Source organism: Leucoraja erinacea, chromosome 4 (genome assembly GCF_028641065.1).
Source record: "Leucoraja erinacea ecotype New England chromosome 4, Leri_hhj_1, whole genome shotgun sequence".
In the NCBI taxonomy this organism is placed as follows: Eukaryota; Metazoa; Chordata; class Chondrichthyes; order Rajiformes; family Rajidae; genus Leucoraja; species Leucoraja erinaceus.
In genome coordinates, this window is record NC_073380.1 from 79,033,303 (window position 1) to 79,094,250 (window position 60,948).

A 60,948-nucleotide genomic window follows, 5' to 3' on the forward strand; every position below is an offset into this window, starting at 1 on the left:
TTTTGAAACAACTGGAGACGAGCCAGGGAAGATCTAGCAGGTCCAAAATAGAGCGCGTTACAGTAATCCAGCCTTAGATGTGATAAAGACATGGATTACTGTTTCAAAATGCTGCCGCTCAAGAATGGGCTTCACCTTTGCCAGCTTCCTTAGGTGAAAGAAGCTGGACTTTACCACCGCGCCTATTTGATGATCTAATTTAAAATCACTGTCCATCCTAAAACCCAGGTCCAAAACTGTTGGCTTGACATACCGTGCCAGGGAACCGAAGTCAACAGGGGGAGGTTCATGGCAAACCATTGGGACCAAACAATATCACCTCTGTCTTCTTTTCATTAAACCTAGAAAGTTTAGGGCCATCCAGAACTTAATGTCCTGAAGACAAGACAGAAGTGATTTGACAGAAAAAGGCATCTTCCTTCCTCAGTGGCATATATAGTTGGCTATCATCAGCATAACAATGAAAAGAGATGCCATGCTTTCTAAGAATGGAACCCAGAGGAAATAAGTACAGTGAGAAAAGCAGGGGCCCTAGAATTGAGCCCTGTGGAACCCCATATGACAGAGGAGCGCAGGAGGATTCAAAATCAGCAAGGCTTACACGCATAGTTCTGTCTGCCAGATAAAACCTGAACCATCCCAGGGCACTGCCACAAATGCCCACTAGGTGCTGTAACCGAGATGTTAAGATACCATGGTCCACTGTATCAAAGGCGGCAGATAGGTCCAGCAGGACAAGAACCACATAATCACCAGAATCATTAGCTAGGAGGATGTCATTAAAAACCCTTAGCAATGCTGACTCTGTGCTATGCATAGTTTTAAACCCAGACTGGAAAACCTCCCGAATATTATGCTCGTCCAAGAAAGGTTTTAGCTGAGCATAATTAAATCATTGATAATAATTAATTAAATAATTGATTGCAAGCCAAATAGGCATCTCTCTTCGAGGTCATATCCTACCCGTTCACATGAGATGTGGTTACTATACCACTCCACTCCACTCCTGAAAGGGTTAGCTCGAATTTTCAGGCAGTGTCCCTTTAAGACTCTCCGAAGAGCTGTCAACACCTTGAGTACTCATTAATTAGCAACTTTTCTGTAAAGCAATAAATCCCAGAAAGAAATTTATTTCTTAGAGTATAATTAAATATAGCTGGCAGTTTGCCTGTAAAACTATGAAAAAAGTATTACATTTCATCTGTTACCTTTCAATTCATTTCACCACGAAACCTCTAGAATACGCCCCAAATCAATCCTGCCCGCACGCTATCACATATTTTCCTTGCTCTATGTCTCCCAACATCTCAGCACTTAAAACAAACTTGTCTTTATGTTTTCCACAGTTTTGAGGAAGGGTCTTTGATCTGAGTTGGAAAGAATTGCAGATGCTGGTTTAAACTGAAGATAGTCACAAAATGATGGAGTAATGGCCCTGTCCCACTGTATGAGTTCATTCAAGTGCTCTCCCGAGTTAAAAAAAAAATCAAATTCGTGGTAAGCACGTAGAATGAACGTAGCGGGTACATCAGAGCTCGGGGACATCTCATAGCGGCTCGTAACGCTAACGGCAGGCACTCGGGAAGACTCGCTAACAGCAGGTAAGCTCGGGAAGACTCGTGAAGATTTTTCAACATGTTGAAAAATGTCCATTAGAGCCCCGAGTATTTATGAGCGGCCATCACCGTAAATCTCCAAGTTCGAATCAGGGCAAACTCGGGGAGAACTCTTGAATGAACTCGTACAGTGGGACAGGGTTTTCACTCAACGGGGCAGGCAGGATCTCTGGAGAGAAGGAATGGGTGACGTTTCGGGTCGCGACCCTTCTTCAGACTAGTCAGGGAAAAGGGAAATGAGAGATATAGACGATGATGTAGAGATAAAGAACAATGAATGAAAGATATTCACAAAAGTAACGATGATAAAGGAAACAGGCAATTGTTATCTGTTTGCTAGTTGAGAACAGGAACCTAGTGTGACTTGGGCGAGGGAAGGATACAGCGAGAGGGTGTGCTGGGGTTACTTGATGTTAGAGAAATCAATATTCATACCACTGGGCTGTAAGCTGCCCAAGCGAAATATGAGATGCTGTTCCTCCAATTTGTGATTAGGCTCACTATGACAATGGAGGAGGCCTAGGACAAAAAGATCAGTGTGGGAATGGGAAAATCTGGTAGATGCTGCCTATCCCGCTGTTGCTCCAGCATTTTGGTCTATCTTCGGTCCTTGATCTGAAATGTTTCTGCAGGTACTGCCTGTCCTTTGAGCCCTTGCAGAATTTCCCCATTATATTTCACATTTTCAGTACTTGCATTTTTTTTTCATTTACTGTTGAAAGTATGACTGTAAATTAACCTGCTTATATTAATGAGTCAGTACTTAGTCCATAATTCTGATTACTAAGCATAGAAGGAATGTGCAGTCATAGTAAGAACGGGGATCTTATAGATTCAGTACTTGCATTTTTTTTTTCATTTACTGTTGAAAGTATGACTGTAAATTAACCTGTTTATATTAATGAGTCAGTACTTAGTCCATAATTCTGATTACTAAGCATAGAAGGAATGTGCAGTCATAGTAAGAGAGGGGATCTTATAGAAACTTACAAAATTCTTAAGGGGTTGGACAGGCTAGATGCAGGAAGATTGTTCCCAATGTTAGGGAAGTCCAGGACAAGGGGTCACAGCTTAAGGATAAGGGGGAAATCCTTTAAAACCGAGATGAGAAAAACTTTTTTCACACAGAGAGTGGTGAATCTCTGGAACTCTCTGCCACAGAGGGTAGTTGAGGCCAGTTCATTGGCTATATTTAAGAGGGAGTTAGATGTGGCCCGTGTGGCTAAGGGGATCGGGGGTATGGAGAGAAGGCAGGTACGGGATACTGAGTTGGATGATCAGCCATGATCATATTGAATGGCGGTGCAGGCTCGAAGGGCCGAATGGCCTACTCCTGCACCTAATTTCTATGTTTCTATGTTTCTATGTTTTGTGGAATTTAAAATGTTGTGCTATGATTTACAGATACCTGTATTTTTAGAGCCAAATGAGTCCCAGGTTTAGTAAAATCTTCCAAGTATTTCAAATCTTTTTATGCTTCAACATAAAATAAAGACAAACTTTAGGGTAGTAACCATGAGAATATATTTTTGTTCATTTACAATCCTATTAAGAAAATGAGTAAATGTTCCCTTCAAATCTGGATATTCAAGTAAATGGCCAAAATGGTTTGTAGTACACAGTGCCATAATTAAATATATATATGTATTTTATTTTTGTTAGAGCAATTGTAGAAAAAGAAAATTATTGACATGACTGTTATACAATTTTTGCAGTGCTTCAGTTTTAACATTTTATGAACTACTAACTAGATCGGAAAAAAAAGAAAAAAGGACAAAGGGGAAAGAAAGAAGAAAAAAAAATTCAAGAAAAACAAGAAAAAGAAAAAAGAAAAACCCTAGAATCCAATACAATACAATACAATATGGTTTATTTGTCACATTGCACAAAAAGTGCAAGTGAAATTGATATTTCTAACTAACAAAGGTGTGAAAGAAGCGGAGATATATCCCACTAACCTTCCATACGCCTGCTCATCCGACCCTAGATCGGTTTTGAGTTTGTGTTCAACCATTACGTTGTTGAAGAAATTCAATAAAAGGAGACCATATTTTTGAAAATTGATCTGGTTTGTCAGTCAAGACAAGCCTTATTTTTTCTAAATGTAGTGTCAGTCATTTCTGCGATCCACATCTTCACTGTGGGGACTGTTATCTTTATCCAGAATTTAAGTATAAGTTTTTTTGCAATTATTAGTCAAGGAAGCGTCTTTGAAATATTGTTAGATTAGGGCAGTCCTCTGATTAAATAAATATTAGCTTGTGAATTTTTTATTATATACTGCAAGCGATTTTATGATTTTACTTCGGAGTCATGTGAGTGATTCCGTGAAGAAGTCCCGCTAGTGCGCATGCGCGTCATTACGCCGGACGCATGGCGCAGCGACGGGCTGGAGGGCGCAGCTCCACCAGCGGTAAGTTAAAAACTCGCAGGTAAGTTTTTAAACTACGCTGCGAAAGTTCTTGGGTTCTGTAAGACTGGTTCAGGAGCCAGTGGGAACATGGAAATAACAGTAAAAGGGAGGGCGAGGCGTGCCGCTGGGAAATTTAGCGAACAAGACCACGCGAGTGTGGTCAGCGGGCAGGCGCTTACTTCACCTTCAGAGCTGCCGACTGATCAGCCAGCGGCAGCTATTCCGGTGCCAATCCAGAGTACCATGGCCACTCCAGTAGGGAGGAAGGCAAAAAGAAAATCGGTAAGTCCCATGGACTCTGATGAGTCGGGCCAGGAGGACTCTCCTTCCACCATGAAAGACGTCTGGGGTATCTGGACAAGATGGAGCACCTTATGGAAAGGATGCTCCATCATGACGTTTTCCAACGTGAGTTCTATACTCATGGGTAACCCCATGAACCCGCGGCAGCAACCTCCAGCAGAGGTCTATACAGGGAAGACCTGTACCAACAGGAGGAACCATATATCCACGGGTCTACATGGGGGCCCATGCCAGCAGCGCCATGTCAAGAGCTGCATGAAGCCTCCCTCATGCAAGAGGAGGGAGCCCAGGGCAGTATGGCACTGACCCTGAAGTTGGAGGTATAGCGGAGGAGCATACCCCAAGGCACGAGAGCTTAGCTCCAGGTGTGCCGGATGTGGCAAGCAAATTCACCATACTGGCAGGAACTGGTGAGGCAATGGAGGAGAATCTGGCCAGAAACATTAACTAAATGGCCTCTCACCAGCTCCAAGAATTAATAATGGATGAAACATCCAAACACTATGAAACACCTGTAAATTGTGTATCACTCAGAGTGCCCACCGTGAACCAGGCTATCTGGGGGGAAATGGGTGCAACCATGCGATCGCAAGAACTAAGGCTACAGAAAGTCTTAAAACTAATCGGATCGGGCATAAAAGTATTTGGGCGGTCAGTCAAAGGGGCACTACTATCGGACACACAGCAGGATATGTTGGCCCTGCTGTGTAACGCCGACTTCGAGATCAACTGCCTGAGGAAGAACGGCATCAGGCCAACGTTAAATCCGATGTTTTCAGCACTATGCAGATCATCAAACATACAGCCACCAAACTTGTTGTTTGGAGAAGACCTGGCAAAGCAAGTCAAGGACTTGTATGACGAAGCGAAGACGGTCGGCCTTATCAAGGCACATACGACTCGTAGGATGCCGCCTAGTCGACCATACCACTTCAGACGGGTCACAGACGATGGTGCGGGCAAGGACCAAGCCGGGCTCTCCCATCACTACGCCATTGGTGTGCACCAGTGCATATCCCCATGAAAATTCGGAGGCAAAAGAATCCAGCAACCATGGAGGTACGAGCAGCTGGACTTGTTCAGGACATATCCTCCATAGACCAGTCACCAGTAGGGGGTAGATTGCAACTGTTTTACAATGAATGGTGCTGCATAACATCAGATCCGTTTATACTGGACAGCATTCAGGGGTTTCGAATAGAGTTCATTTTTGAATTACATCCACCCACTCAACATGCAACAAGTTGGAAATTGGGAGTTTTCAAAACCAGATACTTTACAGGTAAATGATGAAAATGAAACATTATTCACAAAAGGTGTAATTGAAAGGATGGTTCATCAGCCTCAGCAGTTTGTGTCTAATATATTCCCCAAGCAAAAGAAGGATGGTGGGTGTCCTCATTCTTGATCTAAACCGACTGAATTCCTATGTCCAGTATAAACATTTAAAAATGGAAACTTTTGGTACTGCTAAGCAATTGGTTTCCAAAGGATGTTATATGGCAAGTATAGATCTGAAAGATGCATATTATTCAGTACCAATTCATTACAAATACCGTAGATATTTGAAATTTAGTTGGATGAGACAGCTGTGGCAGTTTAAAGCTTTACCTAATGAATTAACCTCAGCCCCAAGGTTATTTACAAAATTGTTGAAACCAGTATTGGGACTACTCCAGGCTCAGAATCACATTGTAATGACATATTTGGATGATGTTCTGATCATAGGCAACACTCAGGAAGCAGCTGAATTTTGTGTTTCAGTTACCAAACATATGTTCGAGAGATTGGGGTTCCTCATCCATCCAACTAAATCCAAATTGATGCCATCAAGAATCATTGATTATTTGGGGTTCACCATTGATTCAACTAACATGTCAGTGACTTTGCTTACAGCCAAAAGATTAGAATTAATGGAAGCTTGCAGCAATTTGGTTGATGAGCAGCAACCCTCCATCCGACGAGTGGCTAGGTTATTGGCAAATTAGTGGCGGCTTTCCCTAAAGTGCAATTTGGGCCTTTACATTATCAGAATTTGCAATGAGCTAAGGAACAGGCACTCAAAAAACGTGCAGGTCATTTCGATAGACCGATGCAGTTGCCAGTTGAAGTTGCAGTTGTGGATAACAAATGTCTAACGTTGTTCAAGTGACATTCTGAGTAATCAACTTTCAGTTGTTTTGCAAACTGATGTGAGTTCTTCGGGATGGGGAGCCACTGATACCAATTCTAGCTGCGGAGGTAGATGGAATATGCAAGAGGCATTAATCCCCCAGATGCATGGGATTAACTATTTAGAATTGTTGGGAGCACTCTATGGTCTAAAAGCATACTGTTCAACAATGCATGATTTGCATGTTCAGATTGATAATACCACAGCAGTTGCATATATTAATCACATGGGTGGAATTAAGTCGTTATCATGTGATAATCTGGCTAACCTCATCTGGCACTGGAGTATTGCAAGGAACATCTGGGTTTCAGTAATCTACTTACCAGGTAGAGATAACATGGTGGCAGATACGAGGTCACGAAAGTTTAATGACAATACAGAATGGATGCTGAATCCAAATGTTTTAAAAAAAGTTGTCACCCAGTATGGGTTGCCAGACATTGATCTGTTTGCAGGCTAAATCACCAGTTACCAAAATATGTCTCATCGGAACCGGATCCAGGGGCAGTAGCGGTGGATGCATTCTCGCTACATTGGGGTGGTATGTTCTTTTATGCTTTTCCGCCATTCTGCCTCATCAGTCGATGTTTCACTAAAATTGAGCAGGACTCCGCTTCAGCTATTTTGGTAGTCCCTGACTGGCCCACACAACCATGGTTCCCACTGGTTCTGAGACTGATGACACAGCCATTTGTGGTTGTCCCCAAATGCAGCAACTTGTTGGTACACCCTGTGACAGGAGAGAGTCACCCTTTACATGATCATATTAATATGTTGATTTGCAGAATCTGATGAGACTGTTCCAGGGGCTCGGACTATAGGGTTGTACGGTGGATGTGATTACCGTACAACCTGGAGGGATAGTACTAAGAAACAAAACGTATCTCATATTAAAAAATGGGAGATGTTCTGCTTACAGTCAAATATATCTTATAACACTGCGAGCATACCTGATGTATTGGAGTTCCTTGCCACATTACACTTTGACGAGCAATTGAGTTACAGTGCCATTAATAGTGCTAGGAGTGCATTGTCTTCCTATTTATGGCAGGGGTCGGGACAACATTCTTTCGGATCTCACCCATTGATGACCCGATTCATGAAAGGTATTTTTAACAAGAACCCTCCTAGACCTAGATATACGGAAATCTGGGATGTGAGCATAGTTCTCACACTACTTCATCAATGGGCTCCAATTACATCTCTGTCTTTCCAAAAACTCACACTTAAAGTGGTCATGCTCATGGAGCTCATTTCAGCGCAACGGGTCCAGACATTACAAAATCTACCACTGAACAGCATGGTTTCTGCTGTAAATAATATTACGTTTTATGTCTATGATCTAATCAAACAAAGCAGGCCAGGGACATCCGGGATCAAACTGAGCTTTATGGCATACCCCATTGACCTGTGACTATGTGTACATATACTTACGTCAGTATATTGAGGTCACCAAGAGCCTTAGAGGCTCCAAAATAACGATGCTCATCAGTCACAAAAAACCTCATAAAAAGGTGTCGGTGCAGACCATTTCTCGGTGGCTGAAACAAGTTTTGGATTGTGCCGGAGTGCACACTGATGTGTTTAAATCTCACCCCACCAGAGCGGCATCAACATCCGCAGCGAGGGCACTGGACGTCCCTTTAGATCAAATCCTCGGTGCCGCAGGATGGTCCAGTGAAAGGACTTTTCAACGTTTCTATAACAAACCTGTCCTCACGCCGGAAGGATTTGGGCATCCTATTTTGGGTTCTGTTTTATAACTTCCCCCTGGGAAAGAGTGGTCGTTATTGTTTCTTTTTGTTGTTATTAAAACATTAATTTGTATAATTCAAACTATGTTGAATACATTATTTGTTTATCCTGTGTCAACTGAAGCAGTGTGTCATATGGACCTGTATCTACGACATGAAATCTCAAAGCTTTGAAATCTTCATGGAATCACTCACGTGACTCTGAAGTAAAATAGTAAGATTAAACGAGAACTTACCAGTTTGAAGTTTGATCTTTATTTTATGAGGAGTTACGGTGAGCGATTACGTGCCCTCCGCTCCTGGCCCTCATAATTGCAAAGATCATCTGGTAGTTCTAGTCTTCTAGTCTATGTTACTTCGACTGTAGTTACTGTGATTTCACGCCGCTGCTTTGAAGATTGACGCGCATGCGCACTGGTGGACTTCTTCACGTAATCGCTCACCGTAACTCCTCATAAAATAAAGATCAAACTTCAAACTGGTAAGTTCTCGTTTAATCCTACTATTCATCCTAACTCACCCAACCTTCCACCATCCGGGGACCCAAGCATTATTTCCAGGTGTTCGCATGAACAGCCCAGGTGTGGTGTTCACATGAACAGCCCAGAGCTGTCAGTTGCCTGCCATGATCATTCACCATTCCACTCCTTCTATGATCTCCTTTTTTCCCCTTTATTTGGCATCAAAAAAATTATTTGATTATTCAGACACTAAATACCAAACAACCTTGTTACAAATATACTAAATAACTACAATACAACCATGTCCCTCTCTAACACCACCAGGGCGCGGACGTTACCCTGGAAAAGGGGCAAGCATCTGGCTTGGGCAAAGCCCTCTTCCGCATGGCTCCTTGAGTCGTGGATGGCCAGCTTGGCTAGGCCTAGGAGAAACCCAACCAGGACATCTTCAGCACTCCCCACTCCCCAGTTACCGTCACCAGTCCTTCGGTCACTGACAGCAGAGCCACTCCTCCCCCTACGTGCCCTAGGTGGCATGGCGGTGCTCCTTGCTCTCCGGACCCTGGCTACAAAGGACGCTCTACTTGTCCCTTCTCTGATCTCCCTGTCTGTGCTCTCCCCCAGTGCCACTGAAAGACAAGCACAAAGGACTAAGGACATTTATTGTCACATACACCAATTGGTGTATTGAAATTTGAGTTGCCATTTGCAGCACACCAATAAAAATAAGACACAACATTAAAGAAGAATTTAACATTATAGGTAAGGTAAGATCTTGACCACTTCCTGTTTTCTGTTTCATGATTTTTGAAAAAACGCTGCTCTTATGGCTGTGATTTTTTTGGCCATCTTACTCAGAGTCCCCCTCCGCTGCGCAGGACAAGAGGATTTTTTCCATCAATGAAAAATAAAAGAGTTATTAATGTTTGAAAAATGTTGAGATTCTCTCTGCTGCCCCTGCTGGTGGGAGAGGGAGGGTCTATACAACCAGGAAGTGTTGTGCCTCACTCAGTCTCTGCAAGATGGAGGAAGCCAAGAGGGTCACATCTCTCTGAGCTGTGAATAACACTGAACACATGTCTCTCAATTGTGAGTGCCCTTAATGTGGTTTGAAAATGAAAATGTGGTTGCTTTGAAATGCTGCACTGCAAAAGGTTGTTGCTGCTGGTGGGAACTGCTTTGAAATGCAGCACTGCAAATTGTTGTTGTTGTTGGTGGTGGTAACTGCTTTGAAATGTTGCACTGCAAAAATGGCTGTTATGATGAAGCCGAATTTTAGTTAAAAATATAAGAAGATATTAAATTGGCTTCTGGGCTAGCTTACAGCTTATATTTAGTGTCAAATTAGGCTTTCCTCAGGTTGCGGGGTGTGTGAGATAACATTGTCTCCCAAGTGAAGGAGCTAGAGAGATATCTTTGAAAGTAAGATGCCATAAACCAAATGACCAATGTTTATGGGGGAGGAGGCAATAAAGGAAGAGAGAAATAGACAGTCACATCTTTGTAAACAAATGACCTATGTTTATGAGGGACCAAATGACAGAGGAAGCAGCGAAAAGAGCTAGGGTGGTCTATTTGGAGATAAGGCAAATGGCCAATGTTTTTAGTATATCTTGTACCATGTAAAAAAAAGGTTTGATGTGATGCATTCTGTGGAAACCTTTTCCAGTACCTCTGACCATGACTAATGTCTGTGGAATGTGATAAGGGGACAAAAAAAACCCTATTTAAGGCAATGTAATTCTGTTGTTAAGAGAAGGTGACTGAGCACAGTCAAGTGTCTGTGTTGGTCACTTGACTGGAGTTCTCCCTCCCTTCCATCGGCCGATGTTAAGTAAAATTTTGAACTAGTCTACCAAACAGTTTGTGTGGTGTCTGTTTATTAAGAAGCGAACCTGGTTTAGTAGTTAAGATAAGTAGCTTTTTCAGTTATTGGTGGCGGTAACTGCTTTGAAATGTTGCACTGCAAAAATGGCTGTTGTTGGTGGCGGTGTCTGCTTTGCAATGCGGCACTGCAAAAATGGTTGATGTTGGTGGTGGTAACTGCTTTGAAATGCTGCACTGTGATAAGGTTGTTGTTGGTGGCGGTAACTGCTTTGAAATGCTGCACTGCTTTGAAATGCTGCACTGCAAAAATGGGTGTTGGTGGTGGTAACGTCTTTGAAACTTGACAACTTCCTGTTTGCACTGTATATTGTTTTTAGATAAAACACTACCATCTACAGCTGTGATTTTTTGCCATCTTACTCAGTCCCCCGCCACTCATCAGAGGATTCTTCCCAGCAATGGAAAATAAAAGTGTCATTTGAAAAAATGGTGAGAATCTCTCTCCGGTCAATTACGCCATGAAGGCCACGCCCCTTCCGGTGGAGGGATTAAAAACCCGGAAATGTGGGTGTGGCTCATTCTCTGCAAGAAGGGGGAGGGAGAGGTTATGACTGTCTGAGCTGTGAATCAACTAAACACACTGAACAGTGAGTGGTGTTTATGTGGTGTTTTGTGTGGTTTCATAGTAGTTTTATTGTGGTTTCACCCTGCTTGAAATGGTATGAAACTGCATTTGAATGTGGTGGCCTGGCACCCTGCATGAAATGGTATGAAACTGCATTTGAATGTGGTGGCCTGGCACCCTGCATGAAATGGTATGAAACTGCATTTGAATTTGGTGCCCTGGCACCATGCTTGAAATGGTTTGTAACTGCACTTCAATCTGGTTGTCTTGCACCCTGCTTGAAGTGGTATGAAACTGCACTTGAATTTGATGGCCTTGCACCCTGCTTGAAATGGCATGAAACAGCACTAGCATTTGGTGGCCTTACACCCTGCTTGAAGTGGTATGAAACTGCATTTGAATTTGGTGGCCTTGCACCCTGCTTGGTGGCATGAAACGGCACTTGAATTTGGTCGACTTGCACCCTGCTTGAAATGGAATGAAACTGCACTTGAATTTGGTGGCCTTGCACCCTGCTTGAAATGGCATGAAACTGCACTTGAATTTGGTGGCCTTTCACCTTGCTTGAAATGGCATGAAACTGCACTTGAATTTGGTGGCTTGCACTCTGCTTGAAGTGGCATGAAACTGCACTGAATTTGATGGCCTTGCACCCTGCTTGAAGTGGCAGGAAACTGTGCTTGAGTTTGGTGGCCCTGCACCCTGCTTGAAGTGGTGGGAAACTGCACTTGAATTTGGTGGCCTTGCACCCTGCTTGAATTGAAAATGTCAAGGAGTAGCCATGAGTCAACTGTTAGCCCACCAGCCGTGAGTGAGCTGCCAGCACATCAGGCTTGAGGGACTGAGCTGCCACCCCACAAATCCATTTGGCCCACAATGTCCATACTAACCCTCTGGAAACCAGTCCCTTCAGCCCACAATACCCATACTGACAGCGCCCCCACTCGACCCGATGCAATTCAGGTAAAAGCAAACTATCATCCATCTGGGCACAGCCCTCCTGTAGCCTTCCTGACTTAACATTGAATTCTCTAGCATTAGATCTTCCTGTCACCATCAGAACCACTCCCACCTGCCATCCTTTTTCTTTTCCCCATGTGACTCTGGCCTTATGAAAATGTCCTACTATGCCATAACCTTCTTAGGCCCCCTTTGGTCATGGCTGACCATGGGTGTCTCCAGGGTGCTATTCCCTATATGGAGGACACCTGTGCATGCCTTTGTTTGACGTGGGAAGACTGGTGCACAGACAGCCACCACACGGTCCTTGACAGATCTGGGTCGGGATCCAGTGGCATGGAGTCCAAGACGACCGGAGACCTTTTTCTGCTGCAGCCTTCATCCGCCTTCCCAACCGTTGAGACACTCCATTAAGGTCAGCAATCATCCTCCGTCTGTTCCACCGTTGAGGTCTTGGTTGGATTGCTCTTTCTCAGAGACCTCCCCCTCGACCTTACTGCCACGGGTGGCCCTACGAGGAGCATAGCTCCAGATGGCATCGCTCTCAGGAACTCAGGTTCACATAAGCTTATCCACCACGACAAGGTGACAATCCACATCTGCAGTAAATTACACACGAATAGCATCATATCCCATCGGCCACATGTGTTCATTCTATCACAGGAAATCCCTACAATATTTTGCTGCTATCCAGACTAAACTGGTTTCTCTCTTTCTCTGATCTGATGAAGGGCTTGCACATCTGTGGCAATAATTCTCCCCTGTATCATAGACATGTTGTATTAATGTTGTACTGTGTTACAATAAGGGGTAGGCCATTTAGGACTGAGATGAGGAAAAACTTCTTCACCCAGAGAGTTGTGAATCAGTGGAATTTTCTGCCGTGGAAGGCAGTGAAGGCCAATTCACTGGATGTTTTCAAGAGAGATTTAGTTTTAGGTCTTAGGGCTAAAGTAATCAAGGGATGTGGGGAAAAAGCAGGAATGGGTTACTGATTTTAGATGATCAGCCATAATGAATGGCGGTGCTAGATCGAAGGGCCGAATAGCCTAATTCTACACCTTTTTTTATGTTTTCCATGTGGTAACAATATACTGACTTCCTATTTCATGCCAACACTTTACATCTTGAATTAATGTAGCAAGCAGTTAAAAAAAAATTGCCTTAAAGCTATTCATCGAATGGCTACATAAGAACATTTGTGATCAAGATCATGTAAAAATATTTAGGATTATACCAAGAAGTGTTGTTCAGTTTAGTTTAGAGATACAGAGCAGAAACAGGCCCTTCGGCCCATCAAGTCTGCACCAACCAGTGATCCCTGCACATTAACACCATCCTTAACACACTAGGGACAATTTACATTTATACCAAGCCAATTAACCTACAAACGTGTATGTCTTTGGAGTGTGGGAGGAAACTCAAGATCTCGAAGAAAACCCATGCGGTCATGGGGAGAACGTACAAACTCCGTGCAGTCAGCACCCGTAGTCGGGATCAAACCCGGATCTTAGGTGCTGTAAGCGCTCTAAGACAGCAACTCTACCGCTGCGCCACCGTGCCGCCCAGTGCTAATCAATGCAGCCAAAAGGACAGTCAATAGTCTTTCATGACTCATGGTCATAGTTAACAGCTGTAAATGGTCATAGTGTCATTTTTATTTACGTGTGTACTCAGCTGTGTCACTGTGTAATTTAAAACAGCAGCCAACTATTTCCACAATTGACCTAAAAGCTGAAGAGATTTCCAAGAAGATCATGCCTTTACAGTGTCATCATTTGAATTCTCAAGAAAAGTCAATATTACTGCAGACATTTGATCGACATGTTGCAAGGCAACCCAACAATTGCTGGCTCCTTCTGGCATCACTGATTTTGCCATAAATGCCACAAATGCCTTTTCATGCATTTTGGTGATTTCACCAGGATAATGCCTTTTTCATGATCGCGTGCCTAAACCAGCCTTTTTTTGCTGTTTTGCTAAAATGTGGTGCTATTTTCTTTAGTTGTACCGTGATTACAATGACGTTTTCTATGTTAACACATTAATATTAATATAGTATAACATACAAAAAAACTTCCACCACCGGGGCGAAACCGGGGGCGCCACCATTGGCCGCTCATTCGTTCGTGTCGCTGCCCGCTGGTTCAGCATTCTCCAAGATCTATTTAAGAAAGAACTGCAGATGCTGGAAAAATCGAAGGTAGACAAAAAATGCTGGAGAAATGGAGAGACGGAATAGTCGACGTTTCGGGTCGACACTCTCAGACTGATGTGGGGGGGGGGGGGGGAAGAAAGGAAGAGGCAGAGAGAGTAGGACTGGGAGAGCTCAGAAAGGGGAGGGGAGGAGGATGAAGACAAGATGTATCTAAAATTAGTGAAGTCAATGTTGATACCGTTGGGGTGTAGACTACCCAAGCGAAATACCCAAGCTTGTCTCCTCACTACATTTAATGCTGGTTCCAGTCGCAAATCTGAGTTTTCGAGTGACCTTTGCAAGGCATTCATTGATGCTGGAATTCCACTGTGGAAATTGGAAAACAAATCTCTCAGAGGTTTTTTAGAGAAATACACAGAGGAACATATACCAAGCGAGCCATCATTACGGAAAAATTATGTTGACAGCAACTTCAACATTATTGTGCAGAAAATTAGAGATGAAGTTGCATGCAACAAAATATGGATCTCAATAGACAAGACAGCCGATGCTATGGGGAGATATGTTGCCAATTTGGTAATCGGTACACTGGAGGCAGGTCAACTATCAAAGGAGTACTTGTTGACATTGGAAGTATTGGAGAAGTCAAACAGCTGAACCATTGCTCAGTTGTTTACATCTTCACTTGCTGTACTTTGGCCAGAAGGTATAAAACACGAGAATGGTCTTCTGTTTGTGACTTAAAGTTTTATACCCCAAATTATTGCATTTGACATGCTTAGCTGAAGGACTTCATAGAATTGCCAAGCACATATGTAGCTTGTTCCCAAATGTCGATCGCCTAGTTTCCAATGTCAAGAATATCTTCCTCAAAGCACCGTCACGTGTGCAGTTGTTCAAAGAAATGGCACCCGAGATTGGGGTACATGGTTCTCTGCTGTACTCTACTATGCTGCAAATTTTGGAAAGATAAAATAAATCGTCAACTGTTTTGAAGAAGAAGAATCTGCTGCAATCAGGATCGTCAGTGAAATCATGCAGAAAAAGTCCCTCCATCGTGATTTATACAATAATAATGCATTATTACAGTAATACAGCATCACTTCATGATTGGAAGTTTGCTTCCAATTTTGCAAACTTCCCACAAGCTATCACTTCCCTTGAGAAACGTGGCGAAACATTAGTTAAAAACTTGCAGGTTTTCAACAAAGTAACTGACAATATTCGAAAAGTTCCTGGCGATGTAGGTAAAGACATACAAGGAAAATGTGAGAGAGTGATTTTATCTAACAAAGATCATGAATAAATATAAAACATAGCTAAAGTTCTCAAAGGTAGATGTAATGTACAAGATATTGACATGAATATAGAGTCTGTAGCTTGTTTCGGGTATGCACCAGCGACATCAACTGAGGTAGAAAGATGTTTTTCACAACTGAAGTATATTCTGTCTGATAAACGGCATAGTTTAACACCAGATAATTTGAAAAGAAATGGTAGTAATTATGTGCAACCAGGCAACTATGGTCATTTAATAGAAAGATTAAACGAGAACTTACCGTTAGACATTTGATCTTTATTTTATGAGAAGTTGCAGTGAGGGATTATGTGAAGAAGCCCGCCAGTCCGTATGCGCGTCAATCTTCAAAGTAGCTGTATGAAACCACAAAATAGTTGCTGACTTAGGAAGGTTAAAGGGCTAGAACTACCGAATGATCTTTATGAGAATAGGGTTGGGAGTGGAGGGCACGTAATCCCTCACTTCAACTTTTCATAAAATAAAGATCAAACTTCAAATGGTAAGTTCTCGTTTAATCTTTCTATTTTATTTCAAAGTCACGTGAGTGACTACGTGAAGATTTTGAAGCTCTGTGGTTTCATGCAGTGACACAATATGTGAAATACTTAAACAGATAAACCATTAATGGTAGGAAAAAACATGAGTTATTAATATCATGATGCTAACTTGCATACATGGCCATTGTTCTTAACTGGACCGTAGTCCCAATAGACTGTTGAGTTAGACAATAACTCATGTAACACTGTGCATAATACTATCTGCAAATATCCAGACATATTCCACCAAATTTTATAATTTATTAACCTGCACTATGTAAACCTCATGCTGTATGATGAAAGGGGATTCCATTTTATTGGCTGCTAATGAGCCATCAGCAATATCTTGAGCCTATTGAATAACAAAATAACTATATTCCATTTCATAGGAACTAGCAACAGAGTGCACTTGTATACTTAATGACATCCCTGATCTCTGCTCTGGTGGGTATGCTGTCAATCTCAAATGTACGCAATCCTGCTCATTTGCTTATGAGATTATTTCTATAACAAGCTACCCTAATGTCAGTATGACGTAGAGACTAAGCCAGAGATTGAGTGTTCTTTATGCTGAGATCAGTTGCTGAAAGCATAATCATCTTAAGATACTGGTCCCATTAGGAAAATTAGAGGAATATTTGCATAACAATTTACTGATATACATCGCACATTACAATGAATGTAGGCTATTAGAGTGGTCAAATAAAAGACACCCTGCATAACATTAGAGAATAGTGGGTGAAGAACCAATCATTTATGTCCTACTTATGGTACTATAGAAATGATAAAGCAGCACAAGCAATGTCAAGTGTGCTATCACATAAAAAGCTTCTTTAGGCTCAAATTGGAAGCTATACAAACCTCTGTTACTTCCATTTAAAATTGACTCACATATGTTGTTCACAAGCTTCTCACACAATCGTGCAGAACTAGCTGCCCGAGAAGACAGGCTGTCCCAGCCGTCACACGTGAATGAGTAAATAAGAGTTGCTTCAGCCGCCTACCATGGCGTGATTGAATAGGCAAATTGGCACTGTTAAATTTCATGTTGCCTCATTTGTAATAGATATCTACCGACAATCCATAAGTTTTATCAGCTGCAATTTTGCATATCACCTAAAACTTGATGACATAATCTCCTTTAATCTGAGGACAGCATAGGCTTTCACCACTAGCTTTGTTATCAAAACAGCAGAATCTGTGCCCTATGTGTGTAGATATGACAGAGTATGCAACTACAAGATCAATTACCTGAGTCAGTTAAATTGCAGAAACCCAATCAGCCATCTTAAACTGGGTAAGTAAACCCACAATCCGATTAGCCTAATGCTAACCCGATTTGGCCTGCACCATATTTCTGTAATCTTGAGAAGTATACCCCTCTAGGTCTTGGCCAGACCACTCATCCTCGGATGAGCTGTCACTGATTGCACTCGGAACCGCTGTTCCTCTATTGATCCTACGGACGGAAAACATTTTTTTGGCTTTCTTACCCGCGGAAGATGCATTATCTAGTTATTCATACATATCGCTGATAATATATAATAGTAAGATTAAACGAGAACTTAACAGTTTGAAGTTTGATCTGTATTTTATGAGGAGTTACAATGAGGGATTACGTGAAGAGCCCGCTCAGCACGCATGTGCGGCATACTTCAAAGCAGCGGTGTGGAATCACAGATAGACACAGTTATTGAAGTAAACATAGTAAAGACAAGGAGACATCAGTTTATCAGTTTGACCCATATTATTGAGGGTGGGAGCGGAGGGCACGTAATCCCTCATCGTAACTCCTCATAAAATACAGATCAAACTTCAAACTGGTAAGTTCTCGTTTAATCTTACTATTTTACTTCGGAGTCACGTGAGTGATTCCGTGAAGACTTCAAAGCTCTGTGATTTCAAACCGTGTAACAGTTATTACTTCACGCACTGCCAAAGTCTTTGAGGGAGGAAGTGTGTTATCGTAATCAACCAATTAATCTGTTTGTAGAAAAACACAATTGTATTTTTTAACAATAACAACAAAGAAATTAAATTGCTCCCCTGGGCTTAAATTAAATATTTGCAGTCTGTAAAAAAATTTCTGCAAATAAAGCAGGTTTTGCCAACGGCTTATAATAACATTTCTGAACGGTCTTTCCCCCAACCATCCTGCTGTAGCCAGGATGTGGTCTATAGGCACGTCCATTCTTTCGGCCGTCGACGTGGATGCTGCCCTGGTGGAGTGAGATTTGTACATGTTAGTGTTTATCCCAGCAGCTTTTAGCACCTGCTTGAGCCATCTCGAAATGGTTTGGCTCGTCACCCGACCATAACGTTTTTTATGACTGACCCACAAGGCTTTTTCATCTCCCTTGAATATTTTTGGTTGTGTCTATGTAGGACAGTAGGTGGATCATGGCATATAACCGTGGTTCTGGAGGGTAAGCCCGAAATTCCACAACTGGATTAGGTGTTCCTGGTCTGCTTTGTTTGATCAGTCGCTGGATAATGACAGAGATCTGGTCTGGAGCTGTGAGCATTCTGTCCAGTCGCAATAGATGTAGTGACTGGACCCTCTGTGCAGATACAAGTGCCATCAACATGAGTGTTTTGAGCATAGATGGTTTCAGGTTGAGGGATCTGGCTGGTGGCCATCCCCTGAGGTATGTCAGGACCACACTGACATCCCATATATGGGTGTACCTTGGTCTAGGGGGTTAGAGTTGTAAATACCCTTCATTAGTTTGACCACCAGCGGGTGGGACCTCATGGCCTGTTGTCCTGCAGCTGGTTTTAAATAGACAGGCAGGGCACTTCTAGCTGTGTTGATGGCTCTGTAGCTGAGCCCTTCATCGTGGTGAAGGTTCACCAGGAATTCCAGTATGTTGGTAACTGTAGCAGTTGAGTAGGTGGTCCCTGTATCCAAGCAGTACTTCTCCCATTTTTTGATGCTGGACAAGTGCTGTTTTTTAGTGGATGTTCGGAGCGATGCTGACATGGTGTCGACGGTTTGTTCTGATAATCCCAGTCCCAGAAGTGGTTTGTGCAGAATCTGCAACCCAGGATTTTGATTTTTTCATGGCACGGGTGGCTTGTGCCCGACACTGGGTGTTAATAACTCTAGGTCACTGGGAAATACCATCGGAGTTTCAACAACCATGTCATGGAGTTTTGGGAACCATGGCTGCGTAGGCCAGTCGGGTACTATCAAAATACCTGAAGCAGAGTCCATTTGTATTGTGCGTAGTCCCCGACTGATGAGGCAGAAGGGAGGAAATGCATAGAAGAAGAATTTCCCCAATCCAGCGCGAACGCATCTACCGCTGCTGCCTCAGGGTCTGGTTCCCAAGCGACATACATAGGTGTTCAAGAAGGAACTGCAGATGCTGGAAGATCGAAGGTACACAAAATTGCTGGAGAAACTCAGCGGGTGCATCAGCATCTAAGGAGCAAAGAAAATAGGCGACGTTTCGGGCTGAAACCCTTCTTCAGACATACATAGGTACCTGGTGATTTAGCCTTGATGCAAATGAATCGATATCTGGCGTGCCATATTGCTTGATAACTTTTGCAAATTTTTTGGGGTTTAACATCCATTCGATGTTGTCATTAAATTTACGTGACCTGGTGTCTGCCACTGTATTTAGCTTACCTGGCAGGTAAGTTACTGATAGCCAAATATGTCTTTCGACACACCATTGCCAAATTGTGTTGATCAACTTGTCGCATGATACCGATTTTATGCCGCCCATATGGTTAATGTAGGCCACCACCGTAGTATTATCTATTTGTAACCGGACATGCAAGTGATGCATATTTGTGCATATGCTTTTAAACCATAAAAGTCACCCAACATCTGTAGATAATTAATGCCCAGTGTAAGTGGTAACGATGATTCTGGGTTAGTCCATCTACTACTTATTAGTGATGATAATAGGTTGAAATTATGTCAAACGTTTTTTGCCCACCACTGTAGTTATGACATTGCTTCAGTGGGTAATTTCATGACACGATCATAATGACCTGTATGTTGGTTTGGTGCCTGTACCTTTGCTCTTTGTAAGTTTTGACAGTGCAAAGGTCCGAATTGTGTAGCCGGAAAAGCTGCTACCATTTTCCCAATTACTCTGTTACTTGTCGAATAGTTGGGAGTACGTGGACCATTAAATTGTTGCATGATTGTGCCAATTCAACTGTTTTGTCACTTGGCAATGTTACAGTCACGTAGACTGAATTAATTGTGAAGCCCAAGTAGTCCATGATTGTGGATGGCTTCCTGATCCTGTACCTCAAGCATACTCCCGATGTTGTTCAGCCAGTGACCCCTCTTCTTGACCACCCCGCTCTGGTTCCCATCAATCCCTCGACAAGGGAGATGGCCAGTGCTGTTAGGCACTGGAGTGGGAGTGTTAGCTCCCTCGGAAGACTTGCCCCTGCTCCTGAGGCAGTCTCGCTGGAGTTTTTAGCTTCATGACCTTCCTCTGGCTTGGAGAAACAGACTCCCGATGCTTCTTAAAACAGGTGTAGGGTCCCTTCTGCTTATAAGCCCCATTTTCTATACGGTTGGTAGGAACCAGAACCACCACCTCCATGGTATGGGGTAGGTACACTCTTGTTTCTTGTTTGAAGTGCTGTTCCCATCTTCCGTGTCTGTCTCCAGCCTGAGGTTGGTCCTGACCTTGCTGTTAGAGGCTGTCTGCCGATTTGGGCGGCATTTCAGCGGTTCTCGGGCGGCGAGTCTCCTTGTCGGGAGTCTGCAGGGGTGCCGGCCGGTTTTTTTATTTCCCTCCAGTCCGCTGCTGTTGGTCAGACAACTGTTTTAGCGGACTGGGCATCAGCGCAGCACCCGTGTCTGTGGACCGCAGCGTGTGCGGTCCCGTTGCCGCCTCTCCCCCCTCCACTGTCGGCTCCTTCCCTGGAGTCGAACGGGGGCCGCTTCCCTCTGCTGCTTTGCTCTCCCTGGAGCAAAAACAAACGCAAAGATCGACTTTAAACTGAAGGTAAGTACTTACCTAACGTTCCTTTCCTTCAGGCTCGTAGTGGGAGCGCCTGACTCCCGATGCGCCGCTGTTGCACTGCTGGCATTAATGCCGCGCATGCGTGCTGAGCGGGCTCTTCACGGAATCACTCACGTGACTCGGAAGTAAAATCAACAGCTAATGACTAGAGCTGAAACCACAGTCTCCCTTAGATGTGGGAATACGAGATCCCTGTCAACTCTTGACTAAGAATCACCATGAATACTCAGCGTTTTCCTTCAGAGTGGAGATTAGTATAATGCAAGGCTGAATCAGGAATTACCTCGCAGTCCTTTGACTGAAACCACATGTCTAAGTCGCCAGAGTGCACAACACAATCTCTTCGACCCGCCACTCAATCAGGAATACTGGTATTGAGAGCCTGTGGATTATTATAAATACATTTTTGATTCACAACATGAAACTGCAGGTCAGATAAAGTTTTATTATATGCCAGACGAGCTTCCTGCTGGTAACTACCTGTCCCAGAGAGGATGGCAATGATGATTCCAATGAACCAGGAACTCTACTAACTGAGGAGAAATAAAACATATGTTGAGAAAAACTTCAACTACTTATTCTATTGCGCAGTCTGATAACCTCAATCACAGATGATGAAGCAGTGCTTCCCTGGTCACTATGACTCCTATGGCCAGCCAGTTCCATGATGGTCTACCCTGATCCAGGGTAACCAAACTGTTCCTACTTGGAACTAAAGAGGTTACTATGCAAGGCACCTTGCCAATGTCACCACATCAACCTGATCTATCCCAGAGACAGTGAAAATGACTAGACAGCCCATGCTGGCAGTAAACTCAACCTGGGCTGACAGACTGCTCCATTCCGGAGTTTACGGAGGTTAATAACGAGACTTTACTTACCTGCATCTCTAACCCCGGATTGATTTTCTTTGTTGAAGCTTCAGCGAAGTTCCATTTGCAGACCCTATCTATCATGCTTGTCATTCCTGTTAGATATCTGATGCCGTTGGCCAACTTCTCTTGCAGTGGTTTGTCCATCCACGAGGGAACAGCAATTTTAGAGGCAAGAGCACGCAGCTCTTCCTTATGTGATTGTCGCACATCATGCATTAAAGCATGGGATTCCGGCACATATTCATGTTCGGGGTCATGTTTGTAGTCAGTCCATACTGATCTCTGACACTCTCTTAGAGTGGGAGAAAAAATTGCACCCTGAACCAGGCGCTGTGATATGCGTATGCCTCGGACTGTTGTGCATGCTTCCATAACACCAAGCATATTTTGTGACACCATCTCTGATAGTCTTTCGGGTGGGAGAAATATTCCAAACCTGAAACCAGGGGTAGCTACAGGCATATGACTTGAACTGCCTGTGCATGCTTCCGTAATACGGAGCATAATATTTGGCACCATCTCCATCACTTCATTCATCCAAGTGGGAGGACTTATGCAACCCTGAACCAGGAGCTGCCTCAGGCATGTGTGCATATACTTTGGACCATCTCCATCACTCCGTTCATCCGAGTGGGAGGAAGATTGCAACCCTGAACCAGGAGCTGCTTCAGGCATATGTCCATATACTTTGGCACCATCTCCACCACTCCTTTCATCCGAGTGGGAGGAATATTGCAACCCTAAACCAGGAGCTGCTGCCTGACATGCCTTCGTAACACGGAGCATTCCTTGTGTTATAATTTGATTACTCAGATGTTCTAATTGAGACAAACGCCCAATCACATCTACCATAGATGTCCCAAGTTTGTAAAAAAAACAAACTCAAAATGAAATATGTATATTGGCTGTTGAGATTAAAGAAATTGATAAAAAATATTCAAAAGCTGCTAGTTTAGAGCTCTATAAGAATAGAGTTGAACTTCAATTGAGACATGATTTGTTATTAGTATCACTGATTGAGAATCAGCTACTTAAAACCAAAAGTCAATATTATATACATGGCGAAAAATCTGGTCAATTACTCGCTAATCAGTTGAAACTGGTGTCGGCCAAACGTCAGGTTACTAAAGTGAGTAAACGGGATGGTACGCTGACTGTAGACCATGATGAAATTAATAAATCCTTTCAGGAATTTTATACCTCCCTATACCAATCAGAATTTCTTACTGATTCCAATATAATGCATGAGTTTTTAAAGAAACTGAACTTGCCAAATTTATCACATAATGAGTCTCTGTTGTTAGATGGACCCATCACGGAGGAAGAAATACAGAAAGCAATCCTCTTGATGAATTCTGGTAAAGCTCCCTGTTTAGATGGGTTTACAGTAGAATTTTAAAGCATTTCTCAAGTTTACTGTCTCCCTGCCTATGTAACGTTTTTAAAGTAGCCTTTTTAATGAATGGATTACCACAATCCTTTTATGAAGCATCTATTTCTTTAATTTAAAAAAAAAGATAAAGGCCCTACTGAAGTGACATCATATAGACCTATATCACAGTTAAATGTACATTCCAAAATTATTCCGGCAATAGTAGCACTCTAAGCAATTTAGTAGTTTTTCTGGTTATTATCTAAATCTTAGTATGAGTGAGCTTTTTCCATTAAACAATCTAGTTTTGAATTATGGACAGTTTCCATTTAGATTGACTACCAAATGTTTTACTTATTTAGGTATTAAGGTATTACCAAGAAACTCAAGGATTTATTTAAAGCTAATTTTACACCTCTAATTGACCATATCAAACAACAGTTCACTAAATGGTCACCAATGTCCTTATCTTTAATCAGCCGAATCAATGCTATTAAAATCTTACCTAAATTTTTGTATTTAGTTCAGACTATACCAATGTTTATTGTTAAATTTTTCTTTGATATTATTGACTCCAAAATGTCTTCATATATATGACAGCTCATTCAGTTGGCTGCAGGCAGCAAGACCTTCTTCTGACCATCAAGGTCTGATCATCAAGGAGGTATTTGAGGCATGGACTATTGCACATTTAAGAAACAATTAGACATGTACAAGGATAGGACGGGATTAAAAGGATATGGGCCAAATGCGAGCAGGTGAGACGAGTGTAGATGAGACACCGCCATTTTATGTGATCATGGCTGATTATCCACAATCAGTACCCCGTTCCTGCCTTCTCCCCATTACCCCTGACTTCGCTATCATTAAGAGCCCTATCAAGATCTCTCTTGAAAGCATCCAGAGAACTGGCCTCCACCACCCTCTGAGGCAGATAATTCCACCCTCACAACTCTGTGCGAAAAAATGGTTCCCCATCTCCGTTCTAAATGGCTTACCCCTTATTCTTAAACTGTGGCCCCTCGTTCTGGACTCCCCCAACATCGGGAAAATGTTTCCTGCTTCTAGCATGTCCAAAATGTATACAATCCCAGCCGCTCCATTCTATCAGCATAGGACAGTCCCGCCATCCCGGGAATTAACCTTGTGAACCTACGCTGCACTCCCTCAATAGCAAGAATGTTCCTCCTCAAATTAGGGGACCAAAACAGCACACAATACTCTAGGTGTGGTCTCACTAGGGCCCTATACAACTGCAGAAGGACCTCTTTGCTCCTGTACTCAACTCCTCTTGTTAAGATGATAATATTTCTGAGTCATTTGTTACTATGAACAATAGAAGAGTATAAGTTAAGATTCGGGTGAAGCTGACTATGATAAATGAGTATGATGACTGTTTAAACTTGCCCTGTACATAAACAAATACTCTCTTTATCATTCAAGTAACATGAAACCTGAGTGTGCATAACTCACTGCTGAAACATTTACTCAGATGATAAATATTACCTAAGTCATGAAATGGAAAATTTAATGAGGTAAGATGATACATTAATCTGTCACTTTGCCTATTTCCTGTTGATTGCCAGCCAGCTCGTGATCATCTGCTCAATGTTGATTGCCAAAGTATAGAATAAATATTGACACCTTCAGTGAAGTAACCAAGACTATGGAAGATGAAAGGGTGGCCCAGTGGCCCAGTGGTGCAGTGGAAGAGTTGCTGCCTTACAGGGCCAGGGATCTGAGTTGAATTCTGTCTACGAGTGCTGCCTGTATGGAGTGTGTACTTTCTCCCTGTGACCATGTGGGTTTTCTCTGGGTGCTCTGCTTTCCTCCCACATTCCAAAGACCTGCAGGTCTGCAGGTTAATTGGCTTTGACAATAGATAATAGACAATAGACCATAGGTGCAGAAGTAGGCCATTCGGCCCTCCGAACCAGCACCACGATTCAATGTGATCATGGCTGATCATCCGCAATCAGTACCCCGTTCCTGCCTTCTCCCCATATCCCCTCTCCACTATCTTTAAGAGCCCTATCTAGCTCTCTCTTGAAAGTATCCAGAGAACCAGCCTACACCAGCTTCTGAGGCAGAGAATTCCACAGACTCACCACTCTCTGTGTGAAAATGTGATTCCTCATCTGCGTTCTAAATTCCCCTTATTCTTAAACTGTGGCCCCTGGTTCTGGACTCCGCCAACATCGGAAACACTTTTCCTGCCTTTAGCTTGTCCAAACCCTAATAATCTTATATGTTTTAATAAGATACCCTCTCATCCTTCTAAATTCCAGAGTATACAAGCACAGCCGCTCCATTCTCTCAGCATATGACAGTCCTGCCAACCCGGCAATTAACATTGTGAACCTACGCAGCACTCCCTCAATAGCAAGAATGTCCTTCCTCAAATTAGGGGACCAAAATTACACACAGTACTCCAGGTGTAGTACTCACTAGGGCCCTGTACAACTGCAGAATTACCTCTTTGTTCCTATACTCAACTCTTGTTATGAAGGCCAACATGCCATTCGCTCACTTCACTGCCTGCTGTACCTGCATGCTTACATTCATAGACTGATGAATAAGGACCCCCAGATCCCGTTGCACCTCCCCTTTTCCCAACGACGCCATTTATATAATAATCTGCCTTCCTGTTTATGCTATCAAAGTGGATAAGCTCACATTTATCCACTTTAAACTGCATCTGCCATGCATCAGCCCACTCACCCAACCTGTCCAAATCACCCTGCATTCTCATAGCATCCTCCTCACAGTTCACACTGCCACCCAGCTTTGTGTCATCTGCAAATTTGCTAATGTTACTTTGAATCCCTTCATCTAAATCATTGATATATGTAAATAGCTGCAGTCCCAGCACCCAGCACCAAGCCTTGTGGTACTCCATGAGCCTTGCACTATCCCACTAGTATCACTCTGACTCTAGGTCTATGACTCTATCAAGAACCCCTAAGCAAAATCAAAATGAAAGGAGAAAACACACAAACGATGCTGTGAAGTACTCTGGCAATTTAAAACCCACTTACGATTTTAAAATCTCTGATAATTTTATTAAAATGTCCCACTCAGTGGGACCCAGGTTCCCCTCTGATTCACAGGTTCCCCTCAATGAGGCACTGAATCCAACACCCTCTTTAAATTGACTAGAGTCTTATGGGCCTATCCCATTTAGACTAGACTAATGGGCCTGTCCCACTTGGGCGAATTTCTAGGCAACTGCCGGCGAATACCACAATGGAATTCGCCAAAGTCAGCACCGGTGACAACTTACATCACCTGGCGACAATCTGCGACATCCTGGCGACAACCTACGTTAATCTGGCGACAACCTACAACAGCAACTACATCAAGCTACGCTCATTGGCGTCAAACCCACGGCCGCTATTGTCGGCGAAAAATGGTTCAACATGTTGAAAATCCAGCAGCGACCAGAACAACGCTACAACTCTTTGGGCGACTGAGGAGACTATTCACTGCCATATAGGCCACACCCTGGCGACCATGTGGTGACAGCCTAGTCGCCTGTAGTCACCTGAAAAATTGCTGATGTGGAGCAGGCCGATTATTTTCCCAGTTATTTTTAAACTTACCAACTTCACTGGAAAATATATTATCATATATATGTTAAAATATACCTTAAAACATATATTTTTATTGGCATCTCACTGTATATTGAGCATTAATAACAGATTGGTTAGCCAACAAGAGAGGGGATATAAATGTGTCAGAAGGAACTGCAGACACACCAAAGTTGGACACAAAATGCTGGAGTAACTCAGTGGGACAAGCAGCATCTCTAGAGAGAAAGAATGTGTGACATTTTGGGTCGCGACCCTTTTTCAGAATGAGTCAGGGGAGAGGGAAACAAGGGATATGGAAGGGAAACTTAAAATCCCCCAATATAACAACGTTATTAGTCTTTGTATGAAAGAACTGCAGATGTTGGTTTAAATCGAATTAACTCAGCGGGACAGGCAGCATCTCATTCCTTCACATAATATGTGTAAGAAGGAACTGCAGATGCTGGCTTACACCGAAGACAGACACTGAAGAAGGGTCTCAACCCGAAACGTCACCCATTCCTTATTTCCAGAGATGCTGCCTGTCCCGCTGAGTTACTCCAGCATTTTGTGTGTCACTTTATTAGTCTTGCAGCTGCCTTCAATCTCTTATTTCAGTATAAAGACCGAGCAGCCTTGTATTTGTGGGAGCTGAGTGAAAGAAAGGGACTTGAAATCTTTGCTCCAAGTTGTTTGTTGGAATACAGGATTCTGAATTGAATACTATACCCGCACACCACCACACCAAACCAACTTACTGTTCACTCATGCTATCAGTTTCCATGTATTTTGTTGATAAAAGCTGTACAAAGTGCTGGAGTAAATCAGCGGGACAGGCAGCATCTCTGGCTAGAAGGAATGGATGACGTTTTGGGTCAAGACCCTTCTTCAATGTCCATCTTCAGTGTAAACCAGCACCTGCAGTTCCTTCCTACACATATTTAGCTGTACACTCTTTTACTGTAATTACGATCGAAACAACACAAGCTTACAGTGGATATTTTGGCTGTATCAATGAATACTTTGTATGACATATCTTCCATTTGAAGGTTTAATTGTGTTTATTTTTCATCAAATGAAGAATGCACAACCTGACAGATAAGATCACTAATGATTCATTGAAACTTGAGTCACAAGAAAACAAAGAATCTGCTTGCAATTGCCAAGTCTTTCAGCAAAGATTTAATGATCCATTTGAGGATTTTGCTTTGATGAGAGGCAATGTTGATTTAAACATCTGACATGTTTCAAAATACAATTTTTCCAATCTACCAAGTTACAGGTCCGCAAAAAACAGCAAATTCTCTATTTTGTGTAATTGACACAAGAAACATAAAAATATATATTTCTGCGTGTTGTTGCTGCTTGGTTTCAGTAAATTAGCGACTTGTTGACACACTTTCTACATATAGTACATTACAGTTTAAGTGCTATAGAATGCCGTTGGTGGCACAAAGACATCCATATGCAGCTTACAGAGCCCATTTCTTTCCCTCCTAGACCAATGCAGTTCTACTACCTTTATTTACCCGAAGCTTACGTGACAGTTTTTTGTAAATATTGCGAATGTTTGCTTTTTTCAACCCACGCATTAGTCCTTTAACAGTGTCCACGTGAGGATTTTCAATTCTCCATTGTTTCAGCTGAAGGAAGGTGCGTATTTGGCCTGCCTTTGTCCTCTGCAACCGTTGGGAATGTGGAGTAGTAGCTCCCTTCCCAGGCAAGCTCTCCAGCAGCATTTTCAGCTCTTTAGAAGTTAGTTTCTGACGGGCGATAAATTTAAAGATGGCTTCATCGCACAGCGCAATACCTGAGAAAAACCAGAAAAGTTGTTAAAGATTCATTATCGAGCAACCTCTAAATGATATGTCCCAACCACAAATTTGTGATTGTAGCTTTACTATTCTGATGAGCAGGTCTTCAGCGGACTTGAGGATAGACACAAAAAGCTGGAGGAACTCAGCGGGCCAGACAGCATCCCTGGAGAAAAGGAATAGATGATGTCTTGGGTCGGGACCTTCCCACGCATTTTAGTGGACTTGAAATCGATTAGGAAAAGTAAGGATTGGCAGCCAAATTAACAAAAAACATTACAACTTCCATTACATTTTAATTAAATGATCCTTTAGAGTTTGTGATTATAAATGTCAGCCAGGAAGGAAAAGCTTGTAATGGGATCAAGCTAACCAAGGCTGGAAAAGTGACTCAGTAGCATTGAATTTGATGTTCCCTGAAACCAAAGCCGCGAGGTCGAGTCGGGCTGAGGACGGGGTCAGGCTGGGGATGGACCACGCCGCTGGGCACAAAGGAGAACCTGGCATTGGGGGAGGGGGGAATGGCGAATACAAAGGGCCACCTGGTGGTGGGACGAAGAAGGGATGAGTACTTTTTATAACTTTGTATTCAAAAACTGCACCCAGCTAGGTACAAGTGACAATCAAGTATCATCTTCAACGGGTGACCTTTGAAGAAGCGTCTTGACCCAAAACGTCACCCATTCCTCTGCTGAGTTACTGCAGCTTTTTGGTGGAATGAGCCGAGGTGTTCAGCGAAACGATCGCCGAGCCTGCGCTTGGTTTCGCTGCTATATAGGAGTCCACACCTGGAACAACGGATACAGTAGATGAGGTTGGAGGAGGTGCAAGTGAACCTCTGCCTCACCTGAAAAGACTGTCGGGGTCCTTGGACAGAGTCGAGGAAGGACAGGTGTTGCATCCCCAGTGATTGCAGGGGAAAATACCTGGGGTGGGGGTGGTTTTGGTGGGAAGGGACGTGTTACTAAACACTTTCCCGGCTGCCAAACACTTTAACTCCCCTGTCAGAGTGAGGCCCAGATCAAATTAGAGGAACAGCCCCTCATATTTCGCTTGGGCCGCTTACACCCCAGCAGTATGGATATTGACCTCTCTAACTTCAAGTAGCCCTTGATTTCCCTCTCTCTCCATCCCTCCCCCACTCCAGTTCTCTGACCAGTCTGACTGTCCCTCTAATTTGTATCTGTTTGCTTTGTTGTCACTTTCTCCGAGTGAACAATGGTCTATTCATCATATTCCCTGACCTTCATCTCTTTTGAACACTTACCCTTCCTTATCTCTGTCACTCCCTCTCCCCTGATGCTCAGTCTGAAGAAGGGTCACAACCTGATACGTCACCCATTCCTTCCATCCAGAGATGCTGCCTGTCCCGCTGACTTGCTCCAGCATTTGGTGTTTATCTACGGTGTAAACCAGCATCTGCAGTTCCTTCCGACACAATATCATCATGCACACTACACAGAGAGATCCCGTTACCAAACCTCTAGTCCTACTTTCTCGGGACCTTAATGCAGGACCAAGAAATTCAATGTTGGCTGTAGAACAGCTAGGGGAATGGGGTTGCCAATTTTGTCACTCCCAATAAGGGACAATAGGTGGCGTGCCCGGTTAATATGGGATAGTTGGCAACCCTACGTACAACTGATGTACATAAGGGGGTTCGTGATGGGATGACAGGTGAATCACTCGTGCGTGGCGCCAACAGCACATGCAACACGCACACACGCATGCTGCTGTATCAGATCTAGGATCTGTCTGTAAGTGTGCCCTCTGGTGATTACAGAGCACAGTTGCTCCTCGACCTACGATGCTTCGACTTACGATGCATACTTATGGGGGGGGGGGGAGGGGGGTGAAAACTAACCTGGAGAATGAAAACCCACAAATGCCTGGTGGCCCAACCCTGAACACTCTAGTGATGGTAGGTTATGTGTATTAAATATATTTTCGACACAAGATTTTTGATTTATAATGGGTTTATCAGAACGTAACCCCATCGTAAGTTGAGGAGCAGCTGTAGTAGCAGTCAAATACGGGACAAGGGTGGTCCCGTATTGGACAAACTAATTTATCCCAATATACGGATGTCCTGGCTAATACGGGATGTCCTTGGCAACTGGTGCTGAACCCTGGAGCAGCAGATGGTGAACATCATGCAGAGATCCAGATGTGGCTCTGGTTGCTTCATGGAAGAAGCTGATCTCTTCGTGCGAGGACACCACAGTGCTGTTACTCGGCACAGAGGGGAGGCAGACAGTATGGTGAAATGTCCCAGCCCAGTGTGTATCTGACCCAATGCCCACACAATGTTAAGCATTTCCTGCCGATCCATTTGTTATAAAGTGTAAATTTGTGGTTATGTATCAAGTACAGTATCCCTCATTCATCTGTGATTTGCTTCATGATGATTGCAGAAAGTACCTGAGCTAAATTTTAAAATGCTCTAGATTTTATAAAGCTGCAATTAATTGTAATTGAACTGGTCTTTTTAACAATTTCAACGAGACAAGTGGACCTTCAATTCTTTAGTAGGAATCTTCTGAAGAAACAATAAAGATTGTAACAAGTTGTCATTGATTCAAATCATGTAATGATCCAGAGATGAAGGTATATGAATTACTGCTTTATATCCCTGAATGTCGACAAGGGTCGGTTTACCTTTCTCCATTGGTGGATCCAAGCACTCGAAGGATGAAGCATCTCTCTTCCCACATGGTCGACACACGTTATCCTGAAATGCATCCCCCTGAAGAACTTGTTTCAAGCCGACCAGTGAGCAATTGGTGTGCTTTAGACAGGGGTGTATGGCAGAGTTATCAATGGAGAAGAACCCCTCTGGACACTGCCTGCACTCTGTATTGATGAAAGGCGTCCCTGGGGAGACAGAAAGGGAAAGTTGTAAAGGTCCAGGCAAGAATTGCAATTCATATTGTCAGACCAGGGCATCAACTCGGTGAAATACGCTCTTTGGTCAGCCCGAGCGTTGTTGACCTCCCAGCTAAGCGAGATGTCCGCTTTGTGTGTTCTTTTTAATATGAGACCGCTGCCTTCACTTACAGAGACTCTCCATGGATGCTGCCTGCCCCCCTAGCAGCCAGGGAGTCTACCATGAGCACAGTGTCTACATGTCAACACCTCAGAGAAGCCTCCAATGCAGGTGCATGCTGGTGCCTGCCCTGCCTCTTCCAGTGAGCCGATGCAGAAGCAGATAAAGTCTGGTCTTCTGGAGTAGAAAGCACCAATCAATTCCTTAATGCAGATGTGATATGTGGCATATAACTGGCTGGAATGTGTGGGAAGTAACTGCAGATGCTGGTTTAAACTGAAGATAGACACAAAAAGCTGGAGTAACTCAGCGGGTCTGACAGCATCTCGGAGGTAAAGGAATACTTGACGTTTTGGATCGGAAGAAGGGTCTCGACCCGAATATTCTCCCATTTCTTTTCTCCAGAGATGCTGTCTGACCCGCTGTGTTACTCCAGCATTTTGTGTCTAACTGGCTGGAATGATCCTGCAAGGAGAGAGGGTAATTTGAAGGTTTCTGAAGGTATCAGTGGTGGCCGGGAGATGCCTTTAGCACTTCTGTGTTGACCATGAAAAGGAGAGTTAGGTCTAGAAGTACAGCTGCTCCTCGACCGACAATGGGGTTACGTTCCGATAAGCCCATCGTAAATCGATAAAATATTGAAAGTCGAAAACGCATTCAATACAATGCGATCACGTGGCCGGAAGTGAGCTGCGGCTCGCTGCCGTTGCCCAGTGTTTGCACCATCACAAAGTCGAGATATCGTAAGTCGAAGCATCGTAAATCGGGGAGCATCTGTAATGGGCACTTTTAGCTAGGTTTGGTATTTGATGAGGCAAGCAAAGGTGAGAGTTCATGCTGCTAGCATGCAGGGTGTGCAAATTATTTATTTTATTTATTCCATCAAAATCTGTCATTGTCCACAATATCACCAGTAATACTGGTGAGCATTTGACAGCACTGGGTCTACATTCGCTGGAGTATAGAAGAATGAGGGGGGACCTCACTGAAATGTACAGAATAGTGAAAGGCTTGGATACTGTGGGTGTGGAGAGGATGTTTCCACTAGTGGGAGAGTCTAGGACTAGAGATCATAGCCTCAGAATTAAAGAACGTTTTTTTAGGAAGGAAATGAGGAGAAATGTCTTTAGTCAGAGGGTGGTGAATTTATGGATTTCTTTGGCAAAAGAGGCTGTGGAGGCCAAGTCAATGGATATTTTTAGGGTAGAGAGCGATAGATTCTTGATTAGTACTGGTGTCAGGGGAGAAGGCAGGAGAATGGGGTTAGGCGGGAGAGATAGATCAGCCATGATTGAATGGCGGAGTAGACTTGGTGGGTCGAATGGCCTAATTCTACTATTGCTTATGATCTTATGATCTCTGTTCATCTTTTTCTCTGATGAGAACAATTCCAGCACGCCCTTTTTCTCCAGAATTATGAAATTACATATTTTGCATTGATCATTTGGTGGGAAAGAGTAATGGGCCTGTCCCACTGTATGAGGTAATTCAAGATCTGTCCCGAGTTTAAAAAAAATCAAACTCGTGGTAAGTACGTAGAATGTATGTAGCGGGTACGTCGGAGGTCGGGACATCTCGTAGCGGCTCGTAATGCTAACGGCGGGTACTCAGGAAACGCGGTAACTCGTGACGATTTTTCAGCAGTGTGAAAAATGTCCACGAGAGCCCTGAGTGCCTATGAACGGCTATTACCATAATTCTCCAAGTTCGGATCAGGGGAAACTTGGGAGAACTCTTGAATTACCTCGTACAGTGGGACAGGCCCTTTATGAACAGTCATAATGAATAATCTGCATGCACAATTGACTTAGGGAGTTTCTGGCTTCATATTTTCATGGGGGAAATAAACATTTTACTTTGATGATGTGCTCATAGTCAGAAATCTGTGCAATTCAAATAAACTTTAATCCACAAGAAAATTAATACATATTAATATGAAGAAATATTGAGGTTAAAACAATCAGTTTCAAAAGTGACTTACCAAGCTTTTTTACACCAAATCCTGCTGGGCATTCAGAGTGGTTTAAGCAAAATTCAAACTCAAAGTAGCGGCCTTGAACACATTCACACACACGGTTGTGTGTGCTGTTGCATTCATGTTTAACATACTGATACTCTTTGCAAAACACATTGCAATACTGGCATTCACCAAGAGAGTTCCAGTATGCTGTATAGTGTGAATCAGGGCAAGGCATGCATTCAGTTCTCTTCGATGCATTGCAGTGGCTCTTCCGGTAGGTACCAGGGGGGCATTGCTCACAGATGTGGAACTGTGACAACTCATCATCCCAGTACCGGTAGCGATGAGTGAACGCCAATTCCAGTTTTTTATGATCATCCTGTAGTGAATCACGAGGAAGTGATAGAAGAGATATAATGGAGAGCTGAAAAGAAAAATAAGGAGGATTGTAAGGGCCCATCATAGTATACTTCAGCAGGACATTTGTCACAAGTTAGACACCAAAATCTGGAGCAAATCAGTGGATCAGACAGCATCTCTGGAGAAAAGGATAGGTGACGTTTCAGGTCAAGACCCTACTTCAGAGTCTGAAGAAGGGCCTCGACCCGAAACATCACCTATTCCTTTTCTCCAGAGACGCTGTCTGACCCACTGAGTTATTCCAGCATTTTGTGTCTACCTTCAGTTTAAACTAATATCTGCAGTTCCTTCCTACGCATATGTTAAAGATAGTCTCTTCTGATAAATGTATGCAAATTGCACAGTGTTGAAATAAATATTGCAGCAAACTGTCACCAGGATCGCCCTTAAAGTGCTTCCACTTGTTCGGTATCAGTTTACTGCAGAACCTGCCAAGGGGCAGATCTCTATATGATTCATGCTGATTAATTGTCTTTCAAGTCATTGCAAAGGGAGACCTCATGGGCATGTACTGACTCAAACCTACAGTATTTACGCAACTGCCCAATAGCTAAATGGGAATAATAACTTTAGAAATTGCGGGAAGCAGTGTCTCTATTATTGATTACAAATGCTGTTTGACTATCTACCTGCCTGTAACCCTTTCCTTCAATCAAGATGAACAATTAAAAATCATGTTCCATATTATCAACCAGCCTAAAGGGCCTGTCCCACTTTCACGACTTAAATCAAAACCTCTGCCGAGTTTAAAGGACCTTAAAAAAAAATCAAGATCGTGGTAATCTACGAACTCCTACGACCTTCCACGAATTCCTACATACTCCTACGAGTATGTCTACAAATTCCCACGACTATTTCTATGCCCTCCTTACGAGTAAAAAGTTGCAATTTCTTTCATCCCGACCATTTTTTTACTCGTGGGCATTTTTTATCGGGCTGGAAAAAACGTCCCGACTTGCCTGATGCTACGAGTACCTACGGCTAGCATAACGGGCCACTACAATATATCTACGAACTCCTACGGCCTCCTCATTACAAACATTCTGCGAGTTTAAATCAAGGGGAAAACACGGAAGAATTAGTGAATTACCTCGTGAAGGTGGGACAGGCCCGTTACCTTTCTGCAGGTCTCGTGTAGGAAGGAACTGCAGATGCTGGTTTAGACTGCAAATAGACTCAAAATGCTGGAGTAACTCAGCGGGACAGGCAGCATCTCTGGATGGAAGGAATGGGTGACGTATCAGGTTGTGACCCTTCTTCCGACTGAGCGTCAGGGGAGAGCGAGTGACAGAGATAAGGAAGGGTAAGAGTTCAAAAGAGATGAAGGTCAGGGAATATGATGAATAGACCATTGTTCACTAGGAGAAAGTGACAACAAAGCAAACAGATACAAATTAGGGGGACAGTCAGACTGGTCAAAGAATTGTGATGGGGAGGGATGGAGAGAGAGGGAAATCAAGGGCTATCTGAAGTTAGAGAGGTCATTATCCATACCGCTGGGCTGTGAGCGGCCCAAGCGAAATATGAGGTGCAGTTACTCCAATTTGTGCTGGGCCTCACTCTGACAGTGGAGGAGGCCCAGGGCAGAAAGGTCAGTGTGGGAATGGGAGGGGGAGTTAAAGTGTTTGACAACCGGGAAAGTGTTTAGTAACTGGTCCCTCTCCACCCAAATCACCCCCACCCCAGGTACTTTCCCCTGCAACCACAGGAGATGCAACACCTGTCCCCATATCTCCCCCCTCGACTCCGTCCAAGGACCCCAACAACCTTTTCAGGTGAGGCAGATGTTCACTTGTACCTCCTCCAACCTCATCTACTGTATTCACTCATCCAGGTGGGGACTCCTGTATATCGGCGAGACCAAGCGCAGGCTTGGCGATCGTTTCGCTGAACACCTCCGCTGAGTCCGCCTAAACCTACCTGATCTCCCGGTTGCTAAACACTTTAACTCTGGCTCCCATTCCCAATCTGACCTTTCTGTCCTGAGCCTCCTCCACTGAAAGAGCAAGGCCCAGCACAAATTGGAGGAACAGCACCTCATATTTCGCTTGGGTAGCTTACACCCCAGCAGATTGAACATTGACTTCTCTAACGCCAAGTAACCCTTACTTTCCCTCGCTCTCCATCCCTCTCCCTTCCCAGTTTTTCCACCAGCCTGATTGTCCCTCTGATTACATTTATCTCTGTTTATTTTATTGTCACCTTCACTCAGTTAACAATGGTCTATTCATCATGTTCCTTAATCTTCATCTCTTTTGATCTCTTACTGCATTTCCTTATCTCTAACTCTCTCTCCCCTGAAGCTCAGTCTGAAGAAGGGTCTTGATCCGAAACATTACACATTCCTTCTGTCAAGAGATGCTGCCTGCCCCGGTGAGTTACTCCAGCATTTTGTGTCTATCTTACCTTAGGTCTTTCCCCTTTCCACCTTCTGCAGAGCCGTTCCCTCCGAAACTCCCTGGTTAACTCATCCCTTCCCACCTAAGCCACCCCTTCCCCACGTACTTTCCCTAAAACTGCAGAAAGTGCAACACCTGTCCCTATACCTCCTCCTTCGACAATGTCCGGGAATCCCAACAGTCCTTTCAGGTTTGGCAATGGTCCATTAGCACCTCCTCCAACCTCATTTACTGTATCCGTTGTTCAAGGCGTGGACTCTATTACATCGGCAAGACCAAACGTAGACTGGGCGATCGTTTTGCTGAACACCTTCGCTCAGTCTGCCTGTACTTTAATTCCCTTTCCCATTCCGACAATGACCTTTCTGTCCTAGGTCTCCTCCTGGAGGAACAGCATCTCATATTTTGCTCGAGGCACTTACAATGCAGCGGTATGAATATTGAAGGTAGACACAAAATGCTGGAGTAACTCAGCGGGACAGGCAGCATCTCTGGAGAGAAGGAATGGGTGACGATTCGGGTCAAGACCCTTCTTCACTCAAAAGCCTGGAGAATATATCTCTTTATTTAAAATAAACTAAATAACTCATTTTATTTCAAAATAAACGTTTTTCTTGAAATGCAAAGTGTATTGTTTTTTTTATATTCATAGTGTCATTTGGTGCTCTGTATTTGGAGAGAACACATTGCGCATGCTAGCACCATTGCCTCACATAAGGCCTCTCCTGGCCAACTACAAAACCTCTAGCATTTAAGGGTCTTTCACTGCTCCCCCCCATGTTTAGCAGCAGAAGGAATTTAATTGTCTGTCACTCTTTTCACCTCGCCCACAGCTAACAATGGCTAGTTTCCTTTATCATCGTAATTTTTTGCGCATCTTTCATTCATTTGTTCTATATCTAAATACACCCATCTATATCTCTCGTTTCCTTTTTCCTTGACTCTCAGTCTGAGGAAGGGTCTTGATCCAAAATGTTACCCATTCCTTCTCTCCAGAGATGCTGTCTGTCCCGCTGAGTTTCTCTAGCTTTTTGAAACGAAAATCCTCTCTTTTCTTTGTTGTATCACTACAAAGTGGAATGCATTTCTAAACTTGCCAAAATGACAACATAATTATACCTGTAGCGATCAATTTGAAAAATACGCAGCCAACATTATCCTGATTCGTGATGTTCTTTTTTTGGCAGGATCAGGTTACTTGAAGCCCTGTCCCACAGTACGAATTCATTCCAAGAGTTCTCCCGAGTTTGCATTGATTCGAACTCGGAGATTTACGGTAATGGCACTCGTCAGTACTCTGGGCTCTCGTGGACATTTTTCATCATGGTGAAAAATCTTCATGAGCCTTCCCGTGCTTACCTGCTGTTAGCGAGTCTTCCCGAGTACCTGCCGTCAGCGTTACGAGCTGCAAAGAGACGTCCCCGAGCTCCGACGTACCCGCTACGTTCATTCTACGAGCTTACCACGAGTTTGAATTTTTTTAAACTCGGGAAAGCTCTTGGTATGAACTCGAACCGTGGGACAGGCCTATTATGACACCTCATGTATTTTCCTAGAAGAGGCATTAATACACCAAATGACACATGAATTATTTGAGTGGAAGCTTTTATTTGCATAAATTCAATATAATTCTGGGAAGTGGTTTTATTATATGTCTGTTTCATTCTTCAGTCAATGTTTAATCAAAACTGTAAGACGTTCTGCGAACGTAAGCATTTGGCCATTGACAGCATGAAACTGCCTTAAAAAATATTTGACATATAATAAAATCTCGGTTTGTGGAACTGAGCCACTTGCATGTACAAGTTTAGAACTGCTCTCTTTAAATAAAGTCCCCATTCTCCAAACAGTTTAAAATTGATTTGTGCACAAATATTTGTATAATTTAACAATTCCTTCTTTGTTCAGAACACATGTTCTTCCTCAAAAAGAATAACTGATTTTGTTTAAACACTTCCTCTGTGACTTATCTCTAAACTAACAGGATCACTTCTCCAGCTTTGGGTCCGATAAACTATCTGTGTTCTTTCTTTAGTCGGTACAAACTAAGATGGCAGCTGTATTATGTTTATTTTCTCCCACTAAAAAGAGAGCAGCATTGCCTGAGCTATAGGGAGTAGTTGGCCAGACTAGGAGTATGACTGTCCTCTTCATAGGGTCATCTACTTGTGGGTCTGCGGATGTCTGTAGAGGCCGATCCGCGATCCACACACCTTGGTGCAACGTGGGCTGTGGAGACTGGTGGTGGTTGGTAGTCGTCGAGCCCCCTTCTCTCTCTCCTTACGGTGCTGTTGCTTTGTCTCTGCGACACGGCGTAGTTCCACTTCGTGAAGTGCAGTTCCTTCCTGCATGGATTTCCTCCAGGGGTGCCTGTCCAGTGCAATGTGCTCACAATTGCTTGATATGATGTGGAATTTCTTCAGACTGTTCTTGATTTTGTCCTTGAAGCGTTTCTTTGGCCCGCCGGGGGCTCGCCGACCTTCCTTCAATTGAGAGTACAGGACTTGTTTACAGAGGCGTGTGTTGGACATGCGGAAGACATGGCCAGTCCATCGAAGTTGGTGCTGCATTATTGTGGTGGTGATGCTGGTCATGTTGGCTTCCAGTTCCTCGTGCTGACGAGAGCAGGAACAGGGAGATACGGGACCAGAATGTGTGGCTGAGGAACTGGTGCACGGGACAGGGATTTAGATTCTTAGATCACTGGGATCTGTTTTGGAGTAAAGGGGAACTGTACAAAAGGGACGGATTGCATCTTAACAGGTGTGGGACCAGCATTCTGGCAGGCAGGTTTGCCACTGCTACACGGGTGGTTTTAAACCGAATAAGGGGGGTGGGGTGTCAAATGGGATAGTCGAGGATGGAGTTAAAGGGAAAGGGTTTCTTAAATGTGTAAGCGTAGAGACAGAGGGGTGTCAAATGAGGGTAGAATCAATAGGTAGCAAGGTGAAAAGTAAAAGTGGCAGGCAGACAAATCCAGGGCAAAAATCAAAAAGGGCCACTTTTCAACATAATTGTATAAGGGGTAAAAGTGTTGTAAAAACAAGCATGAAGGCTTTGTGTCTTAATGCAAGGAGCATTTGTAATAAGGTGGATGAGTTGAATGTGCAGATAGCTATTAATGACTATGATATAGTTGGGATCACGGAGGCATGGCTCCAGGGTGACCAAGGCTGGGAGCTGAACATCCAGGGATATTCAATATTCAGGAGGGATAGACAGAAAGGAAAAGGAGGTGGGGTAGCGTTGTTTGTTAGAGAGGAGATTAACACAATAGAAAGGAAGGACATTAGCTTGGAGGATGTGGAATCGATATGTGTAGGGCTGTGAAACACTAAGGGACAGAAAACGCTAGTGGGAGTTGTGTACAGGCCACCTAATAGTAGTAGTGGAGTTGGGAATTGCATCAAATAGGAAATTAGAAATGCGTGCAACAAAGTTAAAACTGTTATAATGGGTGACTTCAATCTACATATAGATTGGGTGAATCAAATTGGCAAGGGTGCTGAGGAAGAGGATTTCTTGGAATGTATGTGAGATAGTTTTCTCAACCAACATGTAGAGGAACCAACGAGAGAGCAGGCTATTCTAGACTGGGGATTGAGTAATGAGGAAGGATTAGTTAGCAGTCTTGTTGTGCATGGCCCCTTGGGCAAGAGTGACCATAATATGGTTGAGTTCTTCATTAGGATGGAGAGTGACATTGTTAATTCAGAAACAAGGGCCCTGAACTTAAAGAAAGGTAACTTTGAAGGTATGAGATGTGAATTGGCCAAGATAGACTGGCAATTGATTCTTAAAGGGTTGACGGCAGATATGCAATGGAAGGCATTTAAAGACTGCATGGATGAGCTACAACAATTGTTCATCCCAGTTTGGCAAAAGAATAAATCAGGGAAGGTAGTGCATCCGTGGATAACAAGGGAAATCAGGGATAGTGTCATAACAAAAGATGAAGCATACAAATTAGCCAGAAAAAGCAGCCTACCAGAGAACTGGGAGAAATTCAGAGTCCAGCAGAGGAGGACAAAGGGCTTAATTAAGAAAGGGAAACTAGATTATGAAAGAAAACTGGCAGGGAACATATAACTGACTGCAAAAGTTTTTATAGATATGTGATGAGAAAAAGATTAATTAAAACAAATGTGGGTCCCCTGCAGTCAGAAACAGGTGAATTGATCATGGGGAACAATGGCGGACCAATTGAATAACTACTTTGGTTCTGTCTTCACAAAGGAAGACATAAATAATCTGCCGGAAATAGCAGGGGACCAGGGGTCAAATGAGATGGAGGAACTGAGTGAAATCCAGGTTACCCGGGAAGTGGTGTTAGGTAAATTGAATGGATTAAAGGCCGATAAATCCCCAGGGCCAGATAGGCTGCATCCCATAGTACTTAAGGAAGTAGCCCCAGGAATAGTGGATGCATTAGTGATAATTTTTCAAAACTCTTTAGATTCTGGAGTAGTTCCTGAGGATTGAAGAGTAGCTAATGTAACCCCACTTTTAAAAAAGGGAGGGAGAGAGAAAACGGGGAATTACAGACCAGTTAGTCTAACGTCGGTAGTGGGGAAACTGCTACAATCAGTTATTAAAGATGGGATAGCAGCACATTTGGAAAGTGGTGAAATCATTGGACAAAGTCAGCATGGATTTATGAAAGGTAAATCATGTCTGACGAATCTTATAGAATTTTTCGAGGATGTAACAAGTAGAGTGGATAAGGGAGAACCAGTGGATGTGTTATATCTGGACTTTCAGAAGGCTTTCGACAAGGTCCCACATAAGAGATTAGTATACAAACTTAAAGCACACGGTATTGGGGGTTCAGTATTGATGTGGATAGAGAACTGGTTGGCAGACAGGAAGCAAAGAGTAGGAGTAAACGGGTCCTTTTCACAATGGCAGTGACTAATGGGGTACCACAAGTGCTGGGACCCCAGCTATTCACAATATATATTAATGATTTGGACGAGAGAATTGAATGCAACATATCCAAGTTTACGGATGACATGAAGCTGGGGGGCAGTCTTAGCTGTGAGGAGGATGCTCGGAGGCTGCAAGGTGACTTGGATAGGCTGGGTGAGTGGGAAAATGCATGGCAGATGCAGTATAATGTGGATAAATGTGAGGTTATCCACTTTGGTATTGCGTACAGTTTTGGTCTCCTAATCTGAGGAAAGACATTCTTGCCATAGAGGGAGTACAGAGAAGGTTCACCAGACTGATTCCTGGGATGTCAGGACTTTGATATGAAGAAAGACTGGATAGACTCGGCTTGTACTCGCTAGAATTTAGAAGATTGAGGGGGGATCTTATAGAAACTTACAAAATTCTTAAGGGGTTGGACAGGCTAGATGCATGAAGATTGTTCCCGATGTTGGAGAAGTCCAGAACAAGGGGTCACAGTTTAAGGATAAGGGGGAAATCTTTTAGGACTGAGATGAGGAAAACATTTTTCACATGGAGAGTGGTGAATCTCTGGAATTCTCTGCCACAGAAGGTACTTGAGGCCAGTTCATTGGTTATATTTAAGAGGGAGATCTGGCCCTTGTGGCTAAAGGGATCTGTATGGAGAGAAGGCAGGTACAGGATACTGAGTTGGATGTTCAGCCATGATCATATTGAATGGCGGTGCAGGCTCGAAGGGCCGAATGGCCTACTCCTGCACCTATTTTCTATGTTTCTATGTTTCTATGTTTCCTCCAGAACGCTGATGTTGGTGCGTTTACTTTATTCCTTGGAGCACAGGAGGCTGATAGATGATCTTATAGAGGTACTGTATATAAAAGGTGGGTTTACCATGAGGGAAATAGATAGGATGAATGCACAGAGTCTTTTACCCAGATTGGGGGAATCAAAAACTATTGAACATACATTTAAGGTGAGAGGGGAAAGATTTAACTGTGACCTGAAAGGCAGTTTTTTTGCGCAGAAGGTGGTAGTGGAAGTAGTTCAGGCAGGTACAATAACAATATTTATTCAATTAAGCTCATGCTGTTCACTAAAGCTAAATCAAAGCCTTCGGACTTCCCTCCTATCACCACTTTGCAGGGCTCTATGATTGAATGTGTCTCAATATAAATATCTGGGAATTATAATTGACGATTCTCTCTCTTTTAAACCTCATATTCAGCAACGTGAAAAAACTAAAGATAAAATTAGGTTATTACTTTAGAAACAAATCTTGTTTTTCTTTTGAAGCCAAAAAAAGACTTGTTGCTGCAATGTTTATGTCTGTGTTGGACTATGGTGATGTTTTATGTATGAATGCATCATCAAAATGCCTACAGTCTTTGGACACAGTCTACCACGGAGCACTGAGATTTGATATTAATTTTAAAACCCTCATGCACCACTGCTCTTTGTATGCTCAAGTTGGATGGTTTGCCCTGTCCACCTGCTGACTCCATCATTGGCATATCCTTATTTATAAGACTATCCTCGGTGTTCTTCCTTCATACCTGCAGAAGTATGTAATTCGAAAAAGCACAGGAACTTATCAGCTCCGCTCTGAAGACTTGTTCTTACTAACTGTACCTAAAGTCCGTACTGAACTGGGGAAAAGGGCATTTAGTTATGCTGCTCCCTTCACATGGAACCAGCTGCAGAATGAACTGAAACTTAAGGAGCTGGTTTCTATAAACAGATTTAAATCCCTTCTTAATGATGTTGAAGCGGGCTCTTCTGTCTGTACATGCTATGTTTGATGATGTTCTGACTGTGACTCTATTTATATGTTCTCTGTTGTTTTTTAATTATTGTCTGTAACTGTGGAACTGTGCTGCTGCCTTTCTTGGCCAGGGCTCTCTTGTAAAATAGATTTTTAATCTCAATGAGACTTCTGGTTAAATAAAGGTTAAATAAAAAAATTTAAAAAATAAAATAAAAAAATTTAAAAGACATTTGGACAGGTTAATTAATAGAGGTTTGGATATGGGCCAGGCATGGGCAAATGGAGACAAGCTTGGATGGGGCATCTTGTGATAGAAACATAGAAACATAGAAATTAGGTGCAGGAGTAGGCCATTCGGCCCTTCGAGCCTGCACCGCCATTCAATATGATCATGGCTGATCATCCAACTCAGTATCCCATACCTGCCTTCTCTCCATACCCCCTAATCCCCTTAGCCACAAGGGCCACATCTAACTCCCTCAGTGATAGAGTGATATAGCGTGGAAACAGGCCCTTCAACCCAACTTGCCCACACCGTCCAACATGTCCCAGCTTCACTAGTCCCACCTGCCTGCATTTGGCCCATATCCCTCCAAACCTGTCCTATCCATGTACCTTTCTAACTGTTTCTTAAACGTTGCACCAATCCCTGCCTCAGCTACCTCGTCTTGCAGCTCGTTCCAAACACCCACTACCGTTTGTGTGAAAATTTTATCCCTCGGATTCCTATTAAATCTTTTCCCCTTCACCTTAAACCTATGACCTCTAGTCCTCCATTCCCCTACTCTGGGATGAGTTGGCCAAAAGGGCCGTGTTCCCGTGCTGTATGACTCTGTGACACGATGACTCGTCTTTGTGCTGAAGTAAAGGACCCGCGCAAAGCGACTTAATTAATGTTTTTGTCCGTGGTCAATAATGTCAATAATAGTTGGAAAATTCATGGTGCTTCCCTTCCCACAGGATGCTGCCAAAACTGAGCATTTCCAGTAATTTGTGGTTTATTTTAACATGGGGTTCTGCTGCATTTCCAGTAGTGAGTTCAGTATGCTCCGGGAATGGGGATTGGAGTGGGTTATAGAGAACAAGAGTCACTGACGGCTGTTACTGGAAAGATAAAGGAACTCTTTTACTCCCTTTGGCTCTGCACTAGATGAAACTCATCTGTAAGACAAACAATGAAATTGGACGAAATTGCCTAATCCTGATGAAGGTCCATCGTGTAAATTGGGACCTTAGATAAAGGGGTCACAGATTTAGCTACGGAATCATGACTGCTCAGACCATTGCTAAAAAAGGATGTGTTTTGTGCTCATTGAAATGGTGAATTGTACACAATATTTATTCCAGCTCCTGGCTTGCCAAATAATTCCAAAGGCAGCACTCAGGAGAACTCCAGATTGTTTATCTCTTTCTCGGCAGTTCCCTGCTCCCTTTGCCACACAGAATCTACTGTAAATCCCGTGCAAATTTCCAACATCTTGCAATTTTTCTGTTTTTCGTGTTTAAATACTAACATTTACTAACATTTACTTAAATACTAACACCAGCCCGGCGTGAGGGCCTGAACATCGGGCCACCCGGGGCGGCGACTGCGGGTGCTCGGAAGGCCCCGACCACGGATGAACACGGAGGGGAGGCTGGCTGGACTATGGTGCCTTCCTCACCTGGGTGCCATTTATGTTATGTTGTGTTGTGGACTTTCTGTGTTTGTGCTTTTTTAAAAATTTTAATTCAATTTCAATTTTATTTTTAATATGTTTTATTATTTATTTATTATTTATTTTTATTATTTTTCTTGTGATTTTTTTTAACGATACTGCCTGTACGGGAAATTCATTTTGTTGTCTCAAATTGAGACAATGACAATAAATTTGAATACAAAGAATACAATTTTCTCACATAAATGGTAAATGGTATGGAATTGAAGAATGTAGGTGAACAGAGGGATCTGGGAATAACTGTGCACAGTTCCCTGAAAGTGGAATCTCATGTAGATAGGGTGGTAAAGAAAGCTTTTGGTGTGCTGGCCTTTATAAATCAGAGCATTGAGTATAGAAGTTGGGATGTAATGTTAAAATTGTACTAGGCATTGGTGAGGCCAATTCTGGAGTATGGTGTACAGTTTTGGTCGCCTAATTATAGGAAGGATGTCAACAAAATAGAGAGAGTACAGAGGAGATTTACTAGAATGTTGCCTGGGTTTCAGCAACTAAGTTACAGAGAAAGGTTGAACAAGTTAGGGCTTTATTCTTTGGAGCGCAGAAGGTTAAGGGGGGACTTGATAGAGGTTTTTAAAATGATGAGAGGGATAGACAGAGTTGACGTGGAAAAGCTTTTCCCACTGAGAGTAGGGAAGATTCAAACAAGGGGACATGACATGAGAATTAAGGGACTGAAGTTTAGGGGTAACATGAGGGGGAACTTCTTTACTCAGAGAGTGGTAGCTGTGTGGAATGAGCTTCCAGTGAAGGTGGTGGAGGCAGGTTCGTTTTTATCATTTAAAAATAAATTGGATAGTTATATGGATGGGAAGGGAATGGAGGGTTATGGTCTGAGCGCAGGTATATGGGACTAGGGGAGATTATGTGTTCGGCACGGACTAGAAGGGTCGAGATGGCCTGTTTCCGTGCTGTAATTGTTATATGGTTATATTATATGTTTAAATTGGAACCAAGTCCTATACTGTTCTCTTTACATGCTCTTCAGACCTACACAACCTAGACAGAAGTTGTAATTGCATAATATTGTGGAGTAAATCAATGCAGGAGCTGATAGCCCCGACACGGAAGGCTCCCCGCCGGCTACGGGAGTCAAGATCGTCCCGTCAACAGAAGGCTCGAGCGCGGGAAAACAAAAAAGGGAAGAGATTTAACTTTTTATCGCCTTCCATCACAGTGAGGAATGTGGAGGATTCACTGTGGTGGATGTTTATGTTAAAATGTGTTTTGTGTGTTCCGTTGCTTTTTATTTGAATGACTGATTTGGCAAATGAAATTCCTCGTATGATGCAAAATATACTTGGCTAATAAAGTATTATTATGATTATGATGAGAGGTAATGACCAATTCTGGAACATGCTGGATTGTGTTATGGCAGGAACATATAAACACGTAATCAACAAATTCTATTTTAAAACCTAGTATAACACGAAACATCATGCGCAATTTGGCAAGATGGTGTTCAGAGCAAATACCTTCCTGTGGACTGCTGAAAATGTTATGATGCGACATAGTCATTGAGAACCCAAAACGTGCAAATGTTTCAATTGAACCTACCGTTCTTTGAGCACACTCATGTGTCAGAGTATCAGTCCAGGGACAGCACGGTGGCGCAGCGATAGAGTTGCAGCGCCAGAGACCCAGGTTCCATCCTGACTACAGGTGCTGTGTGTACTGAGTTTGTACATTCTCCCCGTGACCTGCATGGGTTTTCTCCGAGATCTTTGGTTTCATCCCACACTCCAAAGGTGTACAGGAATGTAGGTTAATTGGCTTGGTGTAAATGTAAATTGTCCCTCGTGGGTGTAGGGTAGTGCAAATGTAGGGGATTGCTGGTCATGTCGACTCGGTGGACTGAAGGGCCTGTTTCCGCCCTGTATCTCTAAACTAAACTAAATTAAAATGACTGCTAACAATTCCAAATTCACATAAACTAATTTTCATTGTGAGGCCATTACATGCTTATTTGGCAAAGATCTTTTGAACATGAATGCAAGGAATAGAAGCAGATGATGACCACATTGGTCCCTAAATTATTCCACCTTTCAACAGTATCATGGCTAATCCTATATTTGTCCTCAATTCACATTCCTGCCCATTTCCTGTAACATCTGATTCTTCTTGGGTCCTGACATAACTTTGAAAGTAGTTCAGCTCCCACACAGCGACACGGTGGCACAGCGGTAGAGTTGCTGCCTTACAGCGCTTACAACACAGGAGACCCGGGTTCGATCCCACCTATGGGTGCTGTCTGTACGGAGTTTGTACGTTCTCCCCGTGACCACGTGGGCTTTCTCTGAGATCTTCGGTATCCTCCCACACTCCAAAGACGTACAGGTTTGTAGGTTAATTGGCTTGGGTTTGTATACTTGGTATAAGTGTAAAATTGTCCCTGATGTGTGTCGGCGTATGTTAAAGTTTGGGGATCGCTGGTCAGCGCCCAAGGGTCTGTTTCCGCACTATATCTCTAAACTAAACTAAACACAAAGGGCGGCACAGTGACACTTCTGGCTGAGCTGCTGTCTCACAGCGGCAGGGACCTGAGTTTGATCCCGACCTCAGGGGTTGCCTGTTTCGAGTTTATGCGTTCTCCTGCGTCTGCGTGGATTTCCTCCAGGTGCTTTGGTTTCCTCCCACATCCCAAAGACGTGCAGGTGTGCAGGTTAATCATCCTTTGTAAATTCCCTGAGTGTGCAGGGAGCGGGTGAGAAAGTGGGATAACAGGGAACTAGTGCTGATGGAAAATCAATGGTCTGCGTGGACTCGGTGGGCAGAAGAGCCTCAATTCAAACGGTGTGTGTCTGTGCTGCTCAGTCTTTCTTCATAACACACTCATTTATCTCATAGATCAACCTAGTGAACTATCTGCCATGCAGATTGGAGCGTCAACAGTTCAGGCACTAATGATGTAACTAGGAATGTTAAACCTTCTAAATGAAATATAGGGTTGAAAATCCAAGGTGAAGTCATAGAAACACAGAAATATAGAAAATAGGTGCAGGAAGAGGCCATTCGGCCCTTCGGGCCAGCACTGCCATTCATTGTGATCATGGCTGACCGTCCCCAATCACTAACCCGTGCCTGCCTTCTCCCCATATCCCTTGATTCCACTAGCCCTGAGAGCTCTATCAAACTCTCTCTTAAATCCATCCAGTGATTTGGCCTCCACTGCCCTCTGTGGCAGGGAATTCCACAAATTCACAACTCTCTGGTGAAAAAGTTTTGTCTCACCTCAGTCTTAAATGGCCTTCCCTTTATTCTAAGACTGTGGCCCCTGGTTCTGGAATCACCCAACATTGGGAACATTTTTCCTGCATCTAGCTTGTCCAGTCCTTTTATAATTTTATATCTTTCTATAAGTCGGGCAGACATTTTCAGTGCAGTATTCTTTTCACCCCCCCACCCAACTTTCTTTCTTCATTTGATTACTTGATAGGTCTGCGCTCACACGGCATTCAAGCTGCATCTCACCTGTTTATCTTTCTTCACATTCTGTTCTAATGAATTTCATTCCCTTGTTCACCCAGATGACACTGAATCCTTGCCTTTGGTCAGCCCAAGCCTGCAGATATTGGAGCAGATGGGCAGGAAGATTCTTGGTGACCCTCCACACACTGGTGCCGACCAGCATGATAAAACAGATGGGCACAGAATCTCCGGCAGGTTGGGAAGGATGGCCCTTCCTAAACAGCTGGCACATCTGGATGTTGTTATGCCAGCTGCCAAAGCTGCCACTGACATGTGGAAGTTAATAATGATTTAAAAATACAAAATGGATTCCGATGAAACAGGCTTTCGGCGCCTTCTATTAAATTGCTAAGCTAGCAAAAAAGCACTAACCCTTGCTTCCAGTACATTAACAAGGTCAGCTGACTGTCGATGTTCCTCTTTCCAATAACATAAGCGAGATAAAAAACACATGTTTCACGAATGTCTCCTCTACAATGTAAACATTGAGAGAGAATTCAGACTAGGATTATGATGTGCGTCATAAGTAGAAAACTCCAAAATGTTTGTTCTGCATAAATATAGCCCTCTCATATAACCATATATGGCTAACCTTTCCTCTGTCAGAAGAACCTGTCAATCTTCTTGTGATGTCACTCTTCAGGATCTGTCAAACTTTAGAAGCGAGGCTGTGCTAAGCTTTATAGATAATGTATTGCTGAATCGTCGATTATCGGAGTATATATATGTAATTCAATCACTGCCCCTTTGTGTGGGGATGAGAACTCTGTATAGTTTGTAATTTGCATACTGTTAAGAGTTTTACCACACCCGCAGGGATATTTAAAAGTAGTTATAATTAATGAAAGTAATTGAAAAAAAATCACATTTTTCTAAAACATTAAAACGTCAATCATAAATACATACTAAAAAAAAAGGTAATGAATGTGTATGGCATTCTTGACTTCATCAGTCAGAGCATTTGATGTAAAAATTTGGGAAGTCATCTTGCAGCTTTATCAAACGTTGGTTTGGCCACAATGGACACAACATGCTGGAGAAACTCAGCGGGTCAGGCAGCATCTCTGGAGAGAAGGAATGGGTGACGTTTCAGGTCAAGACCCTTCTTCAGTCTGAGTTACTCCAGCATTTTGTGTCTATCTCTGGTTTAAACCAGCATCTGCAGTTCCTTCCTACAGCATTTGGTTGGGGCACATTGGGAGTACCGTGTGCAGTTCTGCTCACTGCATTACAGGAAGGATGGTAAGGTTTTCGAATCAAGTCAAAGAATCTAATTGTCATATCCACCAACAATGGAAGAGTGAAATTCTTAAACCTCTGTCCCACGGTACGAGTTCATTCCAAGAGTTCTCCCGAGTTTGCCCTGATTTGAACTCGGACATTTACGGTAATGGTACTCGGGGCTCTCGTGGACATTTTTCATCATGTTGAAAAATCTGCACGAGTATTCCCATGCTTACCTGTCGTTAGCGAGTCTTCCCGAGTACCTGCCGTTAGCGCTAAGAGACGTCCCCGAGCTCTGACGTACCCGCTACGTCATTCTCCATGCTTACCACGAGTTTGATTTTTTTTAAACTTGGGAGAGCTCTTGGAATGAACTCGCACCGTGGGACAGGGCTATTAGGAGAGGGTGCAGATGAAGATCAACGGCAGGTTGCCTGGATTAGAAACAATTAACTATAAGGAGAGGTTGGATCTGAGAGAAATATATCAAATGATGAGAATCATAAACAGTCATCTTTTCCCCAGGGTATAAACGTTGAATACAGGAGGGACATGGGTTTATGGTGAAGGAGCAATGTTTTAAAGTAGATTTGCAGGGCAAACTTTTATACAGATTACGGTAAAAGCTTGGAATGCACGGCTATTGCAGGTGATAATACCAAATATGTTAGCAATATTTTAGACATGAACAGGCAGGGAATGGAGGGATACGGACCATTGCAGTTGGCATTAGATTACTTTGGCTTCATGGTAGACACAGACATGGTTGGCTGATGGACCGTTTTCTATCGAAGAAAGACATAAAAGGTTGGAGTAACTCAACGGGTCAGACAGCATCCCTGGAGAAAAGAAATAGGTAACGTTTCGTGTCGAGACCTTTCTTCAGACTGAAAGTATGGGGAAAGGGAAACGAGAGATATAGACGGTGATGTAGAGAGATATAGAACAAATGCATGAAAGAGATGATAGACGCAAAATGATGGAGTAACTCAACGGTTAAGACAGCATCCCTGGAGAAAAGGAATAGATGACGATTCGGGTCAAGACCCTTTTTCAGACTGAGTCAGAGGAAAGGGAAATGAGAGATATAGACCACGATGTAGAGAGTTATAGAGCAAATGATTGAAAGATATGCAAAAAGATACGATGATAAAGGAAATGGGCCATTGTTAGCTGAGGGAAAGGTGAAAATAAATACAGACAATGAGACTCGACAAGACAACTTTGAAGCTATTATGACTTGGGTGGGGGATGGATGTAGAGAGGGAGGATGCAAGGGTATCTATGCTTCTATGTTGCACTTTTCCACATTTCTCCATTTCTGCAGGTACAATCTGTCCTTCAGTTCTTACTCTGATTCTTGTAATTTTCATGCTGTCCATACTGAACAATGTCATGGCATAATAACACACTCAACAACATGCTCACAACGCAGAAAGCATAGCATGATTTTCACGTTGCATTCATTGTGACAATGATGGATTGTGGATTTTTCATACAGAGAGTTGTGAGTCTGTGGAATTCTCTGCCTCAGAGGACGGTGGAGACCGTTTCTCTGGATAGTTTAAAGAGGGAGCTAGATAGGGCTCTTAAAAACAGCAGAGTCAGGGGATATGGGGAGAAGGCAGGAACGGGATACTGATTGTGGATGATCAGCCATGATCACAGTGAATGGTGGTGCTGGCTCAAAAGGGCTGAATGGCCTACTCCTGCACCTATTGCCTATTGTCTATAACACTGACAGAAACAGGAAAAGCTGATTAGATCATGGAACATAGAACAATACAGAACAGGAACTGGCCCTTTGGCCGTTTGGCTCACAATGTCAGCACTGAATATGATGCCATAATAAACTAATCTCATCTACCTGTTCGAGATCCTTATCCCTCCAATTCCCTATATATCCACATGCCTATCTAAAAACCACTTCAGTGCCAGTATCATATCCAGCTCCACTACCATCCCTGCAATGCATGTCAGACACCCACCTCACTCTTGCCCCACACATCTTCTTTAAACTTGCCCCTCTCACCTCAAAGCTGTTATGTTGATTATTGCAGCAAACCTCTGTTAATCTACCATTGAAATTGACTGAGTATCTTTATCTTCCAACTTCCTCTGACTCTTACTACCTTACTCAGTGAATTATTGCAATTGGATTATGTTTTGCACAAATATATTTTACCAATAACTGTCGAAAATTCCAATGTTAGGATAATGCAGGTGTGAGACGAGATCATGTATTTCTGTTATTGTTAATGTTTTCAACCTATTTTCGGTTCACTGATTATACAAAAAATGTAATTGCTGAACTCACTGAACAGTAAAGTTGCATAAATGCGACATTTGAAAGATCAGAACAAGAATAACAGTGACTAATTATAATCCTATCACGCAGTCTTACAAAGGAAAGACTGTTTAACAGACATAGTGTACTTACCACGACGGTGGAGAAGGTAATGTCAATCATGTTTGTGCTTTGCATGAGCAGCAAAGTGTAATTTTACGGTAGAGTGGGAACTTTTTTGAGAGTAGCTCTTTTATATTTCCACAAATTGAATTCATGCCAATTCATCCAATGAAAATCAGAAGTAGCCAATTCACCTGAGATTTGCATATCACTGATCCTTTAGATTCTAGGTTTGGGACTTCAGGTTTAATAAACACAACACAGATGTTACATTGTTTCTAACTCATTTATAGTATTAAAAAATGCACAATTTAGCAATGTAAATGAAAATGAGTCTTCACCGCAACAGTAATTCGGAATGTATGTCTTCGGGTTGGAATGTTAAATGTACATTACAAGAGGGGATTAACTATGGCAAGATTTAACTGCAGATGCTGATTTAAACCGAAGACAGACACAAAAAGCTGGAGTAACTCAGTGAGTCAGACAGCATCTCTGGAGAGAAGGAATAGGTAACGTTTCGGGTTGAGACCCTTCTTCAGACTGACGTTTCGGATCGAGAGCCTTCTTCAGTCTGAAGAATTTAATCTGACCCTTCTTCAGTCTGAAGAAGGATCCCGACCCAAAATGTCACCTATTTCTTTTCTCCAGAGATGCTGTCTGCCCCGCTGAGTTGCTGCAGCTTTTTGTGTCTAACCATGGCAAGATGGCAGATATCATTACAGTGGGAAGGAGTTGGACAAAGAAACAGTTGAATAAAATAATCACGGGAACAAAGGTGAGATTGCCCCAAGATTGACACAAAATGCTGGAGTAACTCAGCGGGACAGGCAGCATCTCTGGAGAGAAGGAATGGGTGATGTTTCGGGTTGAGACCCTTCTTCAGACTGGTTAGGGATAAGAGAAAGGAGAGATATAGACGGTGATGTGGAGAGACAAAGAACAATGAATTAAAGATATGCAAAAGAGTAATGATGATAAAGGAAACAGGCAATTGGAAGCTGTTTGTTGGTTGAAAATGAGAAGCTGGTGCGACTTGGGTGAGGGAGGGATAGGGCGAGAGGGAATGCCGGGGTTACCTGAAGTTAGAGAAATCAATATTCATACAACTGGGCTGTAAGCTGCCCAAACGAAATATGACATGCTGTCCCTCCAATTAGTGTTTAGCCTCACTCTGACAATGGAGGAGACCGAGGACAGGAAGGTCTGTGTAGGAATGGGAAGGAGAATTAAAGTGTCCAGAAAATTGCCCCTATCAGTTTGGCAATAAGAATTAGCAAAATGATGTAAGGAGTAGTTATTTTGTAAATATATGGGGGTTTTTCTACCCAGGATAGAGTGGCACAGTGGTGCAGCGGTTGGTGGTGGTGCAGTGGTGCAGGATAGAGTGGCACAGTGGTGCAGCGGTAGAGTTGCCGCCTCACATAGAAACATAGAAACATAGAAATTAGGTGCAGGAGTAGGCCATTCGGCCCTTCGAGCCTGCACCGCCATTCAATATGATCATGGCTGATCATCCAACTCAGTATCCCGTACCTGCCTTCTCTCCATAACCCCTGATCCCCTTAGCCACAAGGGCCACATCTAACTCCCTCTTAAATATAGCCAATGAACTGGCCTCAACTACCCTCTGTGGCAGAGCTAGAGTGCTAGAGTGCTAGAGACCCACAGTGCTAGAGACCCAGGTTTTATCCTGACCCCTGGTGTTGTCTCTGTAGAGATTCTACATTCTTCCTGTGACTGCATAAATCTCCTTTGGGTGCTCCGATTACCTCCCACATCCCAAAGACTTGCGGGTTTTAAGGTTAATTGTCCACTGCAAATTCCACTTGGTGTGCAGGAAATGGATGCAAAAGCAGGATAACAGAACTAGTGTGAACGAGGCCAAACTGGGCCAACAGTCAGCTAACCGTTCTCTACGAAACGTTCTCTGACCAGCTGCTCCAGCTTTGTATCTTTGTATCCAACCACAACAGTTTCGGCATCTTTGAGGCACTGCATAGCTACTGAACTGAATAATGAGTCGAGGGCGATTCTGAAGTATTCCATATACAGGCAGTCCCCAGATAATGACGGGAATACCATTCCTGAGAACAAGAGAAGGAATTTGCAGAGTGCCTACAAGATGGCATCTTAGAACAAGATGGCTTCTTCTTTGGTGTTGGAGCCTACCAGGGAAAGGGCAATTCTGGATTTTGTGTGGTGTGATGAACTGGATTTGATTAGGTAGTTTAAGGTAAAGGAATCTCAAGGAAGTACTGACCACAAAATATGATAAAATTCAACCTGCAGTTTGAGAGGGAAAAGATGAAATCAGATGCGTTGAGTAAAGGTATCTACAGAAGCATGAGGGAAGAGCTGGCGAAAGTTGATTGGAAAGGACTCTAGCAGGATTGATGGTGGAGCAGCAATGGCAGGAATTTCTAGGAATAATTCAGTAGACGCAGGATCTTTTCATCCTAAAGAGGAAAAAAATTCTAAGGGGAGAATGAGGCGACTGTGGCTGACTTGGGACGTCAAATACAGCATAAAACTAAAGGAGAAGGAATATAACATTGCACAGATTTGTGGGAAGCTAGAGGAAAACCAACAGAAGGTAACTAAAAACACAATGAGGGGAGAAAAGATGAAATATGAAACTATCAATAATCTAAAAGAGAATAGCAACAGTTTCTTCAGATATATAAAGAGTAAGAAAGAGGCAATAGTGGACATTGGACAACTGGAAAATGATGCTGGAGAGGTGATAATGGAGAATGAAGAAATGGCAGAGGAATTGAATAACTAGTTTGCAACAGTCTTCACTGAGGAAGACACCAGCAACCTGCTGGAAATTCTAGAGAGCCAAGGGGTAGATTTTAGTGGAGTTGCTATTTCCAAGGAGAAGGTGCTTGGGAAGCTGAAAGGTCTGAAGGTGGATAAATCACCTGGACCAGATGGACTGCACCCCAGAGTTCTGAGAGTGGTAGCTTTAGAGATTGTGGAGGCATAGTAGCAATCTTGAAAGTCAAGAATTATCCCAGAGGATTGGAGAATTGCAATTACTCCGCTGTTCAAGAAGGGAGTGAGGCCAAAACTACAGTATAGGCTGCTTAGCCTGACTTCAGTGGTTGGTAAGATGTGCATTATTAAAGATAAGTTCAGAATACTTAGGACATGATAAAATAGGCCAAAGTCAGGATGGTTTTCTGATGGGGAGGTCTTGCCTGACAATCTATTAGAATTCTTTGAGGAAGTAAATAGCAGAATAGACAAAGGAGAGTCAGTGGATGTTGTACTTGGATTTTCAGAAGGCCTTTGATAAAATGCCGCATGTGAGGCTGCTAAACAAGATGAGAGCCTATGAGGAAAGATACTAGCATGGATAAAGGATTGACTGAATGGCAAAAGGCAAAGAGTGGGAAGCAAGTGGGCTTTTTCTGGTTGGTTGCCGGTGACTAATGCGGTTTTTTCAGTTTAGTTTAGTTTAGTTTAGTTTAATTTATTCTCACATGTACCGAGGTACAGTGAAAGGCTTTTTGTCGCCTGCTCTCCAGGCAGCGGAAGGACTATACATGATTACAATCAAGCTTTTCACACTGTACAGATGAGGGATAAAGAGAATAATGCTTCGTGCGAACTAAATCAAAGGTAGATGGTAGTCAGGACTGCTCTCTAATTCATGATAGGATGACTCAGTTGCCGGATAACAGCTGGGAAGAAACTGTCCCTGAATCTGGAGGTGTGTGCTTTCACATTTCTGTACCTCTTTCCTGATGGGAGAGGGGAGAAGAGAGAGTGTCCAGGGTGAGACTCATCCTTGATAATGCTGTTGGCCTTGCTGAGGCAGAGTGAAGTGTAGATGGAGTCAATGGAAGGGAGGCTGGTTTGTGTGATGGTCTGGGCTGTGTCCACAATTCTCTGCCATTTCTTGTGATCTTGGATGGAGCTGTTCCCAAACCATGCTGCGATGCATCCTGTTAAAATACTTTCTACAGCGCATCCGTAGAAGTTGGTGAGAGTTGTTGGGGACATGTTGAACTTCCTAAGCCTTCTAAGGAAGTAGAGGCATTGATATGCTCTCTTGGTCTTTGCTTTCATATGGGTGGTCCAGGACAAGTTACTGGTAATATTTACTCTTAGGAACATGAAGCTTTCAACCATCTCGACTACAACGCCATCAATGTATACCGGAGTATGTGTACCATTCGCTTCCTGAAGTTGAACACAATCACTTTTGTCTTGTTGACACTGACAAAAAGGTTGTCGTCTTGGCACCAGGTTATGAGGTTCTCAATCTCCTCCTGTATTGCGTCTCATCAGTATTTGATATCTGCACCACTTGGTGGTGTCATCTGGAAATGTGTAAATTGAGTTGGATTTGTTCTGCAAGGGTCGGTGTTGGTTCCGTTACTTTTCCCACTGTTTATTAATGATCTGGATGATCAACTTGATGGCCAAGTTTGCGGGTGCTGTAAAGACAGGTGGAGGGGCAGGCAATAGAGGAAGCAGGAAGTCTGAAAAGGACTTAGACAGGTTGGCAGAGTGAGCAAAGACATGGCAGATGGAATACAGCATAACAAGGTATGCAGTCATGCACTTTGGTAATAGGAATAAAGGTGTAAACTATTTTCTAAATGGGGGAGGATTCAAAAATCGGAGGGGGAAAGAAACTTGGGAGCGCTGGTGCAGGATTCCCAAAAGGTAAATTTGCAGGTTGAATTGGTCGTAAGGAAGGCAAATGCAATGTTAGCATTCATTTCGAGAGGACTAGAATATAAAAGCGGGGATGTATTGCAGGGACATTATAAGGCACTGTCAGACCACATTTGGGGTATTGTGAACAGGTTGAGTCCCGCATCTGGGGAGAGATGCGCTGCCGCTGGTGAGACCCCGGAAGGGGTTTACGAGAAAGGGGTAACATATGATGAGCATTTGATGTCATTGGGCATGTACTCACTAGAGTTTTAGAAGGATAGGGGGGGGGGGGGGGGGGGGGGGGGGGGGGATCTCATTGAAACAACGAATAATGAAAGGCCTGAATAGAGTGGATGTGGAAAGGATTTTCCCATTAGTGGGACAGTCAGAACCAGACGGCACAGCCTCAGAATAAAAGGACGCATCTTTAGAAAGGAGATGAGGAGGAATTTCTTTAGCCAGAGGGTGGTGAATATGTAGATTTTATTAACACAGACAGCTGTGGAGGCTAAGTCTTTGGGTATTGTTATAGTGGGGATCGACAGTTTAGTTTAATTTAGTTTAGAGATCTCAACCCTCCTTCACGTGGTCAGCCCTGTTTCAACGAATGCAATCAACCTGGTGTGCACAATCAAATAAGATCAATTAGAACAAGTTGTCCTACAACTTCAGGCTGTGCACGCCATACACAAGAAGAAGAAGAAGGAGGATGGGATTGTGAGGAAAGGATAGATCAGCCATGATTGAATAGCGGATTACACTTGATGGGCCTAATGGCCTAGTTCTGCTCCTGTGACGTAAACTTATGAACTTCATCTGAACTGTTCATGCGTGGAATCGAACAAGAACAGTGTGTGGGAGAGGATCATGAAAACACCCTTGATGAGAGAGCGAGCAGGCGTGTGAAGAGTCATCGCCACCTGGTTTCTCTGACTCAGTATTCCCAGCTCTGCTCAGCTTGATCCAGCCCACAGAGGCACAGAGGTGGGGATGGGAGGTGAAGGCACATGGAAATCTCCTAATCCGACCTGGCAGAAGATGCCAGCTTCCCCACAGCACCTGGCAAATCCATCCCCATCCATCCCACTGGCCTGCCAAACGCTCGCTCATGTGAACAGGGTGTCCACAAGTCAGACATCCGTAAGCCAGAGGAGGACCTGTATCGGAAGAACATGAAGATCCATGCAGACCTAGGTGGAGGTGCAACGAGCATGGCCCTTTCAAATGGTGACATTAAACTTCACTACAAATGTAAAAAAATGTTTCTTGAAAAAGAAGTGCCGGAGTAACTCAACGGGCCAAGTAGCAGCTCTGGATTATGTGGACAGGCAATATTTCAGGTTGGCTTCAGTCTGAAGAAGGTTCCGACCTGAAACGTCGCCTATGCACTTTCGCCAGAGATGCTGTCTGATCCACTGAATTACTCAAGCACTTTGTGTCTTTGTTTCGTAAACCAGCATCCACAGTTCCTTGTGCCTCTAAGTTTTCTTGTAATTTTGTTTTAATTGAAGTTAATATATTTGCAAATGAATGCATTTTGTTTTAAACTGCTTTTGATTATATTTTTTGGTGCGTCAGTAACTGACCATGGAAAAAGCTTTCTAACATCTGGACCTGTCAGGAGGGGCGTGGCTCTGGGTGGGCCTCAACTTCCACTGATGGACGGAAACAGCACTGTCTGGACAGTGCAATCAGTGACGGGAAGTGTGCCTGTGGGAGGAATGGAAATGATCTAATGTAGTCCATTGAAAATGCCTGGAATAACTATCAGATGGAAAGAGCAATAACTGTCTGTGGTGATGTCATCCAGCAAAAATGAATCACAAGTATATCAAAACAAGGATTCGACTGTAAAAACAAATTAGTCAAGAAAGTTTGAAGATTCAAACAAGGGGACATGACATGAGAATTAAGGGACTGAAGTTTAGGGGTAACATGGGGGGAACTTCTTTACTCAGAGAGTGGTAGCGGTGTGGAATGAGCTTCCAGTGGAAGTGGTGGAGGCAGGTTCGTCGGTATCATTTAAAAATAAATTGGATAGGCATATGGATGACAAGGGAATGGAGGGTTATGGTCTGAGCGCAGGTATATGGGACAGGGGAGATTATGTGTTCGGCACGGACTAGAAGGGTCGAGATGGCCTGTTTCCGTGCTGTAATGTTATATGGTTATAGGTTATAAAGTGGGTAGGGAGGAACTGCAGATAGACCGAAGATAGACACAAAAAGCTGGAGTAACTCAGCAGGTCAGACAGCATCTCTGGAGAAAAGGAATAGATGACCTTTCAGGTCTCAGTCTGTAGAAGGGTCTTGACCCGAAACGTCACCTATTCCTTTTTCCAGAGAAGCTGTCTGACCCGCTGAGTTACTCCAGAATTTTGTGTCTATCTTTAGTCAAAAATATAATTGGTCCAGGAACTGGCTTGGAAATGTTGGGTGGTGACATGGGATCATGTAGGTGTGCAGTAGGGAAACACGTCCATCTGACTCCTACCACCAAAACAATTTTGGATAGAATTGGTTCACCTGGTCGCTAACTGGTCTCACATTCCAGCCCAGCCCACCATTTCTCGTCAATCCTCTTATTCATCTCTTCCAAAAACTTGTGAGAGCTTTTATCTAATGAAGAAAACAATGAACATTGCAACATTTAGTATGTGCCATCATGGCTGATGATTAATCAATTGATATATTCCCAGCTAAGTTACTTCAGTAATGTAGATTAGGTGATAAAGGTAAAAATACCAAGTTTAGCACATCGGGATAAACCAGTATTTAAGAAGGAACTGCAGATGCTGGAGAAGTCGAAGGTTACACAAAAAAGCTGGAGAAACTCAGCGGGTGCAGCAGCATCTATGGAGCGAAGGAAATAGGCAACGTTTCGGGCCGAAACCCTTCTTCAGATGATCGGGGGCGGGGGTGGGTGGGAACAAGAAAGGAAAAAGGAGGAGGAGCCCGAAGGCTGGGTGATGGGAGGAGACAGCAGGGGGACTGAGGAAGGGGAGGAGACAGCAAGGACTAACAAAATTGGGAGAATTCGATGTTCATGCCCCCGGGATGCAGACTCCCCAAAAAAAATGAACTAGACACTGTTCCTCCAATTTCCGGTGCTAATATCGCTGTGGCCATGGAGGAGACCCAGGACAGAGAGGTCGGAGACGGAGTGCTTCTAGGGGGAGTTGAAGTGCTGAGCCACCGGGAGGTCAGCTTGGTTATTGCGGACCGAGCGGAGGTGTAACGGCGAAACGATCGCCCAACCTCCGCTTGGTCAAGACCGATAAGATCTGCTGACATCTAGAGCAGGAGGAACTCGCAATAGATGAGGTCTCTTGATGCAGGTAAAAGGGTGTCGCACCTGGAACGATTGCTTGGGTCTTGAACGGAGTGTCCCGGGGAGGTAACGCGAGCAAGTGTTGCATCTCTTGCGGTTGCAAGGGAAAGAGAGGCAGGAACCATGCCCGATGTTGGGGGAGTCCAGAACCAGGGACCACAGTTTAAGAATAAGGGGTAAGCCATTTAGAACGGAGACGATGAAACACTTTTTCTCACAGAGAGTTGTGTCTGTGGAATTCTCTGCCTCAGAGGGAAGGGAAGAACTTTCAGGACAGAGGGAGTCAGGGGATATGGGGAGAAGGCAGGAACGGGGTACTGATTGTGGATGATCGGCCATGATCACATTGAATGGCTGTGCTGGCTCGAAGGGCCGAATGGCCTGCTCCTGCACCTATTGTCTATTGTCTATTGTCTTGCAGTGGATTGGAAGCCTGAGGTAAAATGAAACAACGCCTTGTAACTTGAAGCTGCTATATAATTTCAGAAACAGTTCAAATATGAACAAAAGTAGATGAGATTTATTGAAGGGGAAAGATATCATTCAATCAAAAGGAAATGGGGGGAGGGGGAATGGAGAAATTAAAAAATGGAGAAATGAGGAAAATGAGCAAAGGGAAATAATTTAGTTCTGCAGTTTTACTACTATATGGCCACAAATAACTAGAACAAGGCTATTTTATTGTTAGATGGCGAAACTGACGGAGGGGTAGGGTAAGGTAGTAGGAAAAACAAATAACATGGGATAAACAGCGTAGATTGGGGCGAATGCGGGAAGGAGAACCATGTTCCATCCTGACCACAACATCGAGTTAAAAACCCAGTAGTTTGGTTTAACACTCCAAAAATAGTTAATGGA

The 60,948-nt window shown here is 43.4% G+C and overlaps 1 protein-coding gene across 1 annotated transcript; it reads right to left on the bottom strand.

Moving 5' to 3' along the window:
- Positions 1 to 27,991: 27,991 nt before the first annotated feature.
- On the bottom strand, positions 27,992 to 53,367 carry LOC129696569 (tumor necrosis factor receptor superfamily member 11B-like). The gene is made up of 4 exons (XM_055634603.1): positions 52,114 to 53,367; positions 33,790 to 34,192; positions 31,421 to 31,636; positions 27,992 to 28,758 (listed from the first exon to the last, which is right to left on the bottom strand). The coding sequence occupies exons 1-4, from the start codon at positions 52,156 to 52,158 to the stop codon at positions 28,445 to 28,447; spliced, it is 978 nt and encodes a 325-aa protein (XP_055490578.1). The 5' UTR covers positions 52,159 to 53,367; the 3' UTR covers positions 27,992 to 28,444.
- Between the last annotated feature and the right edge of the window lie 7,581 nt (positions 53,368 to 60,948).

Bases quoted from the DNA above. Each gene is read 5' to 3' on its own strand.
- LOC129696569 (XM_055634603.1), bottom strand. From the start codon at position 52,158: ATGCAAAGCACAAACATGATTGACATTACCTTCTCCACCGTCGTG. The intron at 31,637-33,789 runs GTAAGTCACTTT...CTGTCTCCCCAG, and splicing joins ATTTGGTGTAAAAAAGCTTG to GGACGCCTTTCATCAATACA. The intron at 28,759-31,420 runs GTAAACCGACCC...GGTTTTTCTCAG, and splicing joins GGATCCACCAATGGAGAAAG to GTATTGCGCTGTGCGATGAA.